This window comes from Triticum urartu, chromosome 6A (assembly GCF_056163025.1).
Source record: "Triticum urartu cultivar PI428250 chromosome 6A, HENAU_Tu73, whole genome shotgun sequence".
In the NCBI taxonomy this organism is placed as follows: Eukaryota; Viridiplantae; Streptophyta; class Magnoliopsida; order Poales; family Poaceae; genus Triticum; species Triticum urartu.
The window spans coordinates 554,892,203-554,964,291 of record NC_141878.1 but is presented as its reverse complement, the minus strand read 5'-3'; the positions used below and the strand labels follow the sequence as shown (position 1 = coordinate 554,964,291).

Below are 72,089 nucleotides of genomic sequence, written 5' to 3'. Positions count from 1 at the left end.
GGAATAAATAATCCATATACCTTCTGTTTAGATGTGGTTTTATCTTTTAATTAGTGTTTGTGCCAAGTTAAACCTATAGGATCTTCTTGGATGATAGTTATTTGATCATGCTGTAATTTCCTGAAACTTTCTTTTCACGAAAATAATTGTTAAAATTCGCCAAAACGTGATAAAATAGTTATTCCAATTTCTGCTGATCAATAAAAAAAACTCCTAGGTCTTCCTATTTTGGCCGAGTTTTTGGAGTTCCAGAAGTTTGCGTTAGTTACAGATTACTACAGACTGTTCTGTTTTTGACAGATTCTGTTTTTCGTGTGTTGTTTGCTTATTTTGATGAATCTATGGCTAGTAAAATAGTTTATAATCCATTGAGAAGTTGGAATACAGTAGGTTTAACACCAATATAAATAAAGAATGAGTTCATTACAGTACCTTGAAGTGGTCTTTTGTTTTCTTTCGCTAACGGAGCTTACGAGATTTCTGTTGAGTTTTGTGTTGTGAAGTTTTCAAGTTTTGGGTGAAATCTTTTGATGGATTATGGAACAAGGAGTGGCAAGAGCCTAAGCTTGGGGATTCCAATGGACCCCTTATGCTGGAAACCATTGAGAGTATCTTGCTGAGGAAGACTGGGTTTCGTGCTGCAGAAGCTTCTCATTCTGAGGTGCGGACTGATTACCATATATATCCACCATCTTAATATTTCCGCTGTAGATTTCTTGCATGAAATAGGATTTGCTGGACCATCCTCCTTTCTGAATATATGGCACATCCTTGCTTTCTCCCAGGCATATCATGTTTCAAAATCATCCTCAACAAAGAATCAAACCATGTATCTGAACCATACCTTTGACTGAAATTGGACTATTGGTCTTGCACATAGCTTATCTTCTTGCTGATTTGATCATTTCTGTCATGAACAGTGCACACTGAGGCAAACTTGATTATCCGTACTGTCATAAGGAGTGCACGCTATTGCAAACATGATACTGACTGTCCATCCAGGATTCCTTTTCCATTCAGACGAGATATTCCAAATTTCGTTGCAGTCTGCTGATAACTTCATTTCGTTTGTCTGAGCTTCCAAGTATTTGAATTCCTTATTGATTCTTCAGGTCCAGTGTCGGTTGACGAGCAACTTTAATAAGGGGAAAAATTTGTAACACCGAAGGCCCAAAGAAAGAAACAAAAGAAACGACCAAAACAAAAGCACACAACCATACTAATAATATAAATAATCAAGCAACATCGCATATTACTGCTACTCACACAATAATATGCATGCATACCTAAGCACACAAATTTCGTGGAAACTCTAGTATTACGGTCAAATATGTTGTGACGGTGTGCACGAAAGTGAATCTGTGTGTGGAAGGAATTGGTGTAACCAAGGCTGCACCAAGCGCTGGCTGGACACCGGTGGGTTCTGGATAAATACAGAGGCAAGGACGGACTTGGTGATCATGTTGCGAGGCACACGGGCATGACCACATCATCATCAAGCGTACGAAGGAAATCGTACACATCCAAAGAATGGGATGACAGGGCAATATAGGGGAGGAAAAAACAAGGCTTGATGGCATTGCCCTTTTCTGATAACAAATATCAGTAAGGGTTGCCGAAGGGACGAGATGGATGGAACGATTCGGGATAGAGACAAGTCTATCACCGAAATAATACGGGTGGGTAGTGGAAAGATATCGACGCGATTGAGGGAGTCCTGGACTAAGGGGTCCTGGGGCGTCTGACCTGTTATTCATTGGGCCGGACCGATGGGTTGTGAAGATATGAAGGCCGAAGACTATACCCATGTCCGGATTGGACTCACTTTGGCATGGAAGGCAAGCTAGGCGACCGACTATGAAGATTCCCTCTTATGTAACCGACCCCATGTAACCCTAGATCTCTCCGGTGCCTATATAAACCGGAGAGCATAGTCCGAATAGGGACATACTCATTACCATTTCACATAGGCTAGACTTCTAGGGTTTAGCCATTACGATCTCTTGGTAGATCAACTCTTGTAACACTCATATTCATCAAGATCAATCAAGCAGGAAGTAGGGTATTACCTCCATAGAGAGGGCCCGATCCTGGGTAAACATCGTGTCCCCCGTCTACTGTTACCATCGATCCTAGACGCACAGTTTGGGACCCCTTACCCGAGATCCGCCGGTTTTGACACCGACATTGGTGCTTTCATTGAGAGTTCCACTGTGCCATTGGCAAAGGACTCGATGGCCCCTTCGATCGTCAGTAATGGCGTCGTTCAGGGAGAAACCTTCCTCCCCGAACAAATCTTTGTGTTCGGCGACTTCATACTGCGGGCCAACTCGCTTGGCCATCTGGAGCAGGTCGGTAGCCATGCCCCTGGCCATCAGGTCAGATTTGGAAGCTTGAACTATGTCGCGGATATCCGTGGAGACTTGATCTTCGATGGATTTGAGACAGTGGCGATCGCTCCCCCTCCCTCCGATGAACATGACTTAAATCTGTCATCGAATCACATCCAGGAGATGGATCCTGTTGCTGCAACAGCCGCAGAACTGAAGCAGATCGTACCCTCCGAGGCCACAAAGCCCGTGGCGTTGGAGCCGCACACAGACTCGACACCCTGCAATGCTTGCGTCAATGGAACTCCGGACTCGTCTTCGGCTACACGTTTCGGATCGGGTGCGCCTGCGGACACCGAGCTGGATCGGTTATCGATTTTCAAATTTAGCGCCGCAGACATCTTCCAGCATTCACCTTTGGGTGACATACTAAACTCTTTAAAGAACTTGTCCTTGGAGGAAGACTCACAGCCGAACTATGTTCGGTTCAAGCTAGAGGCGGACGACGAGGAATTTTGCTTCCCACCCGCCACCCACTTCATAGCCACTGTCGATGACTTAACCGACGTGCTCGACCATGGCTCCGAAGACATCGACGATATGGACGATGATGCCAACCAGGAGCAAGGCCAAGACCCTCCATTTACTGGACGCTGGACGGCCACCTCTTCGTGCGACGTGTACATGGTTGATACACCTAAAGGATCGAGCGATGACAAAAAAGAGCCAGACGCGAATAAACCTTCTGCAACGCAGGCCAAGCGCCGGCACCCCAAACGCCGCTCTAAGACTCGACGCTCAAAAGGTGGCAACAGTGGCACCGGAGAAAATAGCACTCCGGGAGACACCGAAAACAACGAAGACCCTGTCGGAGCTACATCCGAACAGGAGGAAAATGACAATGAGCAAGATAACCCTGATGAACATGCCATAGAAGATGACTCGGAGGATGATAGTTACCGTCCACCCTCCGAGGAGGAGACAAGCCTCGGCAACGACGATTTCATCGTGCCTGAGGATCCTCTGGAGCAGGAGCGCTTCAAGCTACAGCTCATAGCCACTTCAAGGAGCCTGAAAAAGAAACATCAGCAGCTTCAAGCCGAACAAGATTTTCTCGTCGACAGATGGACTGATGTCCTGACAGCTGAAGAATACGGCCTCAAACGCCCAGCCAAGAGCTACCCAAAACGCAGACTGCTACCTCAGTTCGATGAGGAGGCACAAGATCCCATACCTCCCTCACGCAATGCGGACCGGCCACCACGTGGTCGGGATAGAGCGACGGACCGGCCACCCCACGGTTGGGATAAAACGGCAACCCAGGATGAACAGCAGCCCGCCCTACCACCTCGCAAAAACAGGGACAGACCAGCTCGGGACCATACATATGATCTTCGGCAGGAATTGGATAGTAGAGTAGGACATACAAGATCGATCTACGGATCACGAGGCCGTGCCTCAAGGCACGACGACGGCTACCTATTCGGACGTGACAAACCTAGCCTCGCCCGGGCCGAATGCCGCAGACGGACTCCATTAGAGCTACGCCGCAATACGGCCTAGTACAGAGGTGTCGCACACCCTCTCTGCTTCACAGATGAAGTACTAGATCACGAATTCCCCGAGGGGTTTAAGCCCGTCAATATCGAATCATACGACCGCACAACAGATCCCGCAGTATGGATCGAGGATTTCATTCTCTATATCCATATGGCTCGAGGAGATGACCTCCACGCCATCAAATACCTCCCACTAAAGCTCAAAGGGCCAGCTCGGCACTGGCTTAATAGCCTGCCTGAAAATTCTATCGGCAGCCGGGAGGACTTGGAAGAAGCTTTCCTAGACAACTTCCAAGGAACCTATGTCCAGCCACCAGACGCCGATGACTTAAGCCACATAGTTCAACAACCTGGAGAATCAGCCAGAAAATTCTGGACTAGGTTCCTAACCAAAAAGAACAAGATCGTTGACTGTCCGGATGCCGAGGCCTTAGCAGCCTTCAAACACAGCATCCGTGACGAATGGCTAGCACGCCACCTCGGCCAAGAAAAGCCGAAGTCCATGGCAGCCCTCACGACACTCATGACCCGCTTTTGCGCGGGAGAGGAAAGTTGGCTGGCTCGTAGTAACAACACAGCCAGCGAGGCAGGCCCCTCCGAGGCCAAGAATAACACTGGAAAGCTCCGGTGCAATAGACACAAATGCCGAAGCAATGGCAACAACATCGATGACACCACAGTCAACGCCGGATTCACTGGCTCCAAGTCCGGCCAACGGAAGAAGCCCTACAAAAGAAACAATGAAGGACCTTCCAGCCTGAACCGCATACTCGACCGTCCGTGCCAGATACACGGCACCCCGGATAAGCAAGCCAATCATACCAACAGGGACTGTTGGGTTTTCAAGCAGGCTGGCAAGTTAAATGCCGAAAACAAGGAAAAGGGATCACAAAGTGAGGACGAGGATGAAGAGCCCCGGCAGCCGAACACTAGGGGGCAGAAGAAATGTCCCCCTCAAGTCAAAATGGTGAGCATGATATACGCTACACACATCCCCAAAACGGAGCGTAAGCGAGCACTTAGGGACGTCTACGCGGTAGAGCCAGTCGCCCCAAAATTCAATCCGTGGTCGTCGTTCCCGATCACCTTCGATTGTCGAGACCACCCAACTACTATCCGCCACGGCGGTTCAGCCGCACTAGTCCTTGACCCAATTATTGATGGGTTTCACCTAACACGAGTCCTGATGGACAGTGGTAGCAGCCTCAACCTGCTCTATCAAGACATAGTGCGGAAGATGGGCATTGACCCCTCACGAATCAAACCAACAAAGACTACCTTTAAAGGAGTCATACCAGGTGTAGAGGCCCACTGTACGGGCTCAATCATGATGGAAGTGGTCTTCGGTTCTCCGGACAACTTCCGAAGCGAGGAGTTAATCTTCGACATCGTCCCCTTCCGCGGCGGCTACCATGCACTACTCGGACGAACAACATTTGCTAGATTCAACGCATTGCCACACTATGCTTATCTCAAGCTCAAGATGCCCGGTCCACGCGGCGTCATAACAATCAATGGCAATACGGAACGCTCCCTCCGAATAGAGGAACACACTGCCACCCTAGCAGCAGAGGTACACAGCGGCCTTCTCAAGCAGCACCATAGTGTGGCTGCCGAGCCCCTGGACATCGTTGTTTCGGACTACACTGCAGCAGGACAACGCGGCTCGTCAAGAGCTCGATTAGCAATTTGGCCTCCGTCTCAGTCCCGATGAAGTAGTGGCATTCGCACCACGCGTACATAATTACGCACTCAAAATCCCATGGACATCGACGGAGGCAGAAGCTAACCCGGGATCTACAGTTCGGCTAGACCGATCCCGGACGCACATACTTTCACCTTTTTTTCAGGTTCCTTTTCCCATGGGCCAGCTGACCAGTCCCTTTGAAGGATCGGCATACAAAGGATGCAAGCAGCATAGGTGCGTAGAGTAACCTCTATACGTCTTCTTGATGGTATTTATATTTATTTCCCAGGACCCGCACGCTGCGCCCTCTTGATTCTGGCATGTTAAATAGCCCAGAGGCTTATCGCACCATTTGTGCAAGATACGCCTTGATGTATCCACCCAGTTAGAAAATGGTTTGCGGCCCAGTTTCTGTGGTTTTCGCCTCTTACTTAATTTTATTTCGATCTGCTTATCGGCTGCATCGGTATTCTTTGGTGCGTCTCATATTCGCCAGGGGCTACTTATCGCCCCACAATACGGCAGCAAAGACCGAACACTTCTTATATATAAGTTCGGCACCCCGAATTTAGCATTATATGCATTGGCTCCGAATCATGTCTTTGGTCAATAGCTGGGTTGCCCGTCTCCTGTGCTTGCTACCCTACGTTCCGCTCTATCGGCTAGGGTAGTAAAGTGAGAAATACTGTGATTGTGCCCTGGCTTTGACCGGATGAGCACCTCAGTAGAGAAAGCCGAAAACTGACTGTCATGATACGACGAGAGCTGGTCAGCTGTTCGAGGGTTACAAAATTGTTGGAGATTTTTTCTGCATCATGCGAAGGATCGACACTTCCCGATCAGATGCGGACAGCACCCCGGCTCGGACCAGGGGCTGCGCACTTGCTTAATTATAAAACTCCTATGGCTAAGTGAGGGCATTTAAGCCGTATAGTCTGATTGCCTTGTTCGTTACGCTAAACAACTCCTCCAAAGGACCATATAATTGGATCAAGATTGTTTAGATCCCATCCCGAACACCTCCGTACTACCTACGCGAGGGCAGAAGCCAACGACTGGCCAAACCTCAGATTACAAATAATACGGCCGCACAGGAGGAAACAATTAAAGCATAACAAAATTACATTACAGGTTTTGTTTCCATAATATAATGCAAGGGCAACATGAACATATTTATTCAAATACAATGTCCTGCGAACATTGAGCTGCCACAAGTTGAGACCCTTCTGTGACATCCGCAAAATATCTCTCGGGTGTGCGGTGCTCCTTGCCCTCCGGCGGCCCGCTGGCAACTTCAACGGCGTTCATCTTCGCCCACCACATCTTGCAACGAGCGAAGACCATACGGGCACCTTCAATATAGGCAGAGCGCTTGACGACGTCCAGCCGCGGACAGGCTTCCACTAGCCGCCTCACGAGTCCGAAGTAGCTTCCGGGCATAGCTTCACCTGGCCATAGCCGGATTGTCAAATCCTTCATGGCTAGTTCGGCCACCCTGTGCAGCTCCACCAGCTGCTTCAGCTGATTGGTGAAGGACATGGGATGCTCTGGCGTCGCATACTGCGACCAGAATAGCTTCTCCGTAGAACCTCCTCCTTCGGCTCGGTAGAACTCTGCAGCATCTGATACGCTGCATGGTAGATCCGCAAAAGCCCCTGGGAAAATCCGAACTCAGGTTAGTAAAAGGTATTGCTTCTCCTCATACTTGCTTTGCATCTTAAATGCCTTACCCGCCGTGATCTTCCTGGCCTCCTGGATCTCCTGGAGGGCGGCCTGGGCCTCTTTCCGTGCGGTCTCCGCGCCCTGACGAGCCTTGGTGAGTTCGGCCTCTTGAGCCGACGCATCATTCTCCAAGGTCTCACATTTTTTCACTGCATCTTGGAGCTCCTGTTGGACTTCTTTGACCCGGGCCTTGAGCTTTTTACGAGCGGCCTGCTACTGGACAACTTTCTCCTCGGCCTCGCCCAAGGCCTTCCTCAGGGCCTCGACCTTGGTCGCGGCTCCTGCACATATTACGACATTACAGTCAATACACAACGCCTATGCTTTCCAAACACACAGCAAGATGTTACTCACCTTGCTTCACCTGAAGCCGCATTGTAACCTCGCTGTCGGTGTCAAAACCGGCGGATCTCGGGTAGGGGGTCCCAAACTGTGCGTCTAGGCGGATGGTAACAGGAGGCAGGGGACATGATGTTTTACCCAGGTTCGGGCCCTCTTGATGGAGGTAAAACCCTACGTCCTGCTTGATTAATATTGATGATATGGGTAGTACAATAGTAGATCTACCACGAGATCAAAGAGGCTAAACCCTAGAAGCTAGCCTATGGTATGATTGTTGTTCTGTCCTACGGACTAAAACCCTCCGGTTTATATGGGCACCGGAGAGGGTTAGGGTTACATAGTCGGTTACAATGGTAGAAGATCTACATATTCGCATCGCCAAGCTTGCCTTCCACGCCAAGGAAAGGCCCTTCCGGACACGGGACAAAGTCTTCAATCTTGTATCTTCATAGTCCAGGAGTCCGGCTGAAGGTATAGTCCGGCTATCCGAACACCCCCTAATCCAGGACTCCCTCAGTAGCCCCCGAACCAGGCTTCAATGACGACGAGTCCAGCGCGCAGATTGTCTTCGGCATTGCAAGGCGGGTTCTCCTCCAAATTCCGTGTACCTGTTGAATAAAGTCCGGTTTCTTGTAAACGTTGCGCTCCTTGGCTTCTACTCCCAATAATGGCCGTCTCCCACGTGTCAAACGAATACGAAAAGTCTGGGTGTTTTTACATTCACACCCCTAGCCGCATAAATGAGACGCCTATTTAAGGGGACGTGGATTTAGATCCAAACCACACCTTCTCCCCTCCGCGAGTGTTCATCAGAGCGCATCCGACAAAGGTCCATTCCACCATGGCCAGCCGTCGCAACTCCTCCTCTTGCCCTTCCGGCCCTCAGCCTGGAGATTGGGAGAGATGCTCCATCCCGCATAACGAGCTAGTGACGCTCCAGACCAAGGGATTTCTCCCCCCGGCCTATATGGTCCCGGTCCGAGCCGGTCTTGCCACCTATAATGGCGGAGAACAAGCGGAGAGTGCCCCTAATCCCTCCAAAGGAGAGCGGGTATGCCTTGTCCCTTATTTAATAAGAGGGCTCGGATTTCCAATTCATCCGTTTCTCCAGGGGCTCCTGGAGTTCTATGGTCTCCAGCTGCACAACCTCACACCTGCCTCCATATTGCATATCGCGGGCTTTATAGCCCTTTGCGAGCTGTTTTTGGGCGTTGAGGCTCATTTCGCGTTTTGAAGAGGCTATTCTGCCTAGTGCCCCGTTCTCAGGAGGGGTCAATATATCAAGTGGGCGGAGCCGAAGTGTGGCGCATCGCCGGGACCGGATATCTATCCAGAACCCCAAAGAAGGCGTCCGAGAATTGGCCCTCAGAATGGTTTTATATAGAGGACGTCCCACTGCCGGACCCTGTTCGGATCGGCCTTCCTGAGTTTGACACTGCTCCCCTGAAGAAGCGCCTAAGCTGGCGTCCACAAAGCCCTCGGAGGGAAAGTGACAGGGATGTCCTTTACCTGATGGGCCGGATAAGATTATTAGCTCATTCCGTACTAACCATGATAGGAGTCATGGCCGCATGCATCATGTGGGGGGTGTAGCCGCTTCAGTATAGAGGCCACCCCATGTGGGACTGCAACGGGGAGGACGACGCCACCCGTTACGGCCGTAAGGGACCGGACTCAGCTGCCGCTCTAATAAAGATCTTGTCCGCTTTGTACAAGGGAGAAGAGGAGGAATTTCTCCGCGTCAACCCTCAGGGTGGATTTACCATGTATAATCCTCCCAGCTGGGTAAGTGGACACTTTTACTTGTCCATCCATTTTGCATTCCCATTGTCAAGTATATAGTCTAACGACTTAAACGCAGGAGCTGCGCTAGGCTGTTAAAGAAATAAACAGCCCCCCTCCACAACCCGAGGATCCGGGACGGTCCCTCGACCCGGCCTCCCAAGAGGATTCGGACTTATCTATGGAGCTAATTGATGGGGTGTTTCATCAATTGAGCAAGGACAATGCCTTGGTGGCCATTACGGCCGATTACCCAGGGCTACTCCCAGCCTCCCAGGTAACTGAGATCGAAATCCCAGCACTTCGAACGAGGGCCCGTCCTCGTGTGTTTTCGATTACCGTATAACAACCGCGTTTTGCAGAGGAGGTCCCTGAGGCAGGAGGCCGAGCCTGCGGCGACTAGCCAACGAGGGGCCGCAAGGCCCCAGGGGCTGAAAAGGAGAGCGGTCCGGACTGAGACACCGGCGCAAAGGTATAACGTGCCATCTCATCCCCTGATGTTATTCCTTCAAGGCATGTTAACACTCGTGCTCTCTTCAGGACAAAGAGACCTCGCTGGACTATATCCGGAGAGGTTGTCCATCGCGCCTCCACCAGCCAGGCTCCAAAGCCTGGTCCGGAGGCGGAGGTGAACACGAGGCGCGCGCCGGACGCTCCTCCAACAGAGGATGCGGACAGGTTGTCTGCCACCAATTCCGAGGTGGAGAGTGCCATGAACCATAGGCGTCGCCGGACAGTTCTTCGTGATGCTTGTTTCTCCCCTGAGGCATTGGATGCCTTCAATTCGGGAGACGCGTACCTCCGTGCCGCTCAAGATGGTCTAGCCAGAGCCACAGAGCAGTATGTGAAAGACATACGTGTGAGAAAATTTGATGGTTATATATATCAGTAGCCCCCGAGACTTGAAACAGTTAGAATAACTGATTTAAGGATCATGTAATATGCAGGTTCTTTCAGAGAAGAATACCCAACTGTCCTAGGAGCTAGAAGAGTGCAAAGCCCAACTTGAGGCCGCACTAGCCGCGACAGGGGAGCCCAAGGAGACCCCCTCTGGTAATATATGCTTCAAAAAGATAATTATTGTGTGAAGTGCGGCGTGTGTGCAAATCTGACAAATGAAATTGTAGATGGCGCCGGATTAGATCCGGAGAAGCAACAACTCCTACGTTAGCTAAAGGTTGGTAAGATCGTGTTGACAAAGGTGAGGCGGGAGAAGAATGATCTCCAGGATGCCAACACCAAGCTGGGTGTTGAACTAAAAGATGTTCGTGCCCAGCTATCGGACTCCGCTAAGGAGAATCAGCGGCTTCGACGCGGCATATTTAGTAAGTGCTTAAACGAGCTTTGGAAAAAGAGTTCGGCGAGGAAGTCGACTAACAGAGTAATGTCTGTAGGTGTGCTAACAGGTCGTCCTGCAGAGGAGATGCCCGGTTCTGCGGGTGACCTTCTTCCCGAGCTCTCGCAACTGCACGAGCGAGTTCGGCAGGTGATGCAAAGCGTCACCCAGGCCTTGTGGCCATCCATCTCCATGCCCGAAGGTCTTGGAGAGCTGGCAGAGAAGCTGAAGGGAGCGCGGCGGCGCTTCCGACTGTGGAAGATATCAGCCTGCCAGCAAGGCGCTAGGGAGGCCTGGGCCATGGTGAAGACGCGGTACACAAAGGCTGACCCCAACCACATGGCCGAGGTTGGTCCTGTGGGGCCCGATGGGAAGGAGATCCCTGTAAGCTTAGTATACGGCCAAGCAGAATTGGCCGCAAAGTATTCCCAGCAGGACTGTAAATTAGACAGCCTGTTAGATGGTATTGAAGAGGAATACAATCAGTCAGAATGACTATGTAATTTAATTGACATTTGTAATGCCTTCTAGCCGGATTGTAGATCGTTTGTCATGGCCGACCTTTTCGCTTCAACCTCGGGACTTGACGGTCCGGAGTGTGTCCGAATACCCTCGCGGTTATGTAAGAACCGGGGTATGCATGGAGACCAGGCGTAGGGGTCATTAGTGCTTGAATAGACAAGTGCCCAACTAGTTATGTTATATTACATGGTTAGTAAGAAACATCTTCCAGGGAGAATAGTTCCATTAAGGGTTCCTTTCCCTGGGAGGCATGCCCTAAAGTGCATGTCCATGCTGCGAAAAGAGACGCAGAAAGAAAATCGTCTGGGGGCGCATAAATGAATAAGTTAAAAGATCATCTTTAGTTCGCCGACCGAATATTCCCTTAAGAACGCTAGCTATCGGCTTCACCCAGTCTGAGGTACACATCCGGATGACCCGGTAGTAACAATCGCAGAGGTGCTCCCTTTACCAACTAGCCGAACAATCGGGAACGTAGGGGTAAGCACAGGAGCCAGGCAACCCAGCTTGGCCAAAACTTAAGTCATATCGATCTTATATTTACTAATTGGAGGCACCATAAGAGTTATCATAACAGTCCAGATCACTAAAATTAATTACACCGTTGATTTAGATACTTGGTCAATCTTAACCCCACGATTTATGTTACTCTCGCGATGAAAAGAAAAGACCCAATATAGACGTGACAAGGACCAAACCTGAACCTATACGTGTTCCCCCCAAAAAAGAAAAAACTAACCTACACGTATTGCTCCATCCCTACAGTCTCCCTTTATGAATAGCCACACGTACCTCTTCCTAAAAAATGCATCAAGTAAAAAAACACGCATACCTCTCGATTTGTTTTCTCGAGCGCCGGCTCTGTCACCGTATCCTCAAGATCGGCGTGGCATCTACGTTGCTCCTCGCCCTTGCCGTGAAGCCAGCCAAAGCCTCCACTCCATCAACCTCGCCGGCTCCACCATGGTATCCTCAAGATCCGTGTGGCCTCTACGTCGGCTGTCTTCTTCCTCGCATCTCCCTTGCTGTGTAGCTTGCCAAGGTGTCCAGCCCCTCCTCCATGTTCTCAACTTCAGATCACATCAAGCTCAATAGGCCAAGGTTATCTCCTCCGCTTTGACGATGAAATTGGCAATCTGCGTCCAATTGAATCAGCCATATGCAGAAGTCGTGTCTTCCTCCTCATGGAATCTCTGTTGGATCATATACGCTCCATAGCTGGCAGCAGCAATTGTCGAAATTTGGACCATCCACATCAGATCTATGCAGCTATAACATTGGCCAGTTAAGCAACACCATCTTTCTTTATCGAACCATGTGCCAAATCAATCTAGAAAAATTGAGGATCTAGCTGAGGATTTATTCTTACAGATTTATTGGTAAAGCTTCTTCTGTACAATAATTGGATGGAAACCGCATAGGGAGCAGTGTCATCTTCATCCTGCTAAAACTATATGGCCCAAGGTGCCCAAACCATGAGCTGATGGAACATTCAAAGTTTCAGGTGGGTTAGGTTCGTGCTGCTTACAATCCTGCAATAATGCCTATAAAAATGTTTTTTCTCTAATTGTGCGTACTATCAAATTTCTACTGGATGATGCAAAATATTACGTGCAGATAGCTGTGTCCAAACATGCACGTTGTAGACCTGTTAATATTAAATTTTCAGTACTTAGATTTCTTCAGATGCTTTTAATTAAGCAGTGCTCTAGCAAAAGAATACTCATTTTGCTTACTGTTGTTGCTACATAACGCTTGGAGTTTGTTGTTGTTGCTCAGCTTGGCTCGATGCTTGAATGGATGTCTACTGAGTTGGAAAGGAGTATGAAGTGATCATGATAGCAGTTGTCTAGTTCAGGTATAAACACATTCATTCTTCATCTCATTTTTTTCTACTATTTTTTGTAATAATAACATAATGATACAAAAACGACTCCAATGTTTAGCTAAATATATAAGAGAATGCCTTATTTTTTTTCACATGTGCTACGGTACAGATAGCATTCCCTGCCATGGCGAGGGTATGGTTCATAGATCTCAAGGTTTCGAGGAGAAATACAGGGAGGATTACAGAGAGGAAGAGAGGCTTGGGGAAGAAGAAGCTCAGAGAGAAGATCTGGATTTGATACAATACTTTTTCATACCCCCACTCTTACACATGCCACGTCTATATATCTGCGTCGATGAGCCGGACCCTCGGCCCACGGTCTAAGGCCCAGGTTGCCAGGCGTTGCACTCCCCCCTCCTTAAGCAACAGCTTGTCCTCAAGCTGTAGGAAGCTCTGTCAGTGCACTGGACCACTCCCAGGTCGCCATGGACAGCGGTAGCCCTGACCACGCAATTTTGTACTGCTTGCGTGTACGTCCTCCGACACGTACCCACCGAGATGCCAGAACCTGCGCCGGTTTGGACGATGCGGTCAGTTGCTGCGCGTACTGAAGCTCTTCAGTAGTGCTTCCTTCACCTGGTGGTGCGGCCGGCTTGAGCAAAGAGACGTGTACCACCGGGTGGATCTTGCTGTGTTCTGGTAACTGGAGACGATAAGCAACGTCCCCAATTCGCTCCAAGACCTGAAAGGGACCAAAATATTTGAAACCTAGTTTGTGGTTAGTGCGACGAGCCACCGATTGTTGCATATACGGTTGAAGTTTCAGATATGCCCGATCGCCTGGTTGGAAAACCCGCTCAGAGCGATGTTTGTCTTCCTGAGTCTTCATGCGCTGTTGAGCACGTTGAAGTTGATCACGTATAAGTGCAGTCATGGCATTTCTCTCTGACAACCAGCTGGTCAGGTCTGTAGGTGTATCTGACTGCAGATTTTCGACGCCCAGATGTCTTGGTTCATACCCATAGAGAACTTTGAATGGTGTATGTCCATGAGCAGAATGAAATTTTGTATTGTACCAATATTTAGCTTGTGAAATCCACTGTGCACATTTCTTGGGTGCAGAATGCACCATGCACCTTAAAAAGGTTTCCACACACTGATTGAGTTTCTCTGTTTGACCATCAGTCTCAGGGTGGTTGGCAGTGCTCATGTTCATCTTGGTGTCAGTAAGTTTGCATAGCTCTTGCCACACATTGCTTGTGAACAAGGGATCTCTGTCAGTTATGAGAACTTTAGGTAGTCCATGCAGCTTATACACATTGTCCAAATAGGCTTGTGCAACCGATAGGGCAGAAAAGGGATGGCAAAGTGGTATGAAATGACCATATTTGCTGAACTTGTCAATGACCACAAAGATTGTATCATAGTTCTTGCTTTTGGGAAGACCACTGATGAAAGCCATACTGACCATATTCCAAGATTCTGTAGGTATAGGAAGAGGGCTAAGTAACCCTGATTTCTTTATGTGTTCTGATTTAGCTTGCTGACAAATAGAACATGATTTGACATACTGTTCCACAGACTGTTTGAGAGCAGGCCAGGAGAAAAGTGCTTTCACTCTTTGATATGTGGCTTGCACCCCAGAATGCCCACCAATTCCACTTGAGTGCAATGAGAGCAAAATCGCTTGCTGTGCTTCTTTGTTGGTGCCCAACCAAACTCTCCCCTTGTGCCTGATAATTCCTTGTTGCAAGGAAAAACCCTTGTTATTGCTGCCAGTTACACTTAATTCGGTGAGCAATTCTTTTGCTTGAGGATCTGTCAGATACCCATCAGCTACCACTTCCAACCACTGGGGTGTGCAGTAAGACAAGGAGAATATTGTCGGTTGTGTTTCCACTCTGGAGAGAGCATCAGCAGCCCCATTTTCTAACCCTTTTTTGTACACCACACTGTATTTGAGGCCCATAAGTTTTAACAAGGCTTTCTGTTGAATATGGTTGGAAATTTTTTGATCCTGAAAATGTATCAAACTGCGGTGATCGGTGCTGATAGTGAAGTGATCATGTTGCAAATAAGATTTCCACTTTTCCACTGCTAGCAAAATGGCCAAACACTCATTTTCATAGGTGAACAGCCCTTGTGCTTTAGGGCCTAGAGCTTTGCTGAGATATGCAATAGGATGCCCTTGCTGCATCGGGACTGCTCCAATCCCCACATTACTGGCATCTGTTTCTATTGTGAATGGTTTACTGAAGTCTGGTAGTGCTAACACTGGAGCAGTGATCAATGCAGTCTGTAGTTGTTGGAAGGCTTCTTGATTGGTGGGTGTCCACACAAACAAAGTGTTTTTCTTCAGTAATTCAGTTAAGCTTCTACTGATGATGCCATAGTTCTTGATGAACTTTCTGTAATATCCTGTGAGCCCCAGAAATCCTCTCACTTGTTTGACATTAGTGGGAACAGGCCAGTCTTTAACTGCTTGCACTTTAGCAGGGTCTGTACTCACTCCATCCTTGCTAATGACATGACCCAAGTATTCTAGTTTCTGTTGAGCAAAAGAACACTTGCTTAACTTCACATAAAGTTGGTTAGTAGCTAGCAGGTCAAACACTTCCTTAAGATGCTTGAGGTGTTCTTGGAATGTAGCACTGAACACCAATATGTCATCCATAAAACAGAGCACACATTTCCTGAGTAAAGGGGCTAAAACAGTATTCATCCCAGTCTGAAAAGTAGCAGGCCCTTCAGTCACTCCAAAAGGAATGACTTTAAATTCATATAATCCATTGTGTACTTTAAAAGCAGTTTTATGCTCTTCCCCTTCGACCAGTCGAATTTGGTGGTATCCTGCCCTCAAATCCAGTTTGGTGAACCACATAGCTCCAGCTAACTCATCCAATAGCTCATCCACAACTGGCATGGGGTATTTATGTTTCACAGTGATTGCATTCAAGTGACGATAATCCACACAAAAACGCCAAGTACCATCCTTTTTTTGACTAATAAAACAGGAGAAGCAAATGCACTGGAGCTTAGTTGAATGATACCTTGTTGTAACATAGCAGCTACTTGTTTCTCTATCTCATTCTTTTGGATTGGATTATATCTGTAGGGTTTGACATTGACAGGCAAGGCCCCAGGTAACAGAGGAATTTTATGATCAAAACTTCAGTGTGGAGGTAGAGATGTAGGTTCTGAGAACAAGGTTTTGTGATCATCGAGCAGTTTCTGCACTTCTTCAGGCACAATGTCAGACTGAAGTGAAGTATCAGATATGTGATATAACTGAATAATGTGATCAACAGCCTTAGTCTGCAATAAACCTTTCAGTTCCTGTGCTGACATTTGTTTGCAATCATTTGCAGTTTCCAGAATTCCTGTCAGTGTTACTTCTGTGTCTCAGTAACTGAATTTCATAATTTTCTTGCGCCAATCAACCCACATGGGACTCATGGTCTCCAACCAATTCATACCCAGAATGATGTCATAATTGTCCAGTGGTAAAGCTTTCAGAGATGTAGTGAAACTAGTACCCTGACACCACCATTGGAGTCCCAACACTTGCTTAGTGCAGGTTAACAAGCCACCACCTGCTACTCGAACCGTAGCTGGATTTAGTTGCTCAACAGGGCACTATAGTTTCTCCACTAACTTTTCACTGATGAAGTTATTTGAGCTACCAGAGTCTATCAAAATAAGCAGATGAGTTTTCCCTATCATGCCTTGCAGCTTGATACTCTCCTTGCAAGAAGTTCCACTTACTGCTTGGATCGATAACTTCATCACAGTCTCTTCTGTTCTAGATGCAGTATCATTGTCTTCTTTTGCTTGTGCCTCATCCACGTGCTCTGGAAGTTGCAGTGCTGACAACAACTCTTCTATAACATGTATTTGAATGGATGTGGGACACTTGTGACCTGGTCCAAACTTCTCTCCACATTTGAAGCACTCCCCTCTGGCTTGTCTCTGAACCCTGAGATTATCAAATTTCTCATAGAATTTCCCTTTGTCAGTTGTTTTCTGATCTCCAGGAGCTGACCCAAGTAACCCTTGATGCACATACTGTTTGCTCCTCTGTTTGAAATCCGGTTTGCTTAGTGGTCGACTGATCTCTTCAGTTAACAATGCCTCTTGTGTTTGTCCACAAGCAAATGCCACGTCCACAGTTACTGGGTGTTGCAATTTCACAGCAACCCCTATCTCTTGTTTAAGTCCCTCCATAAACCTGTTGACAAAAAATGTCTCATCATAGGAAGGATTGTACAGAAGTATCTTATGCATATGCTCCTCAAAACAATGAGCATAATCATCCACTGAACCTTCCTATCGCAAGGCAAAAAACACATCAATGAGTCTGGAATACTTGTTTCTATTGAACTTAGCAAACACTGCAACACATAGTTGAGGCCAGGAATCGATTGTGTTCATAGCTTCATATGTCTGCAACCAGAGAGCTGCATTGCCTTGAAAATGCATAGTTGCAAAATCAACCCATAGATTTGCCTGAACAGAGTACATCCTGAAATATTTCTCGCATTGCTGTTTCCACCACTTGGGATTTTCACCATCAAATTTTGGAAAATCAGACCGAGGAATACGAGGACTGAATCTCGAATGGGAGCATTGTACTGCTGAATTGGGTGACACTCCGTGCTCATCAAGTTCATCAGAAAACTCCTCATATGTTTGAAATTGATTGCTGGCATGCTCACCCTGTCCTTGGGCCGATCGGATGTTGCGTTGTGCCTGGATCTCCGCGCCTACCGGATTCCCTTCATGACGCGGCACTTCCACCCTCAATCCCCCTGCGCGCTGCTGTTGTTGCGGCAGAGCAGATGGTGTGGGCTGCACCTACTCCAGAGACGAGACGCGCTTGATGACTCCAGAGAGAGAGCGCTTCATCTCGTCCACCGCTGCATCCAGCCCATTGTTGGCGATGAGGAGCCGACCCAGCGTTGTCTCTGTGTGGTCAAGCGATGCGGTGGTGGTCTGCGCTAGCGCATCGAACGCCTTCGCCGAGGACGACGCATAGCTGTCAACGACGGTGCGCAGTTCCTCGATCCCATTGGCGTTGTGCGCCCCTGCCTCTGAGACGGCCTTGCTCTGTGCAATGGTCGCCTAAATTAACTGTTGCATCTCCGCGAGCGTCATCTCCGCTGCCGCCATGCGTGCAGAGAGCGTCGGCTTGTCGGATTTCTTCGCCGTGGTTACCGCCGGTCGTCCCAACCCAACTCAGGTACACCGAAGTGTTTTGCGCATAATTCCCAGAGGAATCGCACCTTTCGTCAGGAATTAGGGGTCAATCGGCGAATCGAATCACCGGAGAGAAAAAAATCGCAGATCTGACGAGGCTCTAGATACCAAATGCTACGGTACAGATAGCATTCCCTGCCATGGCGAGGGTATGGTTCATAGATCTCAAGGTTTCGAGGAGAAATACAGGGAGGATTACAGAGAGGAAGAGAGGCTTGGGGAAGAAGAAGCTCAGAGAGAAGATCTGGATTTGATACAATACTTTTTCATACCCCCACTCTTACACATGCCACGTCTATATATCTGCGTCGATGGGCCGGACCCTCGGCCCACGGTCTGAGGCCCAGGTTGCCAGGCGTTGCAACATGCAACTGTGATATGAGTAGACTAAGGATAGATATTAGCTAAGGGTTAAATTTCATGGCCATTCACTTAATTGGCTTTGTTTCCTTCGTATCTTTTTTCTATGTGAAATACTTAGTAATTGGAGACACATCTTTCGAGCCACTACATTACCTCTCGACGAGAAGAAATCTAATCCATTGTTTTTCAGTGAAAAAAAAATACCTGATGGATCTAATTTCTGCATCTAGCAACTGTAAGAGCCTGCATTGTCTCTTGCAGCAAAATATAAAGGCACATAACCACGTTTTCTAGTACTCCTAATAAGCAGTCTTGATCAAGTACGTCGAATGCACATGAACAAATCCTCCTGATTACTGGAAGAGAAAGCTACCTGATCGCTGAGCTGGATGCAGATTAATATGTCCTCATACCAATACTAGACGAAGGTGAAGACCGAAGGATCAAGTGCCAGCCAGCTCGAGTAACTCCTCCAGTATGTCGCTGGCTAATGGCTCCAGCCTCCAGGCGTAAGGTATGGACATCACGCATGTTAGTCTACACTCCACAAGCATGCTAATTGTAGACCAAACTCGCAAGAGATTACTATTCTGTATGAGCCTTAGTTGTAGGTACATGGAACGATTTCCTCTTTTGTTTACTACATTTGCTTGATGCATTCAGTGAGCTTATATTTTTAGAGCATGTGTTTGGTATTTTCTTTGCAAGTTTGGAACTGCTGAGAGCCTGATATTGACCGACAGATGCATCTACCGACCTGCTATTCTATAGAATATGTTTTGATGAGAAAAAAAAGGAAAAGCGTGAAATATTGCTCATAATAATTATGTCAAGTACTAGATCTTAAGTTGTCCCGAAAGGTTCGCAACTTCTAGAGAATAATGTTCATAGTTGAATCACCTTTTTCACATACAATTATTCAAACTTCCGACATTAATATTCACCGTCATTTGTACTATGGGGTTCTGTCTCTTTTCCTATTCTATTAATTGATACATGCAGTTTTCCTGCATGGTTCAAAAAACTTATCTAGACCAAGAAAATCCCAACAATTCAACTAATCTATCCTATGCGCTTCCGTTTGAAAAATAAACTACAATGATGTGCTTTCTTATATTTCGTGTCTAGAATATCAATTTGTTATGGGATACCATTCAGTGTTGAGTCAAACATTAAACTAAATGATCTCCCCGACCAAACCTCCTCTACATGGATGTTGGAAAGGCTAACCAACGAAAGATATATTTCATCTTTTATTGAAATATGGAAAACACGTGTGACAATGGGCATTGGTTTTCTAGAACTTCTGCAAATTTATAAGATACGCATAACATGCATGATTTTTTCCATTCACAACTTTGCATGTTGACCACCTATGCAATTACAATAGAGTTGCACCCTCATATTAACTTCTACACCATCTATCAATTTGAGGTCGTGTGCCATGAGACAATGGGCACATGTGGAACATCATGATAAATTTGTTTGTCAGAAGAACATAAGGCACCGAAATTGTCTTGCAACAAATTGGTTGAAGGACTGTAACATATGGCTCCATATCCAAAAATGAAAAACGGTAGCTTGTGTGTCTCTAATATTATATTTAAAAATGTGTTATAAATTTTTTCATGACATTAATAATCCGCACAACATTCCACATACAATGTATATCAAAATTGCTAGCCCGTGCAGTTGCACGGGGTTGTTGACTAGTGCATATAATGGCAAATAAAGGTACATGCGGAAGTGTGACACATGTGTTGGGCATGAAGCCCGCATAAATAAGCTTCTGTTTAAAGAAGCCCCCAGGTTTAATGAGCGCGGATAGCGCGTCACTTATTTGGCCTTTAGAGGCTATAAGAGAAAGGAAGGGGAGAAGGAGAGAAATGTAAGACAGGAAATATAAAAAATGGACAGAGGAAGGAGACGAACACAGAGTCCGGCGCTAGGCAAAGAATCTTCGAAGACGGGCTGCGTTCCATGGGTTCGGCTCGAGTCGGTTATCCGATGCATCTCGCAGGCGGTACGCTCCACCAGTCAGGACTTGGTCAATTATGAAGGGACCTTCCCACTTGGGCTTGAGTTTGTCCTTTTTCTTATCCGGCAAGCGTAGAACTAATTCGCTAACGTTGTAATTTTTGGCCCGTACTTCTCTGCTTTGGTATCTTCGAGCCTGCTGTTGATAGAATGCGGAACGGGCTTTTGCCACATCACGCTCCTCCTCCAATGCATCCAAACTGTCCTGCCGATCGAGGTCGGCTTCTCTTTCTTCGTACATGCGCACTCGAGGTGAGTCATGAATTATGTCGCAAGGCAAAACTGCCTCTGCGCCGTACACCATGAAGATGGTGTGTATCCGATGGTGCGATTCGGCGTGGTCCGCAGCCCCCAGAGTATGGAGTCGAGCTCCTCTACCCAGTGCGTGTTATATTCCTTGAGGGACCGCACTAATCTGGGTTTGATGCCGATCATGATAAGACCATTTGCACGTTCGACCTGGCCATTAGTTTGTGGGTGATAGACGGAAGCATAATCTAGCTTAATGCCCATGTTTTTGCACCAGAGTTTTACCTCGTCGGCCATAAAGTTCGTGCCGTTATCAGTGATGATGCTGTGGGGGACGCCGTAACGGTGTACAACCCCGGATATAAAGTCTATCACCGGTCCGGATTCGTCCGTCTTAACAGGCTTGGCTTCTATCCATTTGGTGAACTTATCTACCATGACCAATAAGTATTTTTTTCTTTTGGGTTCCGCCTTTAAGGGGTCCAACCATGTCAAGCCCCCAGACCGCAAAGGGCCAAGTGATGGGGATAGTTTGGAGGGCGGTGGGTGGCATATGGCTTTGGTTTGCAAAAAGCTGGCAACCGACGCATCGTTGGACTAAGTCCTGGGCGTCTTCCCGGGCCGTCGGCCAATAAAAGCCTGTACGGAAAGCTTTGCTTACGAGGGACCGAGCTGCGGCGTGATGACCACCGAGTCCGGCATGAATTTCAGCCAGCAGGTTCCGCCCTTCCTCTTCGGAGATGCACCTTTGAAGGACTCCGGCAGTGCTTTTCTTATAAAGCTCTCCCTCATGGACTTTATAGGCTTTAGATCGCCGCACTATGCAGCGTGCCTCATTTTGGTCCTCTGGGAGTTCCTGCCTAGTAAGGTAGGCTAGGAATGGTTGTGTCCACGGGGCGATGACGGCCATTATTGCGTGGGCTGAAGGTGTGATTTCATTGGCAGAGCCTCCAATTATGTCAGATTGTTCGGTGTCGGGCAGTGCGGTTGGGTCCGGGCTGTTATTGTTCGGTTCCCCTTCCCATACTACGGATGACTTGAACAGCCTTTCCAAGAAGATGTTGGGGGGACTACATCGCGTTTTGCGCCGATGCATGCCAGGACGTCTGCCGCCTGATTATTTTCCCGGGCTATATGGTGAAATTCAAGCCCTTCGAACCGAGCTGACATTTTAAGACGGCGTTGCGGTAAGCTGTCATTTTTTATCTTTGGCATCGAAGTCTCCATTTATTTGGGATATCGCGAGGTTCGAATCCCTGCGCACCTCTAGGCGTTGAATGCCCATGGATACTGCCATTCGGAGACCATGTAAAAGGGCCTCATATTTGGCTGCATTGTTGGAGTCTGTGTACATAATCTGGAGTACATATTGAACTGTGTCTCCTGTGGAGGACGTCAAAATGACGCCAGCCCCTAGACCAGCCAACATCTTGGAGCCATCGAAATCCATGATCCAATTTGAATATGTGTCGTACTCTTTAGGGAGTTCGGCCTCCGTCCATTCTACGACGAAGTCGGCCAAAACTTGCGACTTGATAGCTCGCCGTGGCTTATAGGTTATGTCGAACGGGAGGAGCTCAATGGCCCATTTTGCAATCCGGCCCGTTGCGTCACGGTTGTTTATAATATCGTTAAGTGGTACTTCCGAGGCTACTGTTATTGAACACTCTTGAAAGTAGTGTCGCAGCTTCCGGGATGCCATGAATACCGCGTACGCAATCTTTTGATAATGTGGGTACCGTGATTTGCACAGAGTGAGGACAGTGGACACATAATAGACCGGCTTTTGAAGGGGGAATTTGTGTCTGTCCGTTTCTCGTTCGACGACGAGCACTGCGCTTACGACCTGATGTGTTGCTGCAATGTACAATAGCATTGGTTCGCCAATGTTTGGCGCGGCCAGGACTGGGTTTGTTGCCAATATGGCTTTTATTTCGTCGAGTCCGGTCGTGGCTGCGTCCGTCCACTCGAAGTGTTCGGTGCGCCGAAGGAGGCGGTAGAGGGGTAGTGCCTTTTCTCCCAAGTGGGAGATAAAGCGGCTTAGAGTCGCCACGCATCCGGTTAATTTTTGTATTTGCTTCAATTCCTCTATCGGATACAATGAAGCCCAAGAGCTTTCCTGCTGGAATGCCGAAAACGCATTTTTCCGGGTTGAGCTTGATGTCGTATGTTCGGAGGTTATCAAATGTGAGCCTCAACTCGTCTACTAGAGATTCGAAATGTCTTGTTTTGACGACCACGTCATCTACATATGCCTCCACTGTTTTGCCGATCTGGTTTGCCAGACATGTCTGAATCATGCGCTGATACGTTGCGCCGGCGTTTTTGAGCCCGAAGGGCATTGTGTTGAAGCAGAATGGGCCGTATGAGGTGATGAATGCCGTTGCGACTTGGTCTGACTCTGCCATCTTGATTTGATGGTAGCCAGAATATGCATCAAGGAAACACAACGAATCGTGTCCTGCGGTAGCGTCGATAATTTGATCGATGCGGGGGAAGGGGAAGGGATCCTTTGGGCAAGCCTTGTTAAGGTCTTTAAAATCGACACACAGGCGCCATGATTTGTCCTTCTTTGGTACCATCACCAGGTTTGCTAGCCAGTCTGGATGTTTTATATCTCTGATGAATCCGGCCTCCAATAGCTTGGCTAGCTCCTCTCCCATGGCCTGTCTCTTGGGTTCGGAGAAACGCCGAAGAGCTTGTTTGACAGGTTTGAATCCTTTTAGGATATTTAAGCTGTGTTCGGCCAGCCTGCGTGGGATTCCTGGCATGTCTGAAGGGTGCCAGGCGAAGATGTCCCATTTTTCACATAGGAACTCTCGCAGTGTGGCATCTACATCAGGGTTTAATTGTGCCCTGATAGAAGCTGTTTTATTGGGGTCCGTTGGATGGACCTGAAATTTGACTATTTCGTCCGCTGGTTTAAAGGAGGTGGACTTGGATCTTTTGTCGAGTATCACATCGTCCCTGTTCACCGTGGAGCACAGCGCACTCAGTTCCTCAGCCGCTAGGGCTTCGGATAGTGCCTCAAGGGCCAGTGCGGCTGTCTTATTTTCGGCACGGAGTGCTATGTCCGGATCACTAGCTAGAGTGATAATTCCGTTCGGCCCGGGCATCTTGAGCTTCATGTACCCGTAATGGGGTATTGCTTGGAAGATTGTAAACGCTTCCCGCCCTAGCAGAGCGTGATATCCGCTACTGAACGGGGCCACATGGAACGTGACCTCTTCGGACCTGTAATTGTCCGGCGTGCCGAACACCACATCTAGTGTGATTTTTCCTGTACAGCGTGCTTCCCGACTGGGGATTATTCCTCTAAAGGTTGTACTGCTTCGCTCAATGCGGTTACAGTCTATTTCCATTTTTTGAAGGGTTTCCTCATAAATGAGGTTCAATCCGCTGCCTCCATCCATGATACCTTGGTGAGGCGAAAGCCGTCCACTATTGGACTGAGGACCAATGCGGCTGGTGCTCGAGCTGTTCGGAATTTAGGTTCATCACTGGCATTAAAAGTAATAGCCGTGTCACTCCATGGGTTTATTGTTGCTACTTGGTAGACTTCGGCAAGGCTGCGGAGTGTTCTTTTTCGCATATTATTTGATGCGAAAGTCTCAAAGACTGTTAATACTGTATTGGTGTCCCTGGGGTGGCTTTCTATGGCCTCCGGAGTTAGGAGATCTTCGCCAATTTTGGCCACCTGCCGGAGTATCCAACATGCTCTAAGGTTGTGGGTTGGTGTGGCGCCCTCTGTACTGTGAATTTTACAGGGTCCATTAAGCCATCCTTCCAGTACGGTTCCATGCCCTGTAGAGGGTTTTTGCTTTTTGGGGTTTAACCTGGGTGTCTGGCGATGATGCACCCTTTTATTTCGGACTGGGTTTATATTCAGGGCTGGATCGTCCCAAAATTTTATTTCGGCTTTCCAAGCGCTTTCCGTCGGACAGTACTTTCGTACTATGGACGCCAAGTCAGCGAAGCGTGTAATATCACGGCGACTTATGTCGTTGAGGATTCCATTGTCTGCGCAATTATTGCAGAAAATTGAGATTGCGTCTTCCTCGCGGCAGTCCTTTATCCTGTTTCTAACCAGGAGGAATCTGGCCCAGTAATGATGTACTGTTTCTTCGGGTTTTGCCTAATTTGGGATAGATCGCTTATGTTCGGGTGGGTGGGCGGAATTAAATCCGAACCCTCGTCCAATCTGAGACTCAGAGGCCAAGGAGTTTCTGAACTCGAAAGTTTGGATTTTTGGATATTGTCCAATGAATCCAGCCCGTCGCCTGATTCTAAGTTCAGGTCTTGAGTGATATCCTCCCCTCCATGGGTATCCGTCTTGGAGGGATCGGGAATCCGAACGTAGCTAGTCCTTAAGATAGATGAAGGGTCGCTGCACTGTCCTTCTACCACGGCAACGTGATGGGTGACTTGGGGAGAGTTAATCTCTCTTAGATCGGGTTTAGGCCCAACCTGGTCATAATCCGTAGCGACCCCCAGGGCGGCGATGCGATCCAAGAGCTCGTTTATGGAAGAGATCTTCATTGGATCTAACTGCTCGGCGAGTTCCGAGCTGACATGAAGATTGCTTTTGATGACCCGAGAGGTCATCGTCGGCGCAGCAGCCGAACAGGCTGTCATAAGAAAACCACCCAGCCAGAGAGTTTGGCCGACAGCCAAAGCTCCCTTAGCAACGGTGCCGTCTTTAAAGACGGGATGAGGCATCCTTCCTGATGGCGACGGCACAGAGGAACTCTCAATGAAAGCACCAATGTCGGTGTCAAAACCGGCGGATCTTGGGTAGGGGTCCCGAACTGTGCGTCTAGGCGGATGGTAATAGGAGGCTGGGGACACGATGTTTTACCCAGGTTCGGGCCCTCTTGATGGAGGTAAAACCCTACGTCCTGCTTGATTAATATTGATGATATGGGTAGTACAAGAGTAGATCTACCACGAGATCAAGGAGGCTAAACCCTAGAAGCTAGCCTATGGTATGATTGTTGTTCTGTCCTACGGACTAAAACTCTCCGGTTTATATAGACACCGGAGAGGGTTAGGGTTACATAGAGTCGGTTACAATGGTAGAAGATCTACATATTTGCATCGCCAAGCTTGCCTTCCATGCCAAGGAAAGTCCCTTCCGGACACGGGATGAAGTCTTCAATCTTGTATCTTCATAGTCCAGGAGTCCGGCTGAAGGTATAGTCTGGCTATCCGGACACCCCCTAATCCAGGACTCCCTCACTCGCCGAGCTCGTTCTCGGTCCGCTCCAGCCTCTACTTCAATTCAGAGACTTCGGCAGCATGCGAGGTTGCGGCCAACAGCGACGCCTGCTTATGCATACATATTATGTTAGTCTCCTACAATAGAGGATTGATCCTCTGTCCGGTTCTTCTCGCCGAACACCAGACAGTGTCTCAGGGGCTACTGACTACATGGGGTTTTTCTCTTTCGATGTCACTTACTTCGAAACCTGTCAACAGGTTGCTGCAGGCTTCGTTTAGTCCACTCTTGGCGAACTGAACCTTCTCGATCACCGCACCCATAAGGACACGGTGCTCGTCCATAACAGAGGCGCCTCGTAGCGCCTACATTAGGTTATCCGGCGTCCTTGGATGGACAGGGACCACCGACGGAAGCGGCGCGCCCCCTCCTTCAAAGGGGGTTGCTCGCCCGACTCCGGGACCATATGGGTCTCCGGAGTCGTATTCGGCTGAGGGCCAAACTGGATGCGGCCCTCTTCGTCAGTCTCCATGGGGATCGTCTCCCCCATGTGTCCGGCAGTGGAGGCTTCGCCTCGTGGCGCCTACCGGACAGCATCCTGGGCTCCTCCGCGGTTCGGAGCGGCCCTCCGGGGCAACACTTCGGTGTCATCCCTGGCCCCGGGGGAATAAGCCGGCGGTGGCGACATGCTTGCCATCTCCGACGGAGCCAACGAACCTCCAAACGAGGATCGTTGGAGTAGGTCGCGGGCCGGACTGCAATAGGTATAGTTAACTATGTCAAGATAATGGAGAAAAGGGCCGGATGCGCGCACGAGCGAGCCGTGTCACTTAGGATGCGGCCGGAGGCTTGGTGCGGGGGCGTCGTTCCGGACTGCTGTCAACGTCCCTTGAGGTGTTGACCGCTGGGACGCCCTTCCCCTTCTTGGGTGCTTCCGCCTCCAGATGTGTCGAAGCCGCCCTCTGGGGGAGGATTGTTCTCTTCCTCCTCCTCCTCCTCTTCCTCGTCATCGTCCTCAGGGACGGAGGAATGAGCTTCGTCGTCTTTGGACGTCACGTCCAAAGTGCCCTTGCGACGGAGGCCACTCTTGGCCCCCTTTGCCTTCTTCTTGGCCTTCTTCTCCGGCGCCTTATATGGCGTCGGCACCAGCATCTTCGCTAAACACAAGATGACTGGTTCAGGCAACGGAGCCGGACACTGGATCCGCTTCGCCTCTCCATCCAGTCCTGAAAGAGCAATAAGAAAAGCTCAGACATCATCCTCGAAACAATTAAGTTAGGGGCACATCAAAAATAACATACCTCGCTGGCGGGGTGTTTACAGTCGTGACCACGGTCTGAATACGTGGCCAGTGGTTTCTCATTGCCCTTGAAGAGCAACTTCCATGCACCTTCGTGTGTAGTCTCGAAGAGCTTCACCAGGGTCCGGTGCTTCTTCGGGTTGAACTCCCACAGTGGGCGGCTTCGGCGCTGGCACGAAAGGATCCGGCGAACCAACTTCAACTGGATCACATCAACGAGCTTGACGTTCTTGGTTACCATGCTCAGAACACGCGTTTGTAGAGCTATCAGCACGTCAGGAGAACACCAGTCCGGACTCTTCTCGACCCAGGAGGTGAGTCGCATAGGAGCGCCAGAGCGGAATTCGGCAGTTGCGTCTCAGGTGGTGCCGCGTGGTTCTATGATGTAGAACCATTGCTTCTGCCACTCCTTTACCGTATCCACAAAAGTGCCCTTGGGCCAAGAGACGTTGGACAGCTTGCTCACCATGGCTCCTCCGCACTCCACATGCTGGCCATCCACCACCTTCGGCTTCACGTTGAAGACTTTGAGTCACAGCCCGAAGTGGGGTTGGATGCGAAGGAAGGCCTCACAGACGATGATAAACGCCGAGATATTGAGGAAGGAATTCGGGGACAGATCATGGAAATCTATCCCGTAATAATACATCAGCCTGCGGACGAAAGGGTGGAGTGGAAACCCTAGCCCGCGGAAGAAATGGGGGATGAATACTACCCTCTCAGTGGGCTTCGGCGTGGGGACGATTTGTTCCTCGGCCGGCAGACGACGGTCGATCTCCTTCGCCAAATACCTAGCCGCACGAAGCTCAGTAATGTCCTCCTCCTTGACGAAGGAGACCAACCACTTGCCCTGACCACCGGATCCGGACATGGTTGCTTGAGTGGAAAAGAGATGAGAACTTGGGCGCTGGAGCTCGAGATCGGAAAGGCGGAGACAGAAAGAGAGCGTGAGAAGAGTAAGAGGGAATCCTTATCCCCTTATAAAGGCAGCAAATATAAAACGCCTCCTCACTCGCCTTAAGATTCGGCTATTCCCAAGGGCTGTATAAACGGCACGGTTGGGTTACCCATGCCCGCATTGATGAGTATCCTGCAATAAGGGGACACAATCTCTGCTTCGACAAGACGTGCCAATAGAAACCGCGTCTTGAAACGTGGGACAACAGTTCGAAATTATGACTGGACGGACGTGATGTTACATTGCAGAAAGCTGTCAGCGGATGGAACTCGTGTAAAAATATATACTCTCTCTACGGTTGTGTGTGGTGTGTGTAACAGGTCTGGATACAATCATCTCATCCGAAGACTATCTGGGAGTTCAGAAAAAGGGGAACCCGCCTTGCAATGCCGAAGACAATCTGCGCGCCGGACTCCTCGTCATTGAAGCCAGGTTCAGGGGCTACTGAGGGAGTCCTGGACTAAGGGGTCCTCGGGCGTCCGTCCTGTTATTCATTGGGCCGGAATGATGGGCTGTGAAGATATGAAGGCCGAAGACTATACCCATGTCCGGATTGGACTCACCTTGGCGTGGAAGGCAAGCTAGGCGACCGACTATGAAGATTCCCTCTTATGTAACCGACCCCATGTAACCTAGATCTCTCCGGTGCCTATATAAACCGGAGAGCATAGTCCGGATAGGGACATACTCATTACCATATTCATCTAGGCTAGACTTCTAGGGGTTAGCCATTACAATCTCGTGGTAGATCAACTCTTGTAACACTCATATTCATCAAGATCAATCAAGCAGGAAGTAGGGTATTACCTCCATAGAGAGGGCCCGAACATGGGTAAACATCGTGTCCCCCGTCTCCTGTTACCATCAATCCTAGACGCACAGTTCAGGACCCCCTACCCGAGATCCGCCGGTTTTGACACCGACAGCGATACCTGAGCATAACTCCTGCAAATGGTGTCTGGAACACTTGGCACCAGGGCATCACTCTGCTGGGATAGAGATAACACCGAACACCGAAGAGCAGGCATGCTAAGAAGGAGGGTGCAGGTAGTGGATCGAAACCGATGCCACCTATACTCACAAGATTAACCGTTAGCAACTAAATAATAATCTATATGCATGCTATGCAACAAACAAATGCAGCAATCAAGTGCAACAAACCACCCAGACTCTATACTACCGCATTCTAACGTTCGCGCGGGCTAGGGCATCCTACAACCAAACCTGTTCTGATACCAAGCCTGTGGCACCCCGGCTTAGAGAAACCGGAACGCCCCGTATTCTAGCCCAGAGATCGAGGAGAAGTCTTCTGGAATACGACACTGCTTAGCATAGAACAAATCAGCTCTTTATTGCAATCTATATGGGTACAAGGGGATTACATCGGCACCGTGACACTACGCCTACCACGGTTGCTCTATGCAAGCAGCAGAACAACTCGACGCAGCGGAATGACTACTGGCAGCAGAACAACGACGACAGTGTTGAACTCCACTCCGCAGGGACTCTGGCCGGGACGCTTATCCTAGCGCGCAAACAAGGGATCCACGACAAACAAGCAATCATATCCGCATGACCTACAAACTGGCATGACACACCAGGCCAGTACATTGAATGTACTTGCAAGCTCACAACAACCAAAGCAATCAAGACAAACAATAGCATGGCAATTATAGGTCAACAAGGATTAACATGATACTATTAGATCAATCATAGCATGAACAAGATGATACAGCTAGAACAATACGAGCATGGCATAAACATATGAACATGATGGTACTAGCATGCAACATGATGAAACTATCATGCACCAACTTACTCTGTTCGGGTTACCTCGTAACCATCACCTGTATCACTTACCATCACGGATATCACACAATCATCTCAGGATCCAATCAAGCTTGGTATTAAAATACCGTAGTAATCATTTATGACCACAAGGAACTTGACCTTTACCTTTGACTCTTGCATAACATCCCCAAATATCCAACAAGTTGGTATTCACGATACCACAGTGATCCTCTCACGATCAGATAAATATCACCCAACTTCTTTCATCATCGAACCGGGGTTGTTATTAATCAAATTATTATTATTACTGTTGACCAACAGTGTGACCAACTACGAACTGGGCCCATATCCGCGGGTGCGGCTATCGATAGATTAACACACACTCTGCAGAGGTTAGCACACTGTACCCACACCACAGAACCCGTGGTGTCGCACTCCCATACGTGCGGACACGGCGTTCCGACAAAACCAATCTACTGCCATGACACTCTCCCGGCCACTCCGACCAACTCCCCTTTGGGCTAAGTCCTGGGTGGCCCCGTGCCTACCAAAGGCACCAACGGCCACCGTCGTGGCAAAACGGTCCCAAACAGGGACATGAGCTCAAAACCAAACATGTGCACACAAGGCTTATGCTACCCAGCCAAGGTAGCGCCCGCGCATAACCTTCCCTCGCGGGAGGCACCGGCGAGAGGCATGACAATAGACCCAGCTAGGACCTTCCCACAAGGTAAGCGTGGTTGCACTGGTCAGATCGATATGGTGGCACCATGACTCAGCCAAAAGTGTTAAGTTCAATTTAATCCGGTTAAACTTGAATGCAATATGCCGAGTCATGATAAAAATAACATGATGCAACTACAATGCATGAACATGATATTAACATAAGCATGGGGGTGCATCCCAATCAACGAGCATAACAACAACATTTAACCATTTATCCAGATGAGCATGGCATACTGACGAACATGGATATCACAACTAGAACACTACTCAAAGCATAACATGACCACTAGCATCAACAATAAATACCATGCAATAACATAATGATAAAACTACCATGCAAGTATTTAATCAACTGGATGCAAAGGAACATGCATAGCAACGGTACTCGAAACAGACGATAGTCAGGCACCGAAGACCATCACCAACATGTACTACTACCAAACATTGCCAATATTAAAGTAATACTAGCATGAAGAACATAACAACAGAGTGCATGAAAACAAAGCATGACGGTAAACACCGATCCATAAGCATAACCGAAATACCGACAGCAGTAGCAAAACAAACAGACAGTTATTAAAGATTCAAGTTGAAAACCAAAGCTTCTGCATGGCTATCATGCGAATGGTGGTTGTGGCTTGCCTGGGGATGGAGAAGGCTCCGGGAAGAAGTGCGGAATGACTGCAGAAGGAATCGCCGGAAAGGGTACTCTCTCGGAGGGGGCTAATTGGGGCAAGGGCAAAATGGTCATTTTCAGAATGCTTACAGATACGTCTCCAACGTATCTATAATTTTTTATTGTTCCATGCTATTATATATTCTGTTTTGGATGTTTAATGGGCTTTATTATACACTTTTATATTATTTTGGGACTAACCTATTAACCGGAGGCCCAACCCAAATTGTTGTTTTTTGCCTATTTTAGCGTTTCAAAGGAAAAAGATATCAAACGGAGTCCAAATGGAATGAAACCTTCGAGAACGTGATTTTCGGAACAAACGTGATCCAGAGGACTTGGAGTGGATGTCAAGCAATCAACGAGGCGGCCACGAGGCAGGGAGGCGTGCCTGCCCCCCTGGGCGCGCCCCCCACCCTCGTGGGCCCCTCGTAGCTCTCCTGACCGACCTCTTTCGCCTATATATACTCATATACCCTGAAACATCAGAAGAGGAGCCAAAACCCTATTTCCACCGCCGCAACCTTCTGTACCCGTGAGATCCCATCTTGGGGCCTTTTCCGGCGCTCCGCCGGAGGGGGCATTGATCACGGAGGGCTTCTACATCAACACCATAGCCTCTCCGATGATTTGTGAGTAGTTTACCTCAGACCTTCGGGTCCATAGTTATTAGCTAGATGGCTTCTTCTCTCTCTTTGGATCTCAATACAAAGTTCTCCTCGATCTTCTTGGAGATCTATTCGATGTAATCTTCTTTTGCGGTGTGTTTGTCGAGATCCGATGAATTGTGGGTTTATGATCCAGATTATCTATGAACAATATTTGATTCTCCTCTGAATTCTTTTATGTATGATTGGTTATCTTTGCAAGTCTCTTCGAATTATCAGTTTGGTTTGGCCTACTAGATTGGCTTTTCTTGCAATGGGAGAAGTGCTTAGCTTTGGGTTCAATCTTGCGGTGCTCGATCCCAGTGACAGTAGGGGAAACGACACGTATTGTATTGTTGCCATCGAGGATAAAAAGATGGGGTTTATATCATATTGCATGAGTTTATCCCTCTACATCATGTCATCTTGCTTAAAGTGTTACTCCGTTCTTATGAACTTAATACTATAGATGCATGCTGGATAGCGGTCGATGTGTGGAGTAATAGTAGTAGATGCAGGCAGGAGTCGGTCTACTTGTCACGGACGTGATGCCTATATACATGATCATACCTAGATATTCTCATAACTATTCGCTTTTCTATCAATTGCTCGATAGTAATTCGTTCACCCACCGTAATACTTATGCTATCTTGAGAGAAACCACTAGTGAAACCTATGGCCCTCGGGTCTATTTTCCATCATATTAATTTCCCGTCAACAAGTTATTTCTGGCACCGTTTATTTTGCAATCTTTACTTTTAATCTTTATCATAAAAATACCAAAAATATTATCTTATCATCTCTATCAGATCTCACTTTTGCAAGTGGCCATGAAGGGATTGACAACCCATTTATTGCGTTGGTTGCAAGGTTCTTATTTGCTTGTGTAGGTGCGTGGGACTTGAGCATGGTCTCCTACTGGATTGATACCTTGGTTCTCAAAACTGAGGGAAATACTTACGCTACATTACTGCAAAACCCTTTCCTCTTCAAGGGAAAACCAACGCAATGCTCAAGAGGTAGCACTTACACATGGTGAAAATTATACCAAAAGTTTGGGCTCAAAGAGACGAAGACGTGGGCGTTGGATTCACCTCAATCGGAGTTACGGTTGCGGAGTTATGATGTGTTGAACACCAGGGACCAATTTGTGAATAAAACTTCAACAAACAAGTCCCTGGAGGCAAAAACTGAAAGCGCCTTCGGCTCAGTACGTTTTCTGAAAAGGAAAACATATTTTGAGCTGAAGTTAAAGGAAATACGCTTTCCGAACGGGAAAGCGCATTTTATTTTATAAGAAGGGGAATACGCTTTCGAGAAACGGAAATGTATCCATGTGAATACACTTCCACTTACGTGACTAGGCAGAGGCGGGGCTGCGGCTTCTCTCACTGACGTGTGGGTCCCACGGGGTGGGGCCCGTCACTTATCCACGCTGGCCGTCTGGGTCAACGCACGCAGAGGCGGGTCCAGGCCGCAGTGGCTGCCAGGTGGGTCCCGCGGGCGTTGACTCTCTCCTCCTTGTCCCTTCTTCCATCTCCCGACGCGCGCCTGCAGAGCAGAGGAGGAGCACGGCGCCGGCGCTCGTCCGGCCGGCTCCGGCCATCGTTCGGAGTTCCCGGACCACCCACGCGCAGAGGAGACCGAGGCGAACCCGTCCCCGTAGGGAACGGACGCCAAGGAGGACCGGAGTGACGAGGGCCTGGACTCCGGCGGAGATGGCTTCGGGTGGGGGTTGGGCGTTGCGGCCAGGGGCTACCAGAGGAGGAGGGAAACGGCGGGGAGGCTCTAGGGGTGCGGTGGAGGGCTCTGGTGGTGACCAGGAGGAGAGGGAGGGCTCGGCTCGGGCGAGGCCGAGGCCGTGGCGGCGATGGCGGCGATGGGCAGCGAAGATAGCTCCTGGAGCTCGAGGAAGGGGCTGGGCGGGGTACTCGGAGTGAGGGGAGGGCGATGGAGTGCTCGAAGGGGGAGGGCTTATATAGCCGTGGCAAGGCAGTTCGAGCTCGGGGACAAGGGAGGAAGCAGCCAACAAAGGAGAAGACGACGGTCGGCTACAGCGCGCGCACTGTGCGGCGAGGGGGATGGCTCACTGAAGAAAAAGACGGAGGGTTCAAGGGCTCCAGAGGGATGGAGACTGCTCGGGGAAGGCTCTGGACATAGCTAGGCGACGGGGGAACAAACGCGCAGCGAGGGAGAAGAAGACAGTGGCGCTAGAGCGCCAGAAGCGCCATGCCAAAACGGTGGTCACCACTGTGACCGGCAAGGAGGGGATGCGAGAGGCTGCAGAGAGCTGTCTAGTGATGAGTCCCTTCATCGTATAATCCGAGGGAGTAGGAGACAAAGGGAGGAGTGTGGCATCGCTGAAACTTTGTTGTATCAGTTTTGGATGAGCACTGGTGATCAACAGGGAGCTGATTGGGTCAAATGGAGTTGTCTGAGGTGTTTAAATATGGAGGGACTACGATCCTGGTAATTATGGAGGGATTTGGATCCAGTATTAATACAGTTGCTTAACAACTACACAAATTGGTCCAGAATCAAGATCAGGAAGGTGCACTCACATAGAGTGTCAAGTTGAGCTGAAATTTGGCAAGGCAGTGTTATGTGGCCATATGAAGATTCTGTAAAAGTCTCATACCAAATGGACATGCCAAAATAGTACTTGCTTCACAAACATCTCCTCTGGACAGAAACTAGAAATACTTTTGGTGATCAAATGGCTTAATAAAATGAACCCAAATTTGGTGTAGAGATGTTATATGGGTAGGAGCATGATATGATAATTTATCAGAATTAATGAAGCAATTTAAAATATACTTGCTTCACAACCTGAAAATATTGCCAGAAAAAAAGATTTGGTCATGTGCTCACACAGGTCATAGGATAGGGCTGAAAATTGGAGGAGGGCAATTATATGAGCACATGAAGTAGTGTGAAAAATTTCAACTTATTTGGATAACCCTAGCTAGCACTTCCTTCACAATGGCTTCCCTTAGATAGGAACTTTGAAAAATCACTGAGGAAGCTTGGCTAGGCAAATAAAGTTGAATTTTGGCACAGGCCAATTATTTGGACATGAAAAGGTTTCCAAGAAGTTTGAGGTCAATTGGGCAAAAGAAAATAGCACCTGCTTTACAATGTGCCATTTAGGGCAAAATGGGAAATGAATTATTTGAGCATGATGATAAACATGGCAAATGAAATAATTTGCCATATTTGAGGAAGATATGACCCAAAAAAATTATGAGAATTATTTGGAAATTTTAGAAGTGATGGAAATATAGGTTGCTTCACAACCTAGGGCAATTAGGGTTATTCCTTTAATAGAAAAGGAATATCCCCAATAAAAAGAATATTGGGATTTGGGCTAGGATGAAAATGGGAAGGTCTAGGGAAGGATTTGAGGTTGACAAGCCACTCTGGAAGCAAAGAAGAGGTCATCTTCTTCAGTTTCCAGACCACAAAGCCATGGAGAAAGAAAACTCAAGCAAAAATCTCAGAAAAACAAATGAAAAAGAAAGGGCCAAAAAATCAGGCTGTGACAAGCAGTAGGCGCTGCCTCGCAGCCCAGCGCTACTACTACCTTACGACCTGTAGCGCCTGTTGTTGCCGCGCGCTACTACTACTTAGCAGTAGCGCAGTAAGTAAGCCAGCGCTATTGCTAATATTCTATCTATAAGCATTCTAGTGCCCTGCTGGCTGCTAGATGCTTTGATTGTTGTAGCGACCATGACGCAGATGGGGTCCTTGTGCATTAGGCAATGGACCCTCTTCTTCATGGGATTGACATGTCCTCCCATCCCCAACATTCATTGTTTTTTCGGCCCGAAGCTTCTGACATAAACATGAAACTCTACGAGGAAAAAGCATGAGCTAATGATTTAACTACAAAACATACATTTTGTAACTTGTCGGTAAAAGCCATCCTGCTCTTTTCAAAAGCTATGTAACTGAAACTTCTTATGTGATCTCTGCTTCCATCCGTTAGATGGTATCTGAAGCTTGAGTCCATGAGGTTCCAAACAGAAGGCAAGCAATGCATGTTTTGGGGGAAGCCTTTTTCTTGGACCCATTTGATGAACCCTGCATTCTGTTTACTGCTGATTCCCATTCATGTAGCTGCCATGTATAAACCTTCCACATAACAGGCTGAAAATGATAGGAAGTAAAATCAGATGGAGTATGAACTCAAGTTTCAACATTCTCTGTTGGGTTGAAATGATACCATTTGGTAAGATACAAGCATCATAGCTAAAAACTGCAAATGTCAATCATTTCCACAAAAAGCATGAGCTTAATTATGCTTCTATAAATTCAACATATAGAAACCTACACAATATTAAGAATAAAAGTACCTGGCATGACCATGCACTTGCTTGGTTGCAACTTAATAGAGCCGTATTGAAAGAGAAACTCCAGGTATAGTTACACTACACAAAAGAAGCAACCGCCTAAACTATTTGAAGTAACATGACACAATGATGTTTTGTTTTACTCGATTGGCGATGTCAAAGATGGTAAGAAAGAACATAAGATTTTTTTCCCTTTGGGGACCTTATGTTAAGCGCAGCACTCCACAGGTTACAGAGTTGGAATAATTTCAAAGAAATTCACTTTGATTAGCAAGACAAAATATGACAGGATCAGCGTCTGGATGATGAGATTTTGAGCGAAACTGGGGGTCCCAAATATCGAACAATAAATTCTATTAACGGGAAATGCAGTCAGTAATAAGTTGACTTAGTAATGACTGTTGACCTAGATATTTAGTTATTCACCACAAAATGCTTTTAACTGATGCATTCAATTATGCTTAAAATTATAGAAGATCAAACTTCCAAGATTAAATAATAGTTTTTATGGAAAAGGAGGGGTTCAACAAGAGATCAGTTAAATTGCATAATAAAGACCATCATTTTGACATATCTTTTAATTCCATCCTACAGACACAAACCTCCCGACCAGTCTGTCATGCATTGCTAAAACAGTATGCCGCTCTAGCGGGCACAGGTACACGGCTGGGAACCTTCCCCGAGCGTTTTGTCTGCAAGAGATGGTCAGATTACTTGATCTGGGAATAGACGACCCACCCAGCTGGTATTTAACAACAAAACAACAAAATGTCGTTGAATTCCCATCACGTAGAAGAAGGCACTACCTCCATGAAACCTGCAATGACAAGAGCATGTAAGTTTTCTCGGCATGGTGCTTGTAATCCGCATGCCCTGACTACCAAGTTCTCAACTAAGAAAATATATAATACCGCCACCTTATAATATCACCGCTGCTATTTACAGATGTTGGTTGGTAGACAGAGATGATGTGAAATGGTTTGTGTCAAAGGAAGGAGCAGAGGGTACCTTTATTGTGTTTGTAACAGTGAAACTTCTATCTCTACAAAGTTTTTCCCTCTGTTTCGACTACATGTCGTCACACAAATATTGCTGGTACCGCACAAGTTGATGAAAATAGTGTGTACAGAACATGCGGACAAGTTGCTTCATGAGGCCAACTCCACCATGCGACCCCATCCTGTCCGGGTGCGTCCGTTTGGGGTAGAACGGACGAATAGCGCGGCCCAATGCGCGGCCTCAAACGGACAAATGTTCGGATTCCGTCCGTTTTCGACCCATTCCCAACCCAAACTTGCGCCGAGTTTGGGGTGAAACGGACATCGCGCGGACGGGCTCGACGCACGCCCTTGTTCCCCCATGGCCCGCCTGTCGGGGACACTAGCAGTCCCTTCGCTTCCAACGCCTCCACCCCCTCTCCCCGCCCCACCCCGCCGTCGGCGCCTCCACTATACTCCGGTCGCCTCCTCACTGCGCACCCCCCGGCCGTCCATACCAAACCACATCTCGACATGGCCGCCACCACGCCCGCGCTTTTGCCATTGTTTTGGCCGTCGATTGGAGGAGATTTGGCCGTCGCTGTCGTAGCCGGTGGCAGAGGGGATACGACCACCGGCGACGTACCACGGCGGCCACGGTAGCTTCCAACGAGTGCTCCAGAGCGGCCAGTAGCCGGCCGCCAACCACCCCTACTGCATCGAGGTGATCATCGCGTCCTCTTTGCCACCACGACCGCAAGGTGTTCGACACTTTGCCCACAAAGGTATGGACAGTGGAGATGAAATTTTCTTCCACCACTTCATTTATTCATCGGACGATTCGTCGTCGGATGATGAAGATCTTGTGGTGGCTGCACTGGTCATTCACGACCACATTGAACGGCAGCTTCCTCGGTACAGGAGGTCACTCCGTGCCCGTGCTCCCAACCTGAATCACAACAGGGAGAGAGGCCACGCCCTACTCTATGCCGATTACTTTGCGAACACCCTGCTGTTCAAGCCAGATAAATTTCGTCGCCGTTTTCGTATGGCAAGGCATCTATTCAATCGTATCCGAGAGGGAGTGGTTGCTCATGACCCATACTTCGAGTGCAAGACGGATGCCCTTGGCAAGCTTGGATTCTCCTCTTACCAGAAATGCACCGCGGCCACCCGCATGCTTGCATATGGAATTCCAGGCGATCTGGTGGATGAGTATGTGCGTATGAATGAGACCACATGTCTGATGTCACTGTATAAGTTCTGCAAGGCCGTGGTGGAAGTGTTTGGCCCTGAGTACTTGAGGCAGCCAACTACCACTGATACAGAGAGATTGTTGGCGACCAACGCAGCTAGAGGCTTTCCAGGCATGCTTGGCAGCATAGATTGTATGCACTGGGAGTGGAAGAACTGTCTATTTGCTTGGCAGGGCCAGTACAAGGGGCATGTCAAAGCATGCACTGTCATATTAGAAGCGGTGGCTTCGCGGGATCTTTGGATATGGCATTCTTTCTTCGGCATGGTAGGTTCTCACAATGATATCAACGTGCTGCAGCGTTCTCCAGTCTTCGCAAGGCTTGCAGAAGGCCACTCCCCACCTGTCAACTTTGAGATCAACGGCCACCAGTACAACAAGGGATACTATCTAGCTGATGGTATATATCCTCAGTGGTCAACTTTTGTGAAGACAATCTCGAACCCCCAAGGTGAGAAGAGAAAGAGATTTCCCCAAATGCAAGAGAGTGCTAGAAAGGATGTGGAACGTGCTTTTGGTGTGCTTCAATCCCGATGGGGTATCGTTTGAAACCCTGCACTGTCGTAGGATGAAGGGAAGTTTTGGGAGGTGATGACTGCTTGTGTGATCATGCACAACATGATCGTCGAGGACGAGCGTGATGACATGATCTTCGACCAAGGATTTGATTATCAAGGTGAAATGTTGAGCCCCTGCACCAAGAACCGGCCACGTTTGAACAGTTTGTCCAATTCCATCGTGAACTTCATGATTGACACACTCATTTGAATCTTCAAAATGACTTGGTTGAGCACGTGTGGAGTCACATTCGCAACCAATAGATGTATTGGTTCATTATGTTCATTCAAGACAATTTCGATTTGGTTTTAAAACTATTTTATTAGAGACAATTTCGATTGAGTTGTAAAACTATTTTTATTTTTAGACAATTAATATTTGGACGCGCAAACTTGTTTTGATATGAGGAGTATATGTGCATTTTTTGCCGTGGCGGACAGGATGGGGCCAAAGGATGCAACCGCACGCTGGGCGCACGACCACCGCATCCCAGGACAAGCCCAGGTACGACCCCATTGCCCTACTCAAATGGACCGAATATGGGCAAAGCGGACGTCCGTTTGTGATCACGCGGTGGAGTTGGCCTGAGTCACAAGAATAACAAACAACCAACGAAGTTCACGATCTTCCCATTAGGGTCAAGCCCTGTGAGTAAACAAAAAGAAGAAATGGTTATAGTTCAAGTTAAGGCCAGCACAGAGTATAACTATAATGAAGGATATCTAGTGCATTCTTGTCTATTGGTGTTCCAACTCTTCACCAAAAAAATCTACGAAAACCATATGCCCACATGTAAGTTTTCTCGGTATGTCACGTTTTGTAAAGTGATGGTTTTTTGCAAGTCGTGACACGAAAGTGGTGGTTCTATGCATTTAATTCCCCAAGCCCTCACACCTTCACCCACACAAACAAGGACATGAAACGGTACAAAGCATACACATATCGAGACAAGAAGGCCCGGCAAGCATACACGACCCACACGTCATGGACCTTCGGGGTTGCTGGGGCTGTGAGGTGCAGGATTGCACGGTCGAACAGCGGGGAGCACGCCAGGCATGCTGCGGTGCGCGTTGCGGGCGGATCGGGTGGAGAGGAGGGCCACTGAGGGCGCGAATGCCCCTAGAATACTGGTACTCTAGTATCCTTTAAAGGGGTAATGGGAGCTCATCCATGACGATCTAACAATTTCCAGCCCGGTTAAGATGAAAATAATCCAGAATCATATATCATATAATCTGTACTCCCTCTGTTCATTCTCATTGTTTTGAATAAGATCATAAAACAATTCAAAAGCCATGTCAGAAGCACCAGCAACTACGTTTCCGTCCGCCAGTGACGGTCACTCACTGTTTCTAGCGACTTTGTGGCGACCTAATGCACAACCTCGTCGGCGTTTCTTGCCGTTTCAATTCCCATCTCAATCCAAAAAACCCACAAATCCGTCCTCCTTTCTCAAATCTCTCAGCCCGTGTGTAGATCCAGCCCTCCTGAGACAACAACTTGAGAGCCCTCTCAAATCCGAGGAGGGAGAGGTGGGGGAGGAACAGAGGTGTGCATTCTCAGGAGGCGGGTGAGGGCGGCGGCGGGATTGGAGGCGCTCAGGAGGCGGGTGTTGGTCCATCAATCCCAGTAGCCCCAACTACAATGGGGGACTCGAGCTTCAAGTTCCTGGAAGGGGTGGAGGGAAAACTCAAGAACTTGCAGCTCTCTGAAGCTGAGAAAAAGGGGATCAGGATTGGGAAGAAGCAGATATGCTCCTTGCAGGTGAGAAAGCTTCAGGCTGTAGGTAAACTTCTCTCGGAGCGACCGGCTAGAGCAAAACATGTAGGAAGATCTCTGGGGGGAGCATGGAACCCAGCTTTTGGTGTGGAATGCAAAGATCTGGGCAGGAATTGTTTTTTGTTTATCTTCCAACAAAAGTCAGATAAGGATAAGGCACTAGATGCTGGACCTTGGAGATTTAACAATGATCTGCTGGTGATGGAGGATTTTGTGCTGAGTAGAACCATAGATGATTATGAGTTCAAGTCAATACTTATTTGGGTTAGATCTTACGGTATCCCAATGGGGATGATGAGCAGAGAAACTGGAATTCTAGTGGGAGAACAAATTGGTGAAGTTGTTGATGTAGACCCAGACATTAATGGGGATTCGATGGGAGTATTTATGCGGATTAAAGTGAAACTAGATATCACAGTCCCAATCATGAGGTTTGTAACATTCTTTATTGAGGAGGAACAAGAACAGAAGAATGAAATGAAACTCGGGGGAGATGATGAAGAGAAAGAAATGAAGGAAAAGAAGGAAGAAGAGGAAAAGATTGTCTCATTCACATATGAGTATCTTCTTGATGTCTGTTATAGCTGTGGAATTATTGGACACACTGAAAAGTCATGCCCAACTAGATCTAGAAGAACAGGGTCCAGGCAATTTGGACCATGGCTGCATGCAGTTATGTACAAGGGAAGCTCAAGCGAAGAAAGAAGTAGGGGCTCGAATGACAGAAGGAATTTCTGGCCAAGCAATAGCGCAGACAGTAAGGGGAGTAAACAAGGAAGTGATGAGCCATCCTGGCGAAGAAATGCACCAACAGGAGATGCTGGGGAAGAATCAGGAAGGGGTGAAGGGAAAGAAGTGACAAGCCCTCTCAGTTTAAAACAATCCGAGGACTTAAGAACAGGGGAGGGAAAGAGATTGGATTGCAGCAATAAGCAACAAACCATGAGAAATACATCAGGCAGCCAGGTGAGTGAGGATTTACTGAAGTCAGGTGATGTTAGTCTGGTAAACTTGATGGAAAATCCTTTAGGAAAGAAACAAAAACCAGAAATAGAATGGATAAAAGATGAAGAGAAGACAAACAACACCACAATAGCAAATCAGGAGTCAGAAGGACCAATAAAACTTATGATGACACATAAGAGGGAAGAGGTCCAGAACAAAGAGGGGAGAAAGTTTGAGAAGTCAGAAATAAGTACAAAAAGGGGTACCTTCAGGCGAATGGAGAGGAAGGAAGGAAATCAGGAAAATCAATTCAACATGACAGAACTAAGGAAGAGGAAGGTTGACATGATGGATGTTGACGAGATAGAACTAGCAAAGAAAGCAAAGATGTAGAATGAGGGGAATGAAGAGGAATAAGGAAACACCAACTCAGAATTTGTGAACACCAGGCTGCAGGGACAGCCTGGTGAGCCAAAATGAGAATTGTAGTGTGGAACTGCCGGGGATTGGGGAATGGCCCGACAGTGAGAGGACTTCTGGATCTCCAGAAGTAGGTGGACCCTGACATCCTTTTCTTATCTGAGACTAAACTTGATAAAAAGAGGATGGAAAAGTTTAAGTGGAGGTTAGGTATGGGGAACATGATTGTGAGAGACTGTGAAGGAAAAAGTGGTGGATTGGCTTTATTATGGAAGAATGATGTACAAATTGAGCTGCATAACTACTCCAGGTATCTCATTGATGCAGAAGTAGTGGAAAAGGATGGATTCAAATGGCGTTTTATGGGCATTTATGGCGAGCCTGCAAGCGATAAAAGGAAAATAACTTGGAAATTGCTTCGCATACTCAAACAACAACTTAACCTCCCATGGTTGTGTGCTGGTGATTTTAATGAGATCATGTATAACCATGAGAAGAAGGGGGGCTGGCTAGAGCACAAGGCCTAATGGAAAGATTTAGAGCAGACCTAGCAGATTGTGGATTGAGGGACTTAGGCTTTGAGGGGGATAAATATACGTGGCGCAATCAGAATTGGGATGTCAACCGATTTGTTAAAGAAAGACTGGATAGAGCTATGGCATCCAGGAGTTGGTTTACAAGATTTCCGAACTTCAAAGTCATTAATGGAGATCCATACCATTCAGACCATAGACCCATAATCATCCAAACAGAGGGAGCTAAGATATCATACTTTTTCAAGAGAAGGGCTCATGATTTCAGGTTTGAAGCTAGTTGGTTGCAAGAGGAAGATTGTGAGATGGTGGTTAATAATGCTTGGTCCAACGCATGCCTGCGAGGCGACCATAATCCCAGGCAATGTTACACATGGTAGCAAGAGATTTGAAGGACTGGGATGCTAATGTTTTAGGCGATCTTGGGAAAAGAATTAAAATCTTAAGAAAAGAATTAGAAGAGGTACGAAGAGGAGACATCAACCAAGAAAGGATTAGCAGAGAGCACTTTTTAAGGGAGAAGCTGGACAGATTGGAGCACCAACATGATATTCATTGGAGACAACGAGCCCATGTCAAATGGTTACAGTTTGGTGATAAGAACACATCCTTTTTTCATGCCTTTGCATCTGAAAGGAAGAAAAGAAATACCATCAAGAAATTGAAAAAGGAGGATGGCAGTTGGGTGGAGGGGGAAGAACCTTTGAAAGAGCACATTGCCAACTATTTCTTTAACATCTTCTCCTCTATAACAGGAAACGACAATGAAGAAATATTACGCACGGTGCAACCAAAGGTGACAACTGAGATGAATGATGTATAGTGTGAGGAGTACACAGAAGAAGAGGTGAAGAGAGCCTTGGACTGAAGGAAATATGCCCTAGAGGCAATAATAAAGTTATTATTTATTTCCATATATCATGATAAATGTTTATTATTCATGCTAGAATTGTATTAACTGGAAACATAATACATGTGTGAATACATAGACAAACAGAGTGTCACTAGTATGCCTCTACTTGACTAGCTCGTTAATCGAAGATGGTTATGTTTCCTAACCATGAACAAAGAGTTGTTATTTGATTAACGAGGTCACATCATTAGTTGAATGATCTGATTGACATGACCCATTCCATTAGTTTAGCACCCGATCGTTTAGTATGTTGCTATTGCTTTCTTCATGACTTATACATGTTCCTATGACTATGAGATTATGCAACCCCCGTTTGCCGGAGGAACACTTTGTGTGCTACCAAACGTCACAACGTAAATGGGTGATTATAAAGGTGCTCTACAGGTGTCTCCAAAGGTATATGTTGGGTTGGTGTATTTCGAGATTAGGATTTGTCACTCCGATTGTCGGAGAGGTATCTCTGGGCCCTCTCGGTAATGCACATCACATAAGCCTTGCAAGCATTGCAACTAATGAGTTAGTTGCGAGATGATGTATTACGGAACAAGTAAAGAGACTTGCCGGTAACGAGATTGAACTAGGTATTGGATACCGACGATCGAATCTCGGGCAAGTAACATACCGATGAAAAAGGGAACAATGTATGTTGTTATGCGGTGTGACCGATAAAGATCTTCGTAGAATATGTAGGAGCCAATATGGGCATCCAGGTCCCGCTATTGGTTATTGACCGGAGATCTGTCTCAGTCATGTCTACATTGTTCTCGAACCGTAGGGTCCGCACGCTTAACGTTAGGATGTCAGTTATTATGAGTTTATGCATTTTGATGTACCGAAGTTAGTTCGGAGTCCCGGATGTGATCACGGACATGATGAGGAGTCTCGAAATTGTCGAGACATAAATATTGATATATTGGACGGCTATATTCGGACATCGGAAGTGTTTCGGGTGATTTCGGAGAAAACCGGAGAGCCGGAGGGTTACCGGAACCCTACCGGGAGAAGTAATGGGCCATATGGGCCTTAGTGGAGAGAGAGAGAGGGGCTGCCAGAGGTGGGCCGCGCGCCACCTCCTCCCTGGTCCGAATTGGACTAGGGGAGGGGGGCGGCGCCCCCCCTTTCCTTCTCCCTCTCCACCTCTTTCCTCCTTGGCGCGCCACACCTGGCCGGCCAGCCTCCTTCCCTTGCTCCTTTATATACGGGGGCAAGGGGGCACCCCTAGACACACAAGTTGATCCACGTGATCGTTCCTTAGCCGTGTGCGGTGCCCCCTACCATCATATTCCACCTCGATCATATCGTTGTAGTGCTTAGGCGAAGCCCTGCGTCGGTAGAACATCATCATCGTCACCACGCCGTTGTGCTGACGGAACTCATCCCCGAAGCTTTGCTGGATCGGAGCCCGGGGAGCGTCATCGAGCTGTACGTGTGCTAAGAACTCGGAGGCGCCGGAGTAACGGTGCTTGGATCGGTCGGATCGGGAAGACGCACGACTACTTCCTCTACGTTGCGTCAACGCTTCCGCTTCGGTCTACGAGGGTACGTAGACAACACTCTCCCCTCTCGTTGCTATGCATCACCATGATCTTGCGTGTGCGTAGGAAAATTTTGAAATTACTATGTTCCCAACAGTGGCATCCGAGCCTAGGTTTTATGGTTTGATGTTATATGCACGAGTAGAACACAAGTGAGTTGTGGGCGATATAAGTCATACTGCCTACCAGCATGTCATACTTTGGTTCGGCGGTATTGTTGGATGAAGCGGCCCGGACCGACATTACGCGTACGCTTACGCGAGACCGGTTCCCCCGACGTGCTTTGCACATAGGTGGCTTGCGGGTGACTGTTTCTCCAACTTTAGTTGAACCGAGTGTGGCTACGCCCGGTCCTTGCGAAGGTTAAAACGGAGTCAAATTGACAAACTATCGTTGTGGTTTTGATGCGTAGGTGAGATTGGTTCTTGCTTAAGCCCGTAGCAGCCACGTAAAACTTGCAACAACAAAGTAGAGGACGTCTAACTTGTTTTTGCAGGGCATGTTGTGATGTGATATGGTCAAGACATGATGCTGAATTTTATTGTATGAGATGATCATGTTTTGTAACCGAGTTATCGGCAACTGGCAGGAGCCATATGGTTGTCGCTTTATTGTATGCAATGCAATCACGATGTAATGCTTTACTTTATCACTAAGCGGTAGCGATAGTCGTGGAAGCATAAGATTGGCGAGACGACAACGATGCTACGACGGAGATCAAGGTGTCGCGCCGGTGACAATGGTGATCATGACGGTGCTTCGAAGATGGAGATCACAAGCACAAGATGATGATGGCCATATCATATCACTTATATTGATTGCATGTGATGTTTATCTTTTATGCATCTTATCTTGCTTTGTTTGACGGTAGCATTATAAGATGATCTCTCACTAAATTATCAAGAAGTGTTCTCCCTGAGTATGCACCGTTGCCAAAGTTCGTCGTGCCCAGACACCACGTGATGATCGGGTGTGATAAGCTCTACGTCCATCTACAACGGGTGCAAGCCAGTTTTGCACACGCAGAATACTCAGGTTAAATTTGACGAGCCTAGCATATGCAGATATGGCCTCGGAACACGGAGACCGAAAGGTCGAGCGTGAATCATATAGTAGATATGATCAACATAATGATGTTCACCACTGAAAACTACTCCATCTCACGTGATGATCGGTTATGGTTTAGTTGATTTGGATCACGTGATCACTTAGAGGATTAGAGAGATGTCTATCTAAGTGGGAGTTCTTAAGTAATATGATTAATTGAACTTAAATTTATCATGAACTTAGTACCTGATAGTATCTTGCTTGTTTATGTTTGATTGTAGATAGATGGCTCGTGCTGTTGTTCCGTTGAATTTTAATGTGTTTCTTGAGAAAGCAAAGTTGAAAGATGATGGTAGCAATTACACGGATTGGGTCCGTAACTTGAGGATTATCCTCATTGCTGCACAGAAGAATTACGTCCTGGAAGCACCACTGGGTGCCAGGCCTGCTGCTGGAGCAACACCAAATGTTATGAACATCTGGCAGAGCAAAGCTGATGACTACTCGATAGTTCAGTGTGCCATGCTTTACGGCTTAGAATCGGGACTTCAACGATGTTTTGAACGTCATGGAGCATATGAGATGTTCCAGGAGTTGAAGTTAATATTTCAAGCAAATGCCCGGATTGAGAGATATGAAGTCTCCAATAAGTTCTATAGCTGCAAGATGGAGGAGAACAGTTCTGTCAGTGAGCATATACTCAAGATGTCTGGGTATAATAATCACTTGATTCAATTGGGAGTTAATCTTCCAGATGATTGCGTCATTGACAGAATTCTCCAAACACTGCCACCAAGCTACAAGAGCTTCGTGATGAACTATATATGCAAGGGATGAATAAGACTATTCCCGAGCTCTTCGCAATGCTGAAAGCGGCGGAGGTAGAAATCAAGAAGGAGCATCAAGTGTTGATGGTCAACAAGACCACTAGTTTGAAGAAAAAGGGTAAAGGGAAGAAGAAGGGGAACTTCAAGAAGAACGGCAAGCAAGTTGCTGCTCAGGAGAAGAAACCCAAGTCTGGACCTAAGCCTGAAACTGAGTGCTTCTACTGCAAGCGGACTGGTCACTGGAAGCGGAACTGCCCCAAGTATTTGGCGGATAAGAAGGATGGCAAGGTGAATAAAGGTATATGTGATATACATGTTATTGATGTGTACCTTACTAGAGCTCGCAGTAGCACCTGGGTATTTGATACTGGTTCTGTTGCTAATATTTGCAACTCGAAACAGGGACTACGGATTAAGTGAACACTGGCAAAGGACGAGGTGACGATGCGCGTGGGAAACGGTTCCAAAGTCGATGTGATCGCGGTCGGCACGCTACCTCTACATCTACCTTCGGGATTAATATTAGACCTAAATAATTGTTATTTGGTGCCGGCGTTGAGCATGAACATTATATCTGGATCTTGTTTGATGCGAGACGATTATTCATTTAAATCAGAGAATAATGGTTGTTCTATTTATATGAGTAATATCTTTTATGGTCATGCACCTTTGAAGAGTGGTCTATTGTTGATGAATCTCGATAGTAGTAACACACATATTCATAATGTTGAAGCCAAAAGATGCAGAGTTGATAATGACGGTGCAACTTATTTGTGGCACTGCCGTTTAGGTCATATCGGTGTAAAGCGCATGAAGAAACTCCATACTGATGGACTTTTGGAACCACTTGATTATGAATCACTTGGTACTTGCGAACCGTGCCTCATGGGCAAGATGACTAAAACACCGTTCTCCGGTACTATGGAGAGAGCAACAGATTTGTTGGAAATCATACATACAGATGTATGTGGTCCGATGAATATTGAGGCTCGTGGCGGATATCGTTATTTTCTCACCTTCACAGATGATTTAAGCAGATATGGGTATATCTACTTAATGAAACATAAGTCTGAGACATTTGAAAAGTTCAAAGAATTTCAGAGTGAAGTTGAAAATCATCGCAACAAGAAAATAAAGTTTCTACGATCTGATCGTGGAGGAGAATATTTGAGTTACGAGTTTGGTGTACATTTGAAACAATGCGGAATAGTTTCGCAACTCACGCCACCCGAAACACCACAGCGTAATGGTGTGTCCGAACGTCGTAATCGTACTTTACTAGATATGGTGCGATCTATGATGTCTCTTACTGATTTACCGCTATTGTTTTGGGGTTATGCTTTAGAGACGGCCGCATTCACGTTAAATAGGGCACCATCAAAATCCGTTGAGACGACGCCTTATGAACTATGGTTTGGCAAGAAACCAAAGTTGTCGTTTCTTAAAGTTTGGGGCTGCGATGCTTATGTGAAAAAGCTTCAACCTGATAAGCTCGAACCCAAATCGGAGAAATGTGTCTTCATAGGATACCCAAAGGAGACTGTTGGGTACACCTTCTATCACAGATCCAAAGGCAAGTTATTCGTTGCTAAGAATGGATCCTTTCTAGAGAAGGAGTTTCTCTCGAAAGAAGTGAGTGGGAGGAAAGTAGAACTTGACGAGGTAACTGTGCCTGCTCCCTTATTGGATAATAGTACATCACAGAAAACTGTTTCTGCGACACCTACACCAATAAGTGAGGAAGCTAATGATAATGATCATGAAACTTCAGAACAAGATACCACTGAACCTCGTAGATCAACCAGAGTGAGATCCGCACCAGAGTGGTACGGTAATCCTGTTCTGGAAATCATGCTGCTAGATCATGATGAACCTACGAACTATGAAGAAGCGATGGTGAGCCCATATTCCGCAAAATGGCTTGAAGCCATGAAATCTGAGATAGGATCCATGTATGAGAATAAAGTATGGACTTTGGTTGACTTGCCCGATGATCGGCAAGCAATTGAGAATAAATGGATCTTCAAGAAGAAGACTGACGCTGACGGTAATGTTACTGTCTACAAAGCTCGACTTGTCGCAAAAGGTTTTCGACAAGTTCAAGGGGTTGACTACGATGAGACCTTCTCACCCGTAGCGATGCTTAAGTCTGTCCGAATCATGTTAGCAATTTCCGCATTTTATGATTATGAATTTTGGCAGATGGATGTCAAAACTGCATTCCTGAATGGATTTCTGGAAGAAGAGTTGTACATGATGCAACCGGAAGGTTTTGTCGATCCAAAGGGAGCTAACAAAGTGTGCAAGCTCCGGTGATCCATTTATGGACTGGTGCAAGCCTCTCGGAGTTGGAATAAACGCTTTGATAGTGTGATCAAAGCTTTTGGTTTTATACAGACTTTCGGAGAAGCCTGTATTTACAAGAAAGTGAGTGGGAGCTCTGTAGCATTTTTGATATTATATGTGGATGACATATTACTGATTGGAAATGATATAGAATTTCTGGATAGCATAAAGGGATACTTGAATAAGAGTTTTTCAATGAAAGACCTCGGTGAAGCTGCTTATATATTAGGCATAAAGATCTATAGAGATAGATCAGGACGCTTAATTGGACTTTCACAAAGCACATACCTTGACAAGATTTTGAAGAAGTTCAAAATGGATCAAGCAAAGAAAGGGTTCTTGCCTGTGTTACAAGGTGTGAAGTTGAGTCAGACTCAATGCCCGACCACTGCAGAAGATAGAGAGAAAATGAAAGATGTTCCCTATGCTTCAGCCATAGGCTCTATCATGTATGCAATGCTGTGTACCAGACCTGATGTGTGCCTTGCTATAAGTCTGGCAGGGAGGTACCAAAGTAATCCAGGAGTCGATCACTGGACAGCGGTCAAAAACATCCTGAAATACCTTAAAAGGACTAAGGATATGTTTCTCGTATATGGAGGTGACAAAGAGCTCATTGTAAATGGTTACGTTGATGCAAGCTTTGACACTGATCCGGACGATTCTAAATCGCAAACCGGATACGTGTTTACATTAAACGGTGGAGCTGTCAGTTGGTGCAGTTCTAAACAAAGTGTCGTAGCAGGATCTACATGTGAAGCGGAGTACATAGCTGCTTCGGAAGCAGCAAACGAAGGAGTCTGGATGAAGGAGTTCATATCCGATCTAGGTGTCATACCTAGTGCGTCGGGTCCAATGAAAATCTTTTGTGACAATACTGGTGCAATTGCCTTGGCAAAGGAATCCAGATTTCACAAGAGAACCAAGCACATCAAGAGACGCTTCAATTCCATCCGGGATCTAGTCCAGGTGGGAGACATAGAGATTTGCAAGATACATACGAATCTGAATGTTGCAGACCCATTAACTAAGCCTCTTCCACGAGCAAAACATGATCAGCACCAAGGCTCCATGGGTGTTAGAATCATTACTATGTAATCTAGATTATTGACTCTAGTGCAAGTGGGAGACTGAAGGAAATATTCCCTAGAGGCAATAATAAAGTTATTATTTATTTCCTTATATCATGATAAATGTTTATTATTCATGCTAGAATTGTATTAACCGGAAACATAATACATGTGTGAATACATAGACAAACAGAGTGTCACTAGTATGCCTCTACTTGACTAGCTCGTTAATCGAAGATGGTTATGTTTCCTAACCATGAACAAAGAGTTGTTATTTGATTAACGAGGTCACATCATTAGTTGAATGATCTGATTGACATGACCCATTCCATTAGTTTAGCACCCGATCGTTTAGTATGTTGCTATTGCTTTCTTCATGACTTATACATGTTCCTATGACTATGAGATTATGCAACTCCCGTTTGCCGGAGGAACACTTTGTGTGCTACCAAACGTCACAACGTAAATGGGTGATTATAAAGGTGCTCTACAGGTGTCTCCAAAGGTAGATGTTGGGTTGGCGTATTTCGAGATTAGGATTTGTCACTCCGATTGTCGGAGAGGTATCTCTGGGCCCTCTCGGTAATGCACATCACATAAGCCTTGCAACTAATGAGTTAGTTGCGAGATGATGTATTACGGAACGAGTAAAGAGACTTGCCGGTAACGAGATTGAACTAGGTATTGGATACCGACGATCGAATCTCGGGCAAGTAACATACCGATGACAAAGGGAACAACGTATGTTGTTATGCGGTCTGACCGATAAAGATCTTCGTAGAATATGTAGGAGCCAATATGGGCATCCAGGTCCCGCTATTGGTTATTGACCGGAGATCTGTCTCAGTCATGTCTACATTGTTCTCGAACCGTAGGGTCCGCACGCTTAACGTTACGATGTCAGTTATTATGAGTTTATGCATTTTGATGTACCGAAGTTAGTTCGGAGTCCCGGATGTGATCACGGACATGACGAGGAGTCTCGAAATGGTCGAGACATAAAGATTGATATATTGGACGGCTATATTCGGACATCGGAAGTGTTCCGGGTGATTTCGGAGAAAACCGGAGAGCCGGAGGGTTACCGGAACCCTACCGGGAGAAGTAATGGGCCATATGGGCCTTAGTGGAGAGAGAGAGAGGGGCTGCCAGAGGTGGGCCGCGCGCCACCTCCTCCCTGGTCCGAATTGGACTAGGGGAGGGGGGCGGCGCCCCCCCCTTTCCTTCTCCCTCTCCACCTCTTTCCCCCTCCTAGTAGGAGTCCTACTCCTACTAGGAGGAGGACTCCTCCTTGGCGCGCCACACCTGGCCGGCCGGCCTCCTCCCCTTGCTCCTTTATATACGGGGGCAAGGGGGCACCCCTAGACACACAAGTTGATCCACGTGATCGTTCCTTAGCCGTGTGCGGTGCCCCCTGCCACCATATTCCACCTCGATCATATCGTTGTAGTGCTTAGTTGAAGCCCTGCGTCGGTAGAACATCATCATCGTCACCATGCCGTTGTGCTGACGGAACTCATCCCCAAAGCTTTGCTGGATCGGAGCCCGGGGAGCGTCATCGAGCTGTACGTGTGCTAAGAACTCGGAGTCGCCGGAGTAACGGTGCTTGGATCGGTCGGATCGGGAAGACGTACGACTACTTCCTCTACGTTGCGTCAACGCTTCCGCTTTGGTCTACGAGGGTACGTAGACAACACTCTCCCCTCTCGTTGCTATGCATCACCATGATCTTGCATGTGCGTAGGAAAATTTTGAAATTACTACGTTCCCAACATAGACAACATTGGTGACTTAAAGGCCCCTGGACCGGATGGCATGCCAGCAATATTCTTCAAAAGATTTTGGCAAACTGCTGGGAACCAGGTCACTGAAGAGGTTCTTCGAATATTAAGGGGAGGAGAAATGCCTGAGGGTTGGAATGACACACTCATAGTGCTAATTCCAAAGCATGCCAATCAGTGAGCATAAAAGACTTGAGACCAATAAGTTTGTGTAATGTGGTGTATAAGCTAGTGTCCAAGGTAATCACAAATAGGCTTAAGGTAATTCTTCCTGACATCATCTCCCCAAACCAAAGCGCCTTTGTGCCTGGAAGACTAATCTCAGATACTATTCTTCTAGCATACGAGTTAACTCACTTCCTTCGGGGGAGAAGAAGGGGCTTGACGGGCTATGCGGCTATTAAATTGGATATGAGCAAAGCCTATGACAGGGTTGAATGGACGTTTCTAAAAGATATGATGCAAAGGCTGGGTTTCAACATGTGCTAGATTAAATTGATAATCCAATGTGTTTTGACTGTAAGGTATCAGATCAAGGTGAACCAAGATAAAACTGAAATAATTGAACCTCAAAGGGGCTTGCAACAAGGAGATCCACTCTCTCCATACTTGTTCCTCATCTGTGCAGAGGGGTTCACTGCCATGTTACATGAAGCTGAGATGAGAGGATTAATAAATGGAATCAAGATTTGTAGAGAAGCTCCATGTGTAAGCCACTTGCTCTTTGCGGACGACTCATTACTGCTTATGGAGGCCAATGCGGAGAGTGCCCATGAACTGAATAGAATTTTAAATATTTACGAAGCCTCTTCGGGTCAAATGATTAATAAAGACAAATCCACAATACTATTCAGTGCAAACACAAGGCAAGGATTGAAGGAGGAAATGAGAAGTATTTTACAAATTTCTTCCGAAGGTCTTTCCTCAAGATACCTAGGTGTCCCATCCTATGTGGGAAAGGGTAGAGCAAGGGCGTTTGAATATGTTAAAGAAAGAATGTGGAAGAAGATCCAAGGTTGGAAGGAAAAACTCCTTTCAAAAGGTGGGAAAGAAATCCTTATAAAAGCAGTTGCACAAGCAATCCCGGTGTACTCCATGTCTTGCTTCGATCTAACTAAGTATTTGTGTGAGGAGCTGAGTACTATGATTAATAGGTACTGGTGGAGCCAAATGGATAAGGAGAACAAAGCACACTGGGTCACTTGGGGAAAACTTACGAAAACAAAGAAAACAGGAGGTCTAGGCTTTAGAGACCTCCATGCCTTCAATCTAGCTATGCTAGCGAGACAAGCATGGAGGCTCATTCAAAACCCGTCTTCCTTGTGTGTGCAGGTGCTGTCAGCACGGTACTACCCAAATGGATCAATTCTACATGCCAGTCCCAGAAATGGCATATCTTATACTTGGCGTAGTATACTGGAAGGAGTGAACCTGCTCAAGAAGGGGATCATATGGAGAGTTGGTAGTGGAACCAACATTAATATCTGGACCGACCCATGGATTCCAAGAGGAAGTACTAGAAGAGTCATCACCCAAAGAGGCAGAAATGTTATAACCAAAGTAAATGAGCTAATTGACCCGGTCACTAACAACTGGGATGCAGACTTAGTAAGTCAAACCTTCCTCCCTGAAGATGCGAAGATTATTTTACAAATCACAATTCATGAACACAATGATGATATCATAGTATGGCATTTTGATAAAAAAAGGTATACTTTCTGTTAAATCTGCATACAGAGTTGCTATAGATACTGCATCTCATCAATCCATTACAGGGCTGACTTCCTCCTCAAGTGCAGATGAAGGTACATGTGGTTTTGATTGGCTGAAGTTGTGGTCGCTTCCCCTTCCAAACAAGGTTCTTCATTTCCTATGGCGCCTATCCACGAACAGCTTACCCCTTCGCATGAAGCTTCATCATAGAGGTATGCATGTAGACACTCGTTGTCCGATTTGCTTTCGTTTGGATGAGGATGGTGGCCATTGTTTTATTAAATGTAAGAAGGTAAAAGAGGTGTGGAGGAAAGCTCAGCAGGAGCATGTGGGACTGCGGATACTACCTTGTGCAGATGCGTTGAGTTGTATGGAAGAAATCATGAATCTCAATGAGGAGGAAAAACTTAAATCTTGCCTGCTCCTTTGGAGATGGTGGCATGAAAGGAATAGGGCAAATGCTGGAGATATTATGAAATCTTCTGATGAAATATGTCACTCTATTGATTACCTTTTTATGCATTTTTGTAAGGTTAAGGGAAGTGGGGAAGTGCCAAGGCAACAACGGAAAGAGAGATGGTCCAGACCTCCACTGGGAACTTTGAAAATTAATACTGATGGCGCCTTCCTGGAGGAGAAAAACACTGGAGGTTGGGGTTTCGTCATCAGAGATGCGTGTGGCGTAGCATTGGCGGCTGGTGCAGGTAATCTAGAGAGAATCTCTTCTGCACTTCACTCGGAGGCTTTGACGATGCTTTACGCCATAAGGACAGCCACTCAGCTAGGTTGTGACCGAGTGATATTGTGTGCAGCTCAAGAATGCAACAACTACTGAAGATTTTGATCTTTCAGCATTAGGGGCTATTTTCAAAGATATTAAAGTACAACTACGTGTAGGTTTTGCTGATGTATGTGTGGTATCTTGTCCTAGGACTTGTAATGGAGTTGCACACATGTTAGCTGCGTATGGTGCTAACCTGGGAGCCAGTTTGTGTGAGATCTGGCTTAGACATGTTCCAAACTTTGTAGAAGATGCTGTTGCTGGCGATTTGTCCAGCCCTGTTATGTAATGGAATGCATTGTGTTCCTTCAAAAGAAAGGAACGGGCGCACAGAGCGCCGTTTAGGATTTGCCTCAAAAAAAAAAAAAGAAGCACCAGCAACTACCACCTCCCCCTTGCTCCAGAAAGGGGAGCTTGACAAACACTTGAAACACCAGCTCGTTGCCCCTAGCCCGTAGAGGTTGCTTCCATTGCTGCTGCAGAAGTGCAAGAAATTACAATACAAAAATCAATCAATTTGTGAATCAGGTTCAAACGGAAGGTGCATTTTGCTCCAACCTTCCTGACTCGCCTTGACTTGAGATCGACCATGTAGGAACCAACACATGTGCTCACAAAAATGACTTGGGTGCCATAGGCGATGCCGCTAATCCCATCTTCAGGTGTTGGGATCTAGAGGGCCATGTCAGGGAGCAGTGTCCTAAGATCGATTGCCAATCCCCACAATATGTGACCTGCTTGTGGAGAAAACTGCTACCTTGTGTATCGCTGACCCCACATTACCTTCATCTACTTCCTCCGTCCCATAATATAAGAGCGTTTTTGACACTAGGGACGGAGGGAGTACTTCGCAAAATGCCTACGCAGTATACGCCCTGCTCGGCAGGGATAAGCGTTGACAGGATCATAAGAAACCGAAGAAACGATTCAGACTAACACAGCACTAAAGGGGCTACTTTTGAGGAATTTTTGGGTTATACTCCCTCTGTCTCATAATATAAGAACGTTTTTGGCATTACACTGGTGTAAAAAACGTTCTTATATTATGGGATGGAGGTAGTAGTATTTTTGGTATTTTTGAAATATAGCTTGGCACGCGACTGGTGGCGGCTAAGGCCTTAGTTTCGGGACCAAAATCAGCCCGAGCTCCTGCTCTTACATGACTCTACTCCATAGCCCAGGTCACAGTAAAAATACTTCTACCAGCTAAAGCACAAGAGACTTGGGCCGCTGGATGCTGCTTGGACGTGCCAGATTTTCACTTCACTCTGTTGTCTGAATCAAAATAGCGGGTGTTTAACGGAAGAAAGGATCAGAGCAAGTGATTGCTGTATGCTAGAGCCTGACTATGTAACTGCTTAGAGCTCAGATGAAGGCATGTCAAGAATGGAAATAAAACTTTGAAGACCTATAGTACCCTGCCTAGTATAAAATATTGTCCACACTTCCAAGTTTACATGATAATCAAGTAGCAGGCTGGTGTCAGTCAGTTCCCATTAAAACCATCCTTGCATTGCGATGCTGTCGCAGCATTTCACAAGATCACAGAGTAACTGAAAGGGCCTTAACAAACAGCAAGCAGGGACGCAACAGCTTACTAAACAAATTCCATCAACCAACACTAACACCAGCTAACATCACTGCCACCACCTCCCCCTTGATTCAAAAGTGTACTTCCTTAACAGCAACTCGATCTTGACAAAGAACTTCAAGCACCAGCTCACTGCTCCTGCTCCAGCTCCATACAAGTTGCTTCCATTACTGCAGAAATGCAAGTTATCAAAATGTTAGATCAACTGGTTGATGATGAGGTTTAACTGAATGTACATTTTGATTACTCACCAACCACAAGGATCAGCAAGACACACTAACACAAACACAAAAACAATAGGTAATGGTTTATACACCTCCCGTGTGTATATCGGATCTGCCTCAAAATGTATTGGTATGTACAAAAGAAATATGCAATGTTGTATACTTTCAAATAAGATTTGAAACCTTTTGGCAACAATTAAGTGCAGCCCAAGAAAACAATCCAGAACATTCAGTACTACTTTCATCATCTCAATAATCGGGATGGATATAATTCACTAAAATGAAGAACAAACATTTCTCTATATCTTGAACAATAACATCATTGGCAGTACATTTGGTCGAACAACCAATCAGCAGAAGAACAGCAACATTTCTCCATATCTTGAATTCTACACATGGGATTATTAATATCTCAACTTGTATGGATGGCTTCACTCGTAGTTGACTATCTAGCTCATATATTTCTGAAAAGTATACCTATTAGGTTCTAACTGAATGCATCTATTTAATGCATTTCACTCTAATGGAGGCATTCAAACAACTGATCTTTTAGCGCCCGATGTAGCCTCCACTTGAAATTAACTGCTCCATTGGGTTTTCTTTAGTTGAGATGATTCAACTTTGGAGCTTTCAATCCAGTTTTCATGATGGTGAAGATAATGTTTAGTGTTTGAATCATGCAAAAATTGTGAGATACAAGGAATAGTACAAAGTTGTTTGACTGATGACAATGTTGGTTGCTCTGCAGGTATCTGGAGATGCGGAAATCGAGACCAAACGAACTTCTGTTAGCATAATGAATATATGAATGAATCCTATTTTTTGAGTACCTGAAACTAGATAGATGTTTCCGTTGCACCTAATTAACAAGGGTGTGGTTGGTTTCTCATCCGCTGAGTATGGGGGCTCATTTTGCGTCTGGCTGGCTGCTACTGGTGATCATTTCCTTACTCGAAGACCACATGCTACATGTTGGTTAATTTGGCATGTGTACAACTTGACTGCGTTCATGATGGATGGATCATCGATGGACAGCCAGCCTTAGTAGCTACTGTTAAGTCACATGATTCCTTCCAGGCTCAATCTTAGTAGCGAATCATTAAGAAAACATGGACCAACAAATCACACATGACTGTACAAGGTTGTGTACATGGACCAAGAATCATAAAGAATAATACCTGGGATGTAAGATCTCTGGTAGGGAAAGATCTTACTGCCCGGACCAGATACAATCCTGGCTCGCCTTGACTTGAGATCAATCCTGTAGGTACCCAGCCGTGTGCTCAAAAATATTATTTGGGCTCCTTCGGCAACACCACAAATTCCATCTTCATCTGATGTGATGGAGAGGGCCCCATCAAGTAGCAGCCGCGTAAGATCAATTGTCTTTACTTTTGCCCATCCCATGGCTCCTTCCAGTCCGGTTTGCATTGACCACAGAGTTAGATTTGTGACATCCACCAGGCGAATCCCAGTCCGCCGTCTTCTGCTGTCATGAGATACCCCTTGCCATCTGCGGGTCTCTCGAGCATGGACAAACACCGGGAACCAAGGTGGCACTGAATGATACCATCCAAGTCAAAGTACAGGGTATCACTCACAAGCACACTAGGCGAGCCACGGATATAACTATACTTGAGGACATTTGGATGGGAAACACTTGTAAGAGCACTCCACAACTCTGTCTCGGACGAGTAGAGCCAACCTAGGGTCACCTTTGCTCGTGATTGGTGGTCACCATGACCACACTGAAGTGTCCTCCCTGGCAATCGTGGTGGTCGCAGCCTTGTGTGGCGCAGAGCACGGCCACACTGTACCAGAGCAAACGATTGTCCATCGGTGTGGGAATGCGATGCCCATGGCCCGTCAGAGGGTCCAGGACGGTCAGGTGAACGGTATCCCCCTGCCAGTACTGGTCGTATGAGTCAAAGACGTAGCGTCCGTGGCGGCAGTCCAGGGCCTTCAGGGCAGCGGCGACCAAGTGTGAAAGGTCTGGTAGGGTTGGAAGCGCAGATATGGCGAGGAAGCTTGCGGCCTCTTGGACGAGCCCCAGGACGGGAGGTGCCCCGTGGAACTCGCGGTAGCGGCCGCGAAAGTTCGCGTTGGCGAAGAAGCGGCGCCAGGGCTTGCAGACGGCGGAGGCGCGGACGAGGCAGGCGGGCTCGTCCGGCGGAAGGCGGAGTAGGATCTCGTCCACGAGCTCCGGCGGAAGGCGGAGGAAGAAACCATCGGCGGGCTCGCCCATCAGCGCTGGCGGCGGCGGAGGCGAGGGTTTGGGGAAGGTTGGGGTGCGGCGGAGGCGAGGGTTTGGGGAAGGTTGGGGTGCGGCGGAGGCGAATCGAGTGCGGCCCCTAGACGGACCCGGTCGGTGTTGCATCGGTTCGTGGGTACATGGTTCGGTTTAGCCAAGCTGCTTGAGTTTTTTTTAATTATATAAGGCTAAACAGTCTCCCTTTATTATTATTGATTAATGGAGTAAATAATAGCACAAGGTTCATTCCATAAAAAAACAAGGTTCATATAGGGATATAATGTATATCAGGGGCTGAAGAAGCCACAAATGACCATGACTATGTGCCTTGATGTTGTAGTTGTTCCTTTTACATTATAGTATTGTTTTAAATCATGATTTTGCCTATTCCCCTAAAACTGATTTGTGGCACATAAATCAAAATTATAATGTTTTAGCATCGTACAACACAATAATCCCCTCAATTACAATGAATGTTCAAATCTGAATAACTATACAATAACAAATTGTCCGGAACCGAAAGACATGAATACAAATAAGATCAAATGAATAAAATGGGAGTCTATCTCCCATACAGTTGCCAGCGGTGCTCAATGAGGTCGTCACGGAGTTGGTTGTGTGCGGCATTGTCCTGAATCTTCCCGTAGGTCTCAAGAAATGCAGTGATCTCATCTGGGTCCTGGCAGACACGGCCGCCAAAGTAAAACTCTAACTTTAAATCTCTCTCGGCCTCGATGGTCATGTTGTGTATAATTCCACATGCAACCACGATATTTGAGAGGGATTTTTTATCCTAGTAGCAAGTAGGACCTCCAACAACGGCAAACCGAGCTTGCAACATACCAAATGCCCTCTCAATATCCTTTCGACATGCTTCTTAAGTTTGGGCAAAAAAAGTTTGTTTCCCGATTTCTAGCTTACTGATGGTATTCACAAATGTTGCCCACGAAGGATAGATATCGTCGGCAAGATAATACCCCATGCTATAATCATGTCCATTAACGGTGTAATTGCAAGCCGTCGCTTTTCCACTAGCTAGCTGCGCAAAATGATATGATCTATGCAATACATTGATATCATTGAGACACCCCGGCAATTCAAAGAAGCAATGTCAAATCCACAAATCATGTGAAGCTACGGCTTTGAGCGGGTTTACGGCCGGTGTACTGCCCGACCCAAGCTTTAGGGCAGTTCTTCAACCTTGAGTGCATGCAATCCACACCCCAAGCATGCCCGACCATCCTCTTGCTTTGTTCATTGACGTCAACTTCTTTGTGTCCTCCTCACTGGGAGCTCAGAGGTACTCGGGACCAAAATCCTGGATCAGTGTCTTGGCAAACACCTGAATGCATTTGAGCGTGGTATTGCTACTTGTAAATATGTTGGGATTTCTACGAAGAGGAAGGATGATGTAGTATTTTCCTCAGTTAAGAACCAAAGTTTATCGAACCAATAGAAGACGACACACAAATAACTTTAGTAGTACCTACACACACAAACAAATGCTTGCACCCAACAAAGACAAGGGAGCGTCATTCCCCTTATCCTTTCTATTTGCAAGTATCAAATCTGGTAGTGATAGATATATTAAATAAATGTAAAAGGAAATAGTGAGGAATGATAAGATTTGTTTTATTATAGAGGTGAATGGACCTAGGGGTCATAGCATTTACTAAAGGCATCTCTCTCATAAATAACATCGGTGGGTAAACAAATTACTGTTAGACAATTGACAGAAAAGCGCATAGTTATGCTGATCATCCATGGCATAATTAATATATATATAGGCATTATGTGTGTGACAAGTAGACCGTTAAAAACTGGCACTGTTACTCCACCCAAGACCGCTATCCAACATGAATCTCAAAGTATTAAGTTCATGAAAAACAGATAATATGAAACAATATCATAATACTCACTCATCTCTTTTCTTATTTAATTGTATGCCACCTCAGCAAAAATGCCTATTGGATTGCAGGATACTACATATGATACTCTCATTGTGACCTATCTGAAGAGAAGAGGCTTTGGTTGGTGGATAAAGGCAACATTGATTAGAAATTAAAGTTGGTTACTCAAAATCTTCATTAGGCTGGTTGTAATGGGAAGTATCATATACTAGTATCATAAGGCTGGTCGTAATGGGAGTATCATAAGTAGTATCATGAATGCCAACTAGATTTTTTGGATGAGGTGGCACATAACACTGGTAGAAAAAGGGCCTATAGTCCCGGTTCATAAGGGCCTTTAGTCCCGGTTCATAAGGGCCTTTAGTCCCGGTTCCGGAACCGGGACTAAAGTGTCGGTACTAATACCTCCCTCCTTTAGTCCCGGTTCAATCCAGAACCGGGACTAAAGGCCCTCCACGTGGGCAGTGCGCAGAGCCCAGTCAGGAGACCCTTTGGTCCCGGTTGGTGGCACCAACCGGGACCAATAGGCATCCACGCGTCAGCACTTCTGTGGCTGGGGTTTTTGTTTTTTTTGAAAGGGGGGGGGGGGTTGGGGGTTTTGGGGGGTTAATTTAGGTGTTTCATATATTGTGTTAGCTAGTTATAATTAATAGAGAGAAGTGTCCTCTGTTATGTCTGTGCTTGGTCGACGCTACGTACTATACATACGTATATAGAGAGGACTAGACACGCTAGCTAGCTAGTAAGCAAACGAAGGAAACAGAAGATCGTCATGAACATATATGCATATATACAGAGAGAAGTGATATCGACCACCTCTCCTTCTCCGAGAGATTGGTCGAACAACAAGTTCTCGTATATCTATCTGACACTACCGGCTACATATATACAATAATTATCTCTTACAAATATAATCATACGGACTCAGGGTCCACATAGAATTCTCTGTCTTCAGGGATCACGTGGTCAAGAAAGAATGCCGCCAATTCCTCTTGAATTGCTCGCATGCGAGCTGGTGCTAGGAGTTCATCCCGCTTCCGAAACATCTAATTTGAAGAAGGGGGTCAATACATATATATATATATAAATGAATGAAACTCAACACAAATGATGGTAATAAAATAAAATTGTGAATGTTGTTATTTACGTACTTCATATTGTTCGTTAGAGTACCCGCCCCGCTCACAGGTCGTGTGGCGGATGGACTCGCAGATGTAGTATCCACAGAAATCATTCCCTTGTTCCTGCCACAACCACTTTACAAGAAATAGAGGTCAATCAAACTGATAAGCAAGAATGCTAAATGGTATTGATGAAACTAGCGCTTGAATCACTAGGAGATGCGCGGAACATGCTGCTATAGTACTTACTTTCGGGTGTCTAAATTCCAGCTCCTTCGGCAGTCCCGGAACTGTTTTGGTGAATTTTCTCCAAACCCTGCCGGACAAAGAAAACAATTACTTGATATCAGGAAATGAACAAAGTTGCTGATATGGTGGATAATGATCGATTTAACTTACTTCTTGAGGATTTCAGTCATGTCCGCATACTCCTTGGGATCTTTTCGTTTAGAGTCCAAGACGGTTACTACTCCCTGCTCAAGCTTAATATCTAGGAGAATATAGTGGAAACTGCACACACATGCATAACTCATGAATTACATTACTATAACCTTGACTAATATATAAGGAAAACCGAATACGCACAAGACAGTAACACTCACCTGAAGTTGTAAGGAAAGAGTATTATATCTTTGTTTTGATTTATTACGAACGATCGTAGCAAGTTGGCCTCGGTAGCTGCGGCATGAAGTTTAACCTGAGTTGCATCTATGAGATATGTGTTAATGAACCCAATATCACCGACTTGTCTTTTCTTCAATTCGGCGATCTTCAATCTGCATAATATAGTGAGGATGATTATAAATACATGCAATGAAAGAGCTAAGCTATATAGAGAAGCTTAATGACAGAAGTAGTACTACTTACAGACAGTAGCAGGCGACCGTTGTTTTATCGAGGGCCAATTGATTGAAAAACTGATAGAACTCCTCAAATGGAACAGGCAACAGATCAATTCCAACGAGGTCATGCTCCTTTTTAACTTTCACATACAAAGTACTCCTCCCCCCAGAGTCTCTGCAGATTTTCAAGTACCAATCATGCAATCTTCGCATCATCGTTGATAGAGATCTTTCATCTTTGACGAGAGGCTTCCCGTACTCGTATCTTTGTATTTGCACCTCCATGGGTTCATAATGTACTTCGTCGGGCAGGTAATCTGCAAGATTGCTATAACCGGGCACCATCCTCGGATCATTATCGACGTTGTGGCTAGGCACCTTGAGCGGGGGGCACGATTGCTTCACTTGTTCGCCGAGCTGGGCAATTTGTTTCCCAGCTCGTCGTTCTTTCAGCCTTTGATCACTGATAGTACTTCCCGACTGCTCCGCTTCGGCAAATTCCTTTCCAATAATGCGGTCATAGTTTCCTTTCAGCGGATCAGACTTCAGTGGTTTTGTCAGGGCAGCCAGAGTGCGCTTCACTTTCACCCGATCTACCTTCTCCTCCGGAGGTGGATGTTTCTTTGCTTTCACCCCTTCAAAGAAGTTCCTCACTTCTTCTCGCGCGATCTCGGCGTTCTCCTCCAGGGTCCTCTCATATGGTAACTTCTCTGGAGTCTTCAGAGAAGGACCGAATCTGTATGTCCTCCCGCCTCTGGTTGTACTGCTAGACGCCGACCGAGTAGACGGAGCGGTTGTCTTCTTTACTTGCTTAAGCGGCGGAGGAGAAGGACTACAACGCGCCGGAGCAGCTGGAGCGGCGGCAGGTCTCTTCCGCCCTTGCTGACGAGGCGGAGAAGGAGGAGGCCGGCTGCTCGGGCGCGTCGGCGCAGGCGGAGAAGGAGGCGGAGTGCCGCCACGCGCCGGAGAAGGAGCCGACCAAGGGCCCTGATCATCACTCGCCGGAGGAGGAGGCGGTGGAGGCGAAGTGCCCTGACTCGCCGGAGGAGGAGGAGGCGGTGTCGTCCAGTTCGGAAGGTTGATGAGCTCCTTCCGCCATAGGCATGGAGTCTTCAGAGCAGACCCCAGCCGAGTCTCCCCTTCACCGGTAGGGTGGTCAAGCTGGAGGTCCTCAAATCCCTCCGTTATCTCATCCACCATCACCCTAGCATATCCTTCTGGAATCGGCCGGCAGTGAAAAGTTGCGCCGGGTTCAGTAGGATAAACAGAGCCAACAGCCGCCTTGACCTTCAAATTCATCCATTGCGTCATAAGGTGGCAATTTTGAGACTCCGTTATAGCATCCACGGGATAGCTGGCAGGAGCCGTCAAGGCATGCTCCAGCTGAAGCAGCTCGGTGGAAGCCACGCTGCTTCTGCGCTGAGATGGCGGGGTAGCTTCGGGGGAGGCTTCGGCAGTACGTTTGCTGCGATTTGCTTCTCGTTCCTCTATCGCGTCTACCCTTTCTTGCAGCGCATGTATTTGGGTCTGCTGCACTTTTTTCCTCCTCTCATGGGATTTGTAACCGCCTGCTTCCGGAAACCCAACCTTCCACGGAATGGAGCCTGGCGTGCCTCGTGTCCGTCCAGGGTGCTCAGGATTCCCGAGGGCCATTGTGAGCTCGTCGTTCTCTCTGTCTGGAAAGAACGTCCCTTCCTGCGCTGCTTCGATATATTGCTTAAGCTTACTGACTGGTATGTCCATTTGATCGTTCGTCCAAATGCACTTCCCTGTTACAGGGTCTAGTGTTCCGCCAGCCCCGAAGAACCAAGTCCGACAACGGTCTGGCCAGTTAATTGTCTCTGGTTCGATCCCTTTATGAACCAGATCATTCTCAGTCTTGGACCACTTAGGCTGGGCTACGAGGTAGCCACCTGACCCCGTGCGATGGTGAAGCTTCTTCTTCGCAGCATTTTGCTTGTTTGTCGCCGACATCTTCTTACTCTTTTCTGATGTCTTGTGGGCCACAAATGCGGGCCAGTGATCTCTGATCTTCTCATATCTGCCCTTGAATTCTGGTGTCTCATTATTTTCGACAAACTTATTCAGCTCTTTCTTCCACCTCCTGAATAGTTCTTCCATCCTCTTCAGAGCAAAAGACTTGATTAATTTCTCTTTAACTGGGTTCTCTGGATTATCCTTAGGCGGTAGGGTGAAATTTGACTTCAGCTCAGTCCAAAGATCATTTTTCTGCATATCATTGACATAAGACACCTCAGGGTCTTCTATAGCCGGCTTAAACCATTGCTGGATGCTTATCGGGATCTTGTCCCTAACCAGAACCCCGCACTGAGCAACAAATGCGCTCTTTGTCCGGAGGGGTTCAATAGGTTGGCCGTCGGGCGCGATTGCTATGATCTCAAACTTTTCATCCGAGCTATACTTTTTCTTCGGGCCTCGTCTCTTTACCGAAGTTGTTCTCGATTCGGAGGGCTAGAAAAAAGAACAAAGACTTAATTAATATGTGTACATACCAAAACAATGAATGCATCAATCAGCTAGTCAGCATAGGCTTAACTAATATATATACCTGGCCGGACTCGGTTCGGTCACCGGAGCCGTCATCACGGTCTCCTTCTTGCACCGGCATTGGGTCACCGGAGCCGTCCTCATGTTCTTCTTGCACCGGCATTAGGTCACCGTAGCCAGCTTGTTCACCCTCTCCTTCCAGACCATCGGTTTCATTGAGAAACAACGAGATGGCATCACTTCCTTCTGCGATTATGTCCCTCAACAACGCTTCTTTTGTTGCTTCGTCTAGGGCGGTGTCCATAGTTTCTACAAATATTTACAACATGGCAATTATTATTCAAACATGACAGATGGATATATTAGTGCCAAACGTAGAACTAGGTACCTAATCATAGTAAGCTATCGGGAGGGGGTATATATTGACAACGACGACACTACATCTATGTCCCTCGACGACCCTCGTTCCCGATAAAAAAAAGAGGAAGAAGAAGAAAAATAAGAGGAGAAGAAAGAATAGAGGAGAAGATCTCCTCTATTCTTTCTTCTCCTCTTTTTTTTCTTCTTCCTCTTCTTTTTTTATCCTCTTCTTCCTCTCATGTTCGATAGGATCGCCGACGGGTCGGGAGGTTGCCTAGTGTCAAGGGATTCAACAAAACCATGTCTTCATCATTAGGCGAAAGTAACATGTGCATGATGGTACGAAGCTCTTCAAAGTTGTTTTGGAACGGAGTCCCAGATAGGATAATTCGCTTTTTGGTACAAAGTTCAGCAAGAGCCTTCCGAATATCGCTATTTGGAAGGCCTTTGCTGAATTCGTACCAAAAGGCGGATTATTCTATCCAGGACTCCATTCCAGAATAACTTTGCAGAACTTCGTACCAACATGCCCTGGTTACTTCCGGCTAATGATGAAGGCATGGATTTCTTCAATACTTTGACACTAGGAAACCTCTCTCTACTTCCGGCTAATAAGAATAAGAAGAAGAAGAAGAAGAAGAAGAAGAAGAAGAAGAAAAGAAGAAAAAAAAGAGGAGAAGAAGAAAGGAATATATTCTATTTTCTCTTTTCTCCACTATTCCTTTCTTCTTCTCCTCTTCTTTTTCTTCTTTTTTCTTCTTCTTATTTATTTCTCCTCTTCTTTTCGGTAGAGGAAACCCTAAATAGCTAGCAAGTATCGTGGGTGTGAGATACATGTGGCCTTCGGTGTCGGACACTACATCCACGTCCCACAAGTGACGTGGGCGTCGAAGCCCGCGCCACTTGTGGGATGTGGGTGTAGTGTCCGACACCGACGGTACATGTATCTCACACCAACGATACTTTCTATTTAGGGTTTCTCCTCTACCGCTCCTCGACCTCTCGACGACCCTCGTTCCCGATAAAATAAAGAGGAAGAAGAAGAAGAAAAAAAAGAGAAGAAAGAATAGAGGAGAAGACTTCCTCTTCTTCCTCTCCTCTTCTTCTCCCTCTTCTTCCCCTTCTTCCTCGCCTCTCTCATGAATGTCCGGCGTTCTCGACCCCCCCCACGTGTCGAAGAAAAAAAAGAAGAAAAAAAGAGGAGAAGAAGAAAGGAATAGAGGAGAAAAGAGAAAATAGAATATATATTCTATTTTCCTCTTCTTCTCCTCTATTCCTTTCTTCTTCTCCTCTTCTTTTTCTTCTTTTTTCTTCTTCTTATTTATTTCTCCTCATCTTCCTCTCCCCTCTCGGCGACCCTAGACCCCCTCTCGACCCTCGACCCCTAGGCGACCGTCGACCCCTCTCTTTTTTTTTTCTTCCTCTTCTTTTTTATCCTCTTCTTCCTCTACCGCTCGGCGACCCTCGACGACCCTCGTTCCCGATAAAAAAAAGAGGAAGAAGAAGAAAAAAAAGAGGAGAAGAAAGAATACAGGAGATCTTCTCCTCTATTCTTTCTTCTCCTCTTTTTTATTTTCTTATTCCTCTTCTTTTTTTATCCTCTTCCTCCTCTCATGTTCGACGACCCTCGACCCCTCGGCGACCCTAGACCCCCTCTCGACCCCCTCTTCTTCTTCCCCTTCTTCCCCGCCTCTCTCATGAATGTCCGACGTCCCCCCTCCCCCCCCCCTCATCATCATCTATCATCCCCCCTCTCATGTTCGAACTTTTCTAAACATATATAGCCACACATACACATAGCCACATACACATACATAGCCACACATACATATAGAACTTTTCTGAACATTCATATAAACTTTTCTGAACATTCATATACACATACATAGCCACACATATATATAGCCACATTCATATAAACTTTTCTGAACATATATAGATGATTTTCTAAAAATGTAACTTTTGCATATATGAACAGGAGAACATCGGCGGCAATGGGTGGCATCGTCGGCGACGGGGATGGGAAAGGGGGGAGCTCACTTGGGGCGGGCGGCGACGGGGAGAGGAGGCCAGCGACGGGAAGGAGGACGGCGGGCTCAGGGACGGCGTGCGCAGGACTCGGGGACAACGGGATCGGGGTGGCACACGGCGACGGGGACGGCCGCGGGCTCGGGGCGGCACACGGCGACGGGGACGACGGGCTCGGGGTGGCACACGGCGACGGGGACGGCCACGGTCTCGGGGCGGCACACGGCGACAGGGACGATCGAGGAGGCAGGGCTCGGGGCAGGGCGCGCGGACGGCAGCGAGCTCGGGGCAGGGCGGCCGGCGACGGGCAGGAGGGCGCGACGACGACGACAGCGACAGGGCGCGGCGACGGCGATGGGGTAGGGCGCAGCGACGGCGACGGGGCAGGGCGCGGCGACGACGACAAGGAGGACGAGCAGCCTGGCGGCGTCGGCGATGGGGAATGGAGCAGTTGGCGAAAATTTCCAAAGTGTGGGCTTATATAGCAGAGCCTTTAGTCCCGGTTCGTGGCAGCAACCGGGACCAAAGGTGTGCATTAGTCCCGGTTGGTGCCACCAACCGGGACCAAAGGCCAATTTTCGGCAGCCCAAAGGGCGGGAAGCGGCGGCCTTTGGTCCCGGTTGGTGGCACCAACCGGGACTAAAGGGGGGCATTGGTCACGGTTGGTGCCACGAACCGGGACCAATGCCCCCTTTAGTCCCGGTTGGTGCCACCAACCGGGACCAATGGCCTTTGCTGCCCCGAGCCCAAAAGTTTAGTCCCACATCGCTAGCTGAAGGGTGCCGGCACTGGTTTATAAGCGCTGGTGTTCCTACCCATTCGAGCTCCTCTCTAATGCAGGCTTTCGGGCCTAAACTTGCTACTGCCCGTGGGCCTATTGGGCCTTTTGCGGGCCTGAATCCTGGCCCATGTAGGGTTTCTAGTCGTATTCAGGCCGTGGAGGCCCAGTAAGAGGCATTTTTTTGGTTTTTTCTTTTTTATTTCTATATTTTTTTGGTTTTTTATTTTTTTATTTCTACTTAAAACTAAATACTTACAGTTTTTTAGTGATTTCTTTTTGCTTTTAGGTCACAAAAATTATAAACTTTCTGTTAGTGCCATTAGTTTTAAATTTTAAATAGTTTAAATTTGAATTTTTAAAAATTTGTGTGAATCACTAGTTTATGAATAACTTTACTATAAAAATAGAATTTTTTTCTATTTATTTTTTATTTCTACTTACAACTAAATACTTACAGTTTTTTAGTGATTTCTTTTTGCTTTTAGGTCACAAAAATTATAAACTTTCTGTTAGTGCCATTAGTTTTAAATTTTAAATAGTTTAAATTTGAATTTTTAAAAATTTGTGTGAATCACTAGTTTATGAATAACTTTACTATAAAATTAGAAATTTTTTCTTCTTTGCTATTTATTTTTTATTTATACTTACAATTAAATACTTATAGTTTGATTTTAGGTCACAAAAATTATATTCTTTTTGCTATTGAAGAATATTATAGTTTTATTTTAGTTGATCATAACATAATATTTTAATTGATTGTTTTTATTTTCATAAAAGTTTTGTAGTTTATTCTGTTTGCTATTAATTCATTCTTTGAGCTAAATGACTCTGAAATTGGAAAGCATTTCAAAATGAACTCTGAAAAGGTTGAAAGTTGGCATGGTATCATCATTTCACCCACATAGCATGTTCCAAAAAGTAGAGAGGGTTACGACAAAAACTTGATGCACTTCGTGTACAAAATGGACAATCACTTTCCAAGTATCAAAGTTTCAAACCATAAGACATGAAAGCATTTCAAATGAACTCTGAAAAAGTTGAAAGTTGGGATGGTATCATAATTTCACCCACATAGCATGTGCATGTACAAAACGGACAATGGTAGCATGTTCGTCTGTTACAAATTTTGGCATGGTATCATCATAATAGTTGCGGGAGAAAGTCTTCACTTTTTCTTCGCTTGTGTCATTTGCTTATTGCGCCGTAACCATGGATAATCTTCATTGTTTATCAGGATGCTTGGGTCAGCCTTGACATTGAAGGGAGGAATTTCATGAAACTTTTCATAATCTTCAGACATGTCTGTCTTGCTGTCCACTCCCAGGATGTCCCTTTTTCCTGAAAGAACTATGTGGCGCTTTGGCTCATCGTATGATGTATTTGCTTCCTTATCTTTTCTTTTTCTCGGTTTGGTAGACATGTCCTTCACATAGATAACCTGTGCCACATCATTGGCTAGGACGAACGGTTCGTCAGTGTACCCAAGATTTTTTAGATCCACTATTGTCATTCCGTACTGTGGGTCTACCTGTACCCCGCCGCCTAACAGATTGACCCATTTGCACTTAAACAAAGGGACCTTAAAATCAGGTCCGTAGTCAAGTTCCCATATGTCCACTATGTAACCATAATATGTGTCCTTTCCGCTCTCGGTTGCTGCATCAAAGCGGACACCGCTGTTTTGGTTGGTGCTCTTTTGATCTTGGGCGATCGTGTAAAATGTATTCCCATTTATCTCGTATCCTTTGTAAGTCAATACAGTCAAAGATGGTACCCTGGACAACAAGTACAACTCATCACAAACAGTGTTGTCACCTCTGAGACGTGTTTCCAACCAACTGCTGAAAGTCCTGATGTGTTCACATGTAATCCAGTCGTCGCACTGCTCCGGGTGTTTGGAGCGCAGACTGTTCTTGTGTTCATCGACATACGGGGTCACCAAGGTAGAGTTCTGTAGAACTGTGTAGTGTGCTTGAGACCAAGAATATCCGTCCTGCATATTATTGAGTCTCTTCCAAGAGTGCCTTTTCCAGTCAGTCTCCCCTCATACCGCGATTTAGGGAGACCTATCTTGTTAAGGCCAGGAATGAAGTCAACACAAAACCCGATAACATCCTCTGTTTGATGGCGCATGGAGATGCTTCCTTCTGGCCTAGCGCGGTTACGGACATATTTCTTTAGGACTCCCATGAACCTCTCAAAGGGGAACATATTGTGTAGAAATACGGGCCCCAGGATGACAATCTCGTCGACTAGATGAACTAGGACCTGCGTCATGATATTGAAGAAGGATGGTGGGAACACCAGCTCGAAACTGACAAGACATTGCGCCACATCACTCCTTAGCCTTGGTACGATTTCTGGATCGATCACCTTCTGAGAGATTGCATTGAGGAATGCACATAGCTTCACAATGGCTAATCGGACGTTTTCCGGTAGAAGCCCCCTCAATGCAACCGAAAGCAGTTGCGTCATAATCACGTGGCAGTCATGAGACTTTAGGTTCTGAAACTTTTTCTCTGGCATATTTCTTATTCCCTTTATATTCGACGAGAAGCCAGTCGTGACCTTCATACTAAGCAGGCATTCAAAGAAGATTTCTTTCTCTTCTTTCGTAAGAGCGTAGCTGGCAGGACCTTTATACTGCTTCGGAGGCATGCCGTCTTTTTCGTGCAAACGTTGCAGGTCCTCTCGTGCCTCAGGTGTATCTTTTGTCTTCCCATACACGCCCAAGAAGCCTAGCAGGTTCACGCAAAGGTTCTTCGTCACGTGAATCACGTCGATTGAGGAGCGAACCTCTAGGTCTTTCCAGTAGGGTAGGTCCCAAAATATAGATTTCTTCTTCCACATGGGTGCGTGTCCCTCAGCGTCATTCGGAACAGCTAGTCCACCGGGACCCTTTCCAAAGATTACGTAGTGTAAATCATTGACCATAGCAAGCACGTGATCACCGGTGCGCATGGCGGGCTTCTTCCGGTGATCTGCCTCGCCTTTGAAATGCTTGCCTTTCTTTCGACATTTATGGTTGGTCGGAAGAAATCGACGATGGCCCAGGTACACATTCTTCCTGCATTTGTCCAGGTATATACTTTCAGTGTCATCTAAACAATGCGTGCATGCGTGGTATCCTTTGTTTGTCTGTCCTAAAAGGTTACTGGGAGCGGGCCAATCGTTGATGGTCACGAACAGCAATGCCTTAAGGTTAAATTCCTCCTGTCTGTGCTCATCCCACGTACGTACACCGTTTCCATTCCACAGCTGTAAAAGTTCTTCAACTAATGGCCTTAGGTACACATCAATTTCGTTGCCGGG

The 72,089-nt window shown here is 46.7% G+C and overlaps 1 protein-coding gene and 3 pseudogenes across 2 annotated transcripts; 3 read left to right on the top strand and 1 right to left on the bottom strand.

The window, feature by feature from the left end:
- Positions 1–2,234: 2,234 nt before the first annotated feature.
- On the top strand, positions 2,235–13,406 carry LOC147966277 (uncharacterized; annotated as a pseudogene).
- A 25,039-nt stretch (positions 13,407–38,445) lies between these two features.
- LOC147966276 (uncharacterized) lies at positions 38,446–39,462 on the top strand. The gene has a single exon (XM_087530772.1). It carries the CDS (start codon positions 38,446–38,448, stop codon positions 39,460–39,462), a length of 1,017 nt encoding a protein of 338 aa, XP_087386898.1.
- Positions 39,463–42,671: 3,209 nt separating this feature from the next.
- LOC147966275 (uncharacterized) lies at positions 42,672–43,971 on the top strand (annotated as a pseudogene).
- Positions 43,972–56,462: 12,491 nt separating this feature from the next.
- On the bottom strand, positions 56,463–59,336 carry LOC147966274 (uncharacterized; annotated as a pseudogene). Its single transcript, XR_015607720.1, has 2 exons — positions 58,155–59,336; positions 56,463–56,922 (listed from the first exon to the last, which is right to left on the bottom strand). The product of XR_015607720.1 is annotated as an uncharacterized LOC147966274 (transcript).
- Positions 59,337–72,089: the final 12,753 nt, after the last annotated feature.

What these genes read in the sequence shown, in the direction of transcription:
- LOC147966276 (XM_087530772.1), top strand. Translation starts at nt 38,446, where the DNA reads ATGGACAGTGGAGATGAAATTTTCTTCCACCACTTCATTTATTCATCG.